This window comes from Danio rerio, chromosome 23, assembly GCF_049306965.1.
Source record: "Danio rerio strain Tuebingen ecotype United States chromosome 23, GRCz12tu, whole genome shotgun sequence".
NCBI classification, from domain to species: Eukaryota; Metazoa; Chordata; class Actinopteri; order Cypriniformes; family Danionidae; genus Danio; species Danio rerio.
This window is the reverse complement of record NC_133198.1, coordinates 45,142,254-45,214,342: the sequence shown is the minus strand read 5'-3', so window position 1 is coordinate 45,214,342 and position 72,089 is coordinate 45,142,254. Positions and strand designations below refer to the sequence as shown.

Sequence of the window (72,089 nt, the reverse complement as noted above, 5' to 3'; positions counted from 1 at the left end):
CTCATTTCTTATTTGTGTATCCTCGTTTCCTTTCCTTGCTTTCTTTCTTCGTCTTTCCACCCCTATAGGATGCGAGGGAAGGACGCAAGGAAAAGACTCAAGGACCGAGGAATTGAATCAAGTGAAACGACACGTCCTCGTATTGTTTAGCGTCACTTCAAAGCGTCAATTAATGCTGGATTTGACTTGCACGTTTGAATTAACTGCATGTCATTAAAGTCATTCTCTATTTTCTAATAATTAATAAAGAAACATTCATTTAATAGTGAAAAGGAATAAGCCATTCAAATAAAGAGCTCAGTCAGCAGATGGCGGGCGGGTGCGGTTTTAAAATTTGGTCAAAAATGTTAGTGCGGATGGATGGCGGACGGAGGATGAGTTTTGTGATGCGGTTGCGGATGAAATAATAGCCCATCCGCGCATCTCTAATACACGCAGACACTCTCTGACAAGTGAAGAGTTTGGGGTGGGGGGGCGTTGTAGTCGCGGACTAAATTGAAGACTGTGTGGTGGGGGTGGTGTGGTTATGGTAGTCGCAGATGTAAGTGGAAACTAGGGTGGGGGGTTGTCGCAGATGAAAGAGAAGAGCGTAAGGTTGGGGGGTTGGACGACATGGACAAAATTTAAGGCGGGAGAGGGGTTGTGGACAAAAGTGAAGACCCGGGAGTGGGTGGGGGGGGTGATTGCTGTTGGGGATGAAAGAGAAGAGTGGAAGGTCGGGTGGTTGGTTGGAGGACATGGAGAAGGGAGGGGGGTGTCTGAGAAGAGAAAGAGAAGAGTTGGAACTGCACGGATGAAAGCAGGGAAGATGGTTGGGGGGTGGTTTAGGGTCGCAGATGAATGTGATGAGGGGGGGGTTTGGGACGAAAGTGAAGAGTTGGTGGGTTGTAGGCCCTAGAATGTCTTTGGGGACCCCTAAAATGAGACTCTGATTGGTTTATTCTCAAAACACACCTATAACTAATTAAGAAAATAAACTTAACCCTTTTAGACCATGTGCACGGCGCAAAGCGGATTTTTCCATCCTTATATTAACAAAAACTGGATTCTGACACGCCCTGAATGCGTTTGTGCCCTGCGCTTTGCACTTCAGCTTTATTTGTATAGCGCTTTTACAATGTTGATTGTGTCAAAGCAGCTTCACATAAATGGTCATAGTAACTGGAACAGTGTGGTTCAGGTTTTAGTGTTTAAGTTCAGTTCAGTTTAGCTCAGTTCAGTGTGATTTAATCATTACTGAGAGTTCAAACACTGAAGAGCAAATTCATCGATGCGTAGCTCTACCAATCCTGAACCATGCGAGGCAGTGGCGACCACGGAGAGGGAAAAAACCTTCCCCTGATGGGAGTGAAGAAAAAAAACCTTGAGAGAACCAGACTCAGTTGGGCACGACCATTTTAATTTCTCCGCTGGCCAAAAGTCTTGTGCAGAGCTTCATTCGCCGTGGTTTAGGCTGGAAGGACTGTCAAAATAGAGCCCTGAGTGTGTAACATTTGTTTCTTTTTTTGTTTTTTTTAATAAAAAGTCTTAAAATATAAAAAATATTTTTAAAAAAACATTCCATAATATAAAGAAGTTGTCATTTAATAAGAATGTGTCAATAACTCTATTTTGACAAAAACGTCATTGCGATTTTCACAAAGAGATGAAAATGTCAAATTATGTCTGCAGAAGATCAGGATCCTCTCCTTCAACCTCAGACCACTACAAACAGCCGATTTCACTTAAAATAACCACACATGACCTAGAAGAGTCCAGCTGAGACACCCATGAGTAGGAAATGTCAGCAGTTTGCAGATCAATACTGTCTGCACTGCACACACACACACTCACCACTGTCATTGTGCATCACACACACACCGCTGTCATTGTGAAGTCTGTTCTGACACACACACACTCACCGCTGTCATTGTGAACGGAGCCTTTTCCATTCTTTACATCCACAATCCAGACGGCTTCCTTTCCCTCCGGCCCGTCCTTCACTTTAAAGGCAAACACACCTCCAATCTTCTTCACAAATTGCTCTCCGTCCTGCACACACACACACACATACACATATGCATAAACCTATTCACATAGAGACACACAGTAGCGTGCGCATCCATACATAGATGTGCACACACACAGAGACATGTGCAAACAAACATAGATACACGCACACACACATGAACACATTGACGTATATGGACGCACACACAGAACACAATGGCTCACAATAGAAGGAATATTTTACATAATAAAAGGAGTTTTTGTTGTAACAAACACCTGAAACTTCTATTTTAGAAACGGCTCTGTCACAGCCGAACAACAGAAAACTGAATAAAGCACATGAGGTGCACCTGAGGTGATCATTGTCAGTGGTAAATGCTAGAGGTGTGAACTTATACTGGTCTCACTGTTCGGTTATGATTATCATGCCATCGATTCGGTTCAATTCGATATCTCGGTGCATCACGGTGCATTGACGATGCTTTCCATAGACAGTGTTATATTTTTTGGGGAGGCTATAACAAGCTGTCTGTATAACACACAGACACACAGCACCACACTGTCTCTCATTTACACACATACACAAACATAGACAGCACCAAACAAACAAACAAACAAACAAACAAACAAACAAACAAACAAACATTCACACACACACACATTTAAGCCCTCGCAATATAAATAAATAAATAAATAAATAAAAATATAAATAAAAAATAATATAAATATAAATATATATTTTTTTATTTAAAATAAAAAAAAAATAAATAAAAAGAAGCACTTTTACAACGGTCCCTTACTGAGAGCTTTGCTCAGCGCGAGCTCTCCCGGCTAAACGCATATTGCGAGGGCTTAAACGGAGCAGTGGTCGTAATGTTAAGCAAAAAAAAAAAAAAAAAGCTGTGAAACATAACCAGCTTTGTCTTTTTGTAGAAAACACACTTTACATCTTTTTAGGGTAAGAGGTTTTTGAGTTATTGCTATCCATCACTGAATGTATTAGGGATATTGAAAACAAAACCAACTTAAGCATGCTCAATTCTGGCGCCCCCTGGACGTACAGCATCCTTAGCATTTGCCTATACTGCCTATGCCACAGGCCGGCCCTGAGTTGGCTCCTGGAGTGTTGTAAATACTAGCACTCACCTCCCTCGCGACAGAGCCCATATGAGATAAATGACGTCAGTACATAATAACCGGTTATGATTATTACTGAACCATTACCGAATTGTTCACGTCTGCATCGCGGTGCACCGAAGAAACAATTAATTTTGACACCCCTAGTAAATGCTAATAGTGTGAGTTTTAAAGCCATTTGACAGGATATTTATTGCCATACTACTGAAAGCAGCAGCAGATAGTTCATCTCAGATCTTTAAAATAAAATAAATCCGTTTGAAATTGAACACTGTCACTCATGTTAAAGAGGTTTAATATGTATTAAGTAGATTATAAACCTTACCATTTCGTTGGAGTGCAGTGAGTGCACTATTCTGTGCTTCTGATTGGCTGTATTTACATTTCTGTCGTGTTTCGTCTGGTGCAAACCGCCAAATTGCTTATCACTGCGCATCTCTTCATGTAGCGTGTTGTCATGACACTGGCTACAATGTAACCTGCTCATTTAATGTTTACATTCGTAATATTTATATTAGTTGCTACTTAATAACCACCTCATGTGGAACTCTGAATCTGCATCTCATTTCGGAGTCTGCAACTGTCCACCCGAGGTCGCATTTCGTTCACGGATGCATGGTTTCAGAGCCTTTATGACTGAATAAATTAAATATGCTGTCCACCAAGGCAACCCAGGGTGCTAAAATATAATTGGCTAAACTGGCATTGGGCGGGTTAAATGACCAAAACAAAGACAGCCGTTCCGGCACGTAACACACATTTTTAAAGCAGAATATCTGACTTCAGCACTGTTTTTCAGATAAACGAGTATATTCGCTTGGCATGTTTCTTAAATATCTGCAAACATATTATGTTATTTTTATACTTTAGAAGAGTCAAAAACGTCATTACAGCACCTTTAAACTAAAGTGTTGCAGTTTTTTTGTTCCTATATGAATATCAATGGCTGCTGGTTTCCATCATTCTTCAGAATATCTGTGAATTCTTTGATGAATAGAAGAGAATTGATTTGAAACTGAACATTTTTGTGACGTTATAAAAGTCTTTACTTCTGCTTTTGATCAATGCGATGCATTCTTCCTGAAGAAAAGCAATCATTTCTTACTGACCTTCAACTACTGAACTCGTGTCATGATTTCCACACAAATATGAAGCAGCACGACGGTTTTCAAATTCAGCTTCGCTTCACTGGAACGAACTGATTTTATAATGTATTCACAAATAAAATTTGGGATTTTGGGTAAAATTGTAATATTATTTCACAATATTACTGTTAGGGTGATGCGGTGGCGCAGTAGGTAGTGCTGTTGCCTCACAGCCAGAAGGTGGCTGGTTTGAGCCCCAGCTGGGTCAATTGGTGTCTCTGTGTGGAGTTTGCATGTTATCCACACATTTGCATGGGTTTCCTCTAGGTGCTCCGGTTTCCCCCATAGTCCAAAGACATGCGGTAAAGGTGAATTAGGCTAAATTGTCAGTAGTGTATGTGTGTGAATGAGTGTGTATGGATGTTTCCCAGACATGGGTTGCAGCTGGAAGGGCATCTGCTGCGTAAAACATGTGCTGGATAAGTTGGCGATTCATTCCGCTGTGGCGAACCCAGATTAATAAAGACAGATACATTCCCATCACGAACATTTCATAGAAAGTAAAACAGCACATAAAACGACATCATCTAGAAAAGGCCAAGGGATTCGGTTTTACTGAAATGACGATCCTTTCAGCACCCAGTAACTTTGTAGTCTGCATTAAAACCAGCCAGAGCCCAGAAGCAGATCTGAAACCTGACAGAGGATCATTGCTGACATGATTAAAGGTGGATAATAACATTAATTCAGATCCATCCCAACATCTCCTCCGGGCTTAAGAGTTTTAGCAGTACAACCTACGAATTCAGATGAAGCGAGCGGCTCGTACCTCTTGCAGCTTTTTATTGATCTCCTGGAAGACGGCGTGAGCTTTGAAGCCCTCTAGACCCGCAGATGCGCTGGTCAACACCGCCTGGACCCGTGCAGAGCTGGAATCAACCAACATCAAAGAGAAAGTCAGAAAATGGGGATTGAAGAATAACACACTTAAAAAAGGACAGTTCGCCCGAAACTGGAAAACTGAAAGTGCTGTTTGGTTGTTTTCATTTACTCTGGGGAGATTTTGAGTCTTAATTTGGCAACAACTTTCTCAGTATTTCAGCAAATAGAATGATTTTTAGTGACAAATCTTATTTCAACACCTATGTTAGGAAAATGCTTTTAAAAATATTTTAAATCTCAATAATACACTCTGAAAAAATAAATTACTACCCTTTCGTTATGTTTTTGACCTATTGACTCCCACTATAATGACATTTTTTGATTGCAAAGCCGTGACATCAAATTATTATGTATTCTTAATTTTTGCTGGCTTTGTTTGGCTATTTTACCCAACATTCTTTAAAATATCTTTTTTTGTGTGCACCAGAAGAAACAGGTTTGAAATAAGTGAAGGTTGAGTGAGTAAATGATGACAGAATTATAATTTTATCTGAGAACTGCCCCTTTAATACACTGTGATTAACAGGAGATGGGTTGATTATCAGTTTAAGGGTTCCCTTAAGCCTAGTTCACACTACATGATTTTAAACATCAGCAGATCGCTGTGCCGTTTACACTACATGACCTGACTTTGTGTCTTTTAATCTCTGTGGTGTTCACACTACGCAACACTCCGTGAACGATCCACAAGAGGGGGGTCACACACTACATGATCTGACAACAACTCATTCCCCATCAGCTCATTCAAGCTACCAAACCACAGCCAATGAAAATTTGAGGGAGGAGTCGTCAGAAAAAGCTGAACACTATTGGCTGCTTGTGTGCGGATTACATCACTGACAGCGTTTCAAGCTTGGGAGAAAGCATTTAAAAACATCGTCAAATCAGCTGATTTACCAGCGGATTAATCACTCATCTGCAGGTTCCAGTGGATAGATACACAGAGAGTTTTTAATTTTTGTAATTTTATAACTCTTTGAAATAAAACTAACATAACTAACTTTCTAACTATTAGTGTATTTCTTTCTGACATTGTTATTTTTTTATTACAAAACAGTAAAGAACTGAGCATTTCTGCCTTAAATTACCATATTGGTCAAAATGACTGCAAGCATGTCTCATACTTTTCACTGTGACTTTAAATATGTGTGCATTTTCTTGCCTGGCAACTTCCTGCTAACATAAACAAAACTTTCTGATGGCAAAAACATCAATTTACTTTAGATATCTTTCAAAACAGCATATTCTGTGCTGTGAAATAGCTCCTGTTTGAAAGTGAAAATGAAAGCCAAGAACTTTAAGTGTTTTAGTATCTTAACTACGTATTTATAGGCTGTATTACAAAAAAAAAAGATTATATTTTTAGGGTAATGGTGTCATTAAATATGATGTCAGACATTCAAAGCTTAATTTTAATATCTCAATAATAGCTTTGAATGTAAATATGTTGTGACAATATGGCGTTTTATTTAAGAACCGTCAGAATGAGTAGTATGGTAATTCTAATAGTTACAGAATTCTAGTTCCACTGTTAATATATCCTCCTCTCATGTCTGTGCTAACGCAGAATGAAGCGAGTGCACTGATGCCCATTCTGACCAATCACAGATGTTTCTGCTGAGCTCCTGAACACACAGGCATTCAGCTCATGCTGATGTGCTCTTTCATTGGCTGCAGCTCGTCACTACATCTGACCACACGTGGGGTTGAGTCGGCCGACTGCTCTGGAATATTCAGCATGCTATTCAGCATACAGATGAACGGACGGATGGATGGACAGAAAGACAGACAGACAGACAGACAGTCATAGATAGGCGGACGGACGGACACAAAGACGGACAGATAGCACGGAGGACAGACGGACGGACAGGTAGGTAGGTAGACAGACAGACAGACTAAGAGAAAGAAAGACAGATAAAGAGAAGGAAAGACAGACAGATAAAGAGAAAGAAAGACAGATAGATTGAAATGGATGGAATGACGGACGGCCACACAGACGAACGAACGGACGGATGGACAGTCAGACAGTCATAGATAGACGGATGGACGGACGGACTCACGGACAGATAGATAGCACGGACGGACGGACAGACAGATAGGTAGGTAGGTAGGTAGGTAGGTAGGTAGACAGACAAAGAGAAAGAAAGACAGATAGATAGAAATAGATGGATGGATGGATGGATGGATGGACGGACGAACTGATGGACAGACAGACAGTCATAGATAGACAGACAGACGGACGGACGGATGGACGGACGGACGGACGGACGGACAGGTGGACAGACAGACAGACAGACAGACAGACAGCATGGACGGACAGGTAGGTAGGTAGACAGACAGACAGACAGACAAAGAGAAAGAAAGACAGACAGATAAAGAGAAAGACAGAAAGATAGCAATAGATGGATGGATGGATGAACAGCCGCACAGACGAATGGACTGTCATAGACAGTCATAGATAGACGGACGGACGGACGGACGGACGGACGGACGGACGGACAGACGGACAGACAGACAGACAGATAGATAGGCAAAAAGACAGACAGAGAAGTTGTTTATGATCCTATATATGCAGATGATCAAATAACATTTGCTTGAACATGCGCTTACATTTAAATAAGTGACCAATTTCAGCCGTATTTTGATTGAACTAAACTTCATTAAAATAATTTGTTTGCATAATTTTTGAGCAATAAACTAATAAGTTACCTTGATTCCTTCATGCTTAAAAATCGAACCGCATTTTTACAGTGTAGAAATACATGATTTTCTTTGTTTTGGTGCACAGTAGTTTATAACAACAATAATCATAAATGACCTTAATGAAAACATACTAAAACCACCACCCAAATCCTTCATTGTGATTTCAGGAGGACATTACAAGCAACTTTGCTGAGTCTGACCATAAAACATATTTGAATCCAATCAGCCTCATATCCTAATATCTTTCCCTAACAGCTGTCAGAAACACATCCAGACCTCATATATTGCAATCAAAAACGAACAACGGGGCTGATTTAAGTTCAGGACAAGAATTTAAGTGCAGGAAGACATCCAGACACAAAGATCTCTTGATGAACTGGTCACATGTGGAGTTACTCACAGACTTCCTCAGAACAAGAAGATGAAGAAGAAAATAAACCCTCACATCAGGCAGATAAAAAACTGTTACAGCTACACAAATTATTTATCTAGGATATCAAGGTCAACTGGAGTGAGCTTTTGAGATGTTTCCTCATCGACGCCAAAAATATAAATGGATTTATTTAAACTCATAAAACACTGAAAATAATTAAAAACTTCAAACTTCAACTTAATTAAAAACTAAATGAAAACACATTTAATTAAATATCGAGTACAGCTTTTGTTAGCTTTTATGCTTTTTTAATTGCCTCATTTAAATTAAATTAGTTTAGTCTTTTACGTTTCTCATTTTTTGTAAATACATTCAACATTTTATCTTAGAAGAGAAGTCCCATTTTGATGTTACAAAAGTTAATTTTATTTTCAAAGAAAACATACTATATAAGTATAGTGTCTAGTAGTGTAAAACAAAATAAAAAATGCAGGTAAATTAGAATGTAAAATGAATGTAAAACTGGAAGAACTTAATTGACATAATAAATATTAATATTTATATTGGGTTGCGAAGGGAAGGGCATCCGCTGCGTAAAAACGTGCTGGATAAGTTGGCGGTTCAATCCGCTATGACGACCCCGGATTAATACAGGGACTAAGGCGAAAAGAAAATGAATGAATGAATATATATATATATATATATATATATATATATATATATATATATATATATATATATATATATATATATATATATATATCAGTTGAATAAAAATATACTGTAAAATATTCAGTACTGTGAATAATTCACTGTTACTACTACTGTTGCTTATAACTCTAAATGTAGAAATCTAACATTATCATTTGTACAACCCATATTTATTTTTTCGATAAATGATTCAGTTATTCACTCATAAAACTTGTTTCATTGCTAGATGATCATTTTTAAAAGCACATGATGGTGATTTTAATCTTTAACATAAACGTCAGTATTTTTATCAAAGCTATAGACTGCTATCCCGGTACTTCTGCGTTATTTGACTGTCTGTAACTTCATAAGTAACTCAAACCATTTATCAAACACAGATTTGAATTCAGCAATTTGAAAGATTAATAAACATTTGCAAATCACCGTCATTTATTATTTATGTTGCGTGGGTGTTGAGATCCTGATCTTTAAATGATTAACCATGCAGCTTACACTGAATGCACAAATGCAGGCTAAACAAGTAGACAGACAGACAGAGAGACAGACAGACGAAACAAATTAATGGATGAAGAGAAAGAAAAATAGATAATAGATGAAGAAACAGACAGACAGACAGACAGATATGAATGGATGAAGGGACAGACAGACAGACAGACAGACAGACAGACAGACAGACAGACAGACAGATAGATAGATAGATAGATAGATAGATAGATAGATAGATAGATAGATAGATAGATAGATAGATAGAAAGAAAATAAAGATGAATGGATGAAGAAAGATATAAGAACAATCATCTAAAACAATCTAAATAATTCATGTATAATCAAATGGGAAGCAGAAATACTCTAATGAATGAGTCCCGCATGTAAATGACCTCCATCTGCTGCTGCTGTCACACACTCAGCTCTGAGTCTCCAAACACGCGCTATGATCATCAACACACAATGAATGTAAACACATATCCGATCATCATCATTCTCACCTGGACACCTGCGGGACGCGCATTATTCCTGTATGTGAGCGGCAGACAGAGAGAGAGAGACAGACAGAAAGACAGACAGAGAGTCAGACAGGTGATCTGCAGGCCAACAATCAGCAGGACATTTGTATCTGAAAGCTACTTCCGGATTCCGCAGCCGTGAGTCAGACCTAAACAATCAAACTCCGATCGAACAGCAAAGTTCACAGTTTCCATACGCAATTGCTTTTCACCATTTGAATCTTCTGGTAATAAACAGCTGGGTTGACGCAGGTTGGAAATAAATTCTGCAGGACACTGGGTCCCTCAGGAGGGTTGAAGATGGGTTAAATAGCTACTACACATTTAGAAAGCTACATAATCTGTCACTGGGCCATTACCTTTTCAAAAGGTAAACTATTGTACCATACAGGTGAATATTGGTTGTACCATACAGGTGAATATTGGTATCTTAGGGGTACACTTTTTACTTTTAAGGCTCATTTTTGTATCTTTAAGGTACTATGAGGTGCACCTTTGAAATTTTAGGTATTAGTATTTACATTGGGGGTGACACGATGGCTCAGTGATTAACACTGTCGCCTCACAGCAAGAAGGCTGCTGGTTCGAGTCCTGGTGTTCTGTTGATTTCTCCTACCTTGTCAGATTGCTCTACCATCCATTCAAAAAGGATGCTACCCATCAGATTTTGCTACCAGTGTAAATTTTAATGTGGAGTAGTGTGATATGAAACTGTAATATCACCATAGCCTACCTGATCCCTAACCCCAACCTCAGAACCATTCAAATACAGTGTTGGTAGCATAATCTGATGGGTAGAGTAAAATGTCAGGACACCAGTTGGTATTTCTGTGTGGAGTTTGCATGTTCTCCCTGTGTTGCTGTGGGTTTCCTCTGGGTGCTCTGGCTTCCCCCACAGTAAAACTGTGCAGAGCCCTTAGGAATGCATTTTGAGACCTATGCTTTAAGGCAGGGATCACCAAACTTGTTCCTGGAGGTCCGGCGTCCTGCAGATTTTAGCTCCAACCCTAATCAAACACACCTGAATAAGCTAATCAAGGTCTTTCTAGGTATTCTTGCCTCAACACACATGCCTGGATGTTTCAAGTTGGAGCTTAACCCTGCAGAGCACCGGACCTCTAGGAACGAGATTGGTGACCCCTCCTTTAAGGGTTTAGAGTAGACACCATCAATCAAAGTATAAGGCACAGGCCTCAAAGTTTTGCTCCAACCAAACACAGCTGATCCTAATAATCAAGGTGATCAAGAATACTAGAGACTGTTGAGCAAGTGTGAGTTGGAGGTGGTTAAAGCTAAACTATGCAGAGCTGCGACCCTCCAGGAATTGAGTTTGAGACCACTGGTATAAGGCATGGGTCTCAAACTCAATTCCTAAAGCGCCACAGCTCTGCACAGTTTTGCTCCAACCCTAATCAAACACAGTTGATCCAACTAATGAAGTTTTATAAAAGAGTCTAGAACACTTTGGCTGCGTCCGAAACCGCATACTTCCATACTATATAGTACGCTAAATTCAGTATGCGAGCCGAATAGTATGTCCGAATTCATAGAATTCGAAAATCAGTATGCGAAAAGTACCCGGGTGACTTACTACTTCCGGCGAGATTCTGGAGTGCACATCCCATGCATGCTGTGCTGTCCCATGATGCCCCGCGAGCGAATTCATTAATGGGAGTAAAGCGACGCAATTGACGCAGGTAGGTCACGTGACCATGACAAAATGACAGATGTAGTACGTCCGAATTCCATTCATACTTTTCACATTTATACTTTATAGAACATACTTTTCTAACGGCCGAGTAGTAGGTTTAAATTCAAATGCAGTACCTACTGAGTAGTGAAGTGGATTTTATACTCTTTAAAGTGTGAAGTTAATCTATATATTCAAATTATATGTGTATAATCTGCTTGTAGACTTGGATACCATTGGAAGAATTACCATATCACAAGAACTGGATAAGTTATATAGTTACCAGGTTTGGGTCAGGGGTTAACCTAGGTGGAAATTGAGGTCAGGGGTTAACCTAGGTGGAATTTGTGTGACATATGTAGAAATAAGGGAAAAACAGATGACAGAGGTGGAATTTGGAGTCAAGGGTTAAACTAGGAGGGATCTTGTGTGACTTATGTACAACAAAGGAAAAAACAGAGTATTTAAGCAGGCTAGAATTTGAGTGAGACAGAATTTTTCAGACAGAGATGCTACTGGGGGTCTCCTGAAAATTCTCCTATGTTGTCGACAATAAAGTATATTCTTCTAATATTCATAACCTCCAGACTGAGTTTGAATTAGTAAGAGAAAAACCAAGAAAACCACGACAGTAGTAGGTGGTTTTTGCATTTGTTGGATCAGCTGTGTTTGATTCAGGTTGGAGCAAAACTGCAGAGCTGCGGCCCTTTAGGAATTGAGTTTAAGACCCATGCTATAAGGGATTATTCATCAATATTATCCTTCAGTTTTGAGAAGAAGAAGATCATGATGATGAACATCATGCTGGCTATGTCGGTCCAGCAGAATAAAAAGAAAAAATTAAAAACAAATAAACTAGAATAATCTTTGCCTGACAATGTGAATCCGATTTCAGACCAATATTATCCTATTTTTTAATTATTTTTTTTAAGAGAGAGAGGGAGAGCTGGGAGGCTGTTATAACACCCAACATGCAGATCTCATTAGACTAATGGATAGAGTGCACTGTCACCCTTTAAACTCTGGCCTGTGGACACTGCACTGTCCATTCACAGAGAGAGAGAAACAGAGACTGGCTGAAATCAGGCATGCAAACACTGCTCCAATGTCTGCAGCTTTTAAGATGTTGGTTACTCAATTTCATTCATTTTCTCTTCGGCTTAGTCCCTTTATAAATCGGGGTCGCCACAGCGGAATGAACCACCAACTTATCCAGCATATGTTTTACACAGCGGATGCCCTTCCAGCTGCAGCCCAACATTGGGAAACACCCAGACACTCTCACATCCACACACACTCATACACTACGGCCAATTTAGTTTGTCCAGTTCACCTATAGCGCATGTATTTGGACTGTGGGGGAAACCGGAGCACCTGGAGGAAACCCACGTCAACACAGGGCAGCATGCCAACTCTATACATGGAAACGCCAACTGGCCCAGCCAGGATTCAAACCAGCGACCTTCTTGCTGAGCCACCGTGCCACCCATAATTACAGATGTTTCATTTTTTGATGAACTGTATGTTGTTTCAAGATCAAAATGGTCTCTAGTTCTCTAATTGTAGAGAAAAAAGAAAATAAACCAATAAAAAGTAACAAAAAAACTTGATTAAAAATATGTCAAACATTTTCGTAATAAAAAAACTGAATTCTATTTATTTTAAATAAAGCTTAAATACATATAAATAAAGCTCTAGTATTTAGGCTTGCAATTAAATGTTTATATAATAATTATCAGTATGAAAATGTGTCATTTTCATACCTGTCACAGTAGTTGTTATGTATGTTGTTATGTATTCTTTGACTACTCTGTTCAGAATAAAAGGAGAATTTACCTTCAAACATGTCATATTTCATATGACTTATAATTTTATACGATTCAATATAATTCAATTTAATCAGTCTTAGAAAATTTTTGGCAAGTAAAGAATAATTAAATGATTACAACTTTCATTTTAAGGCAAACTTTTTTTTTTTTGCAAAAAAATAGTTGACAAGTTTGTAGCAATATTTATTTACAATACATAATATGAATTACATTGTCAATGAAAAAGAGATACGAGAGAGAAAGACAGAAGAAAAAAATAAAACAACATGATATAAACTTAAACGTAAGACATTTAAGAATTAAGAACAGTACATCAATTAAAGTCATTACAAAATAAAATAGTTCTGTTTGCTTTCTTATTTGTAGATAATGAAATTAATTGTATATAATGACTAAATTCTTGCAAAAAAAAAAAAACAGGAAAATATGATTTAGTATTTATAAATTTGCATTTGTGGATATGGAATTTGCAAAGAAAATAAATTAAATTTATAACATAACAGCATTTCTCTTAGTAGAGGCAGATTCATAATAACCAAAAATAATTTCTTTAAAAGTAACTAAAACATCTTGTTGTATATTATCATCAATAAATGAGCCAATATGTTTCCAAAATTGAACAGCATAATCACACTCCCAAAATAAATGAAAAACAGTTTCAGTATGCAATTGACAAAATGAACAGTACATCCATATTAGAATGAAACTTTTTTTAAAATTGTTTTGTAGGTTAAAATTTGTTGATCAGTTTAAAAGCCACTGCTTTGACCATGTTGGTGAGAAAATATTTTTGTTGCAAAGACCATATTTTTCCCCATAACAAATCTCTCTATATATTATTCCAATAAGAGATTAGGGCAAACTATCAGACCGAGTCGACTTAAGAGATTGTGACATCATCAGGATGGTCCTCTGCTGCCATCTGCTAGCCATTACAAGCAGTCACAGCCATCCACTTACATTTCAAACATGGGAGTACCGGTGCATTATTTATTTGGCCTACTTCTGTCATGGATGCAGGTCCTAAGCACTATTAAAACTGAGAGAAGCATCCCTGCCATAAAATGCACCCCTTTCATAGACTTTCATAAGAGTTCTACATTAAAAAACAAACAAAGGCCATTATTGATTAAAACGTAATATGATCATTATTTTTCGCATCACGGTGGCTCAGTGGGTAGCACAATTGCCTTACAGCAATAAGGTCGCTGGTTTGAGCCTTGGCTGGGTCAGCTGGCATTTCTCTGTGGAGTTTCCATGTTCTCCCCGTGTTCACGTGGGTTTTCTCTGGGTTGCTCCGGTTTCCCTTACAAATCCAAGGACTTGGTATGGGGGAGTTATAAGCTAAATTGTTTGTAGTGTATGAGCGTATGGATGTTTCCCAGTGATGTATTGCAGCTGGAAGGGCATCTGCTGCATCAAACATATGCCGGAATAGTTGACAGTTCATTCTGCTGTGGCGACCCCTGATTAATAAAGAGACTAAGCCGGAAAAAAATGAATGAATGATCATTATTTTGTTGGACAAAGCATTTTAAAACACACTACGTCCCTTTATTAATCAGGAGTCACCACAGCAGAATGAACCGCCAACTTATCCAGCATGTTTTAAGCAGCAAATGCCCTTCCAGCCACAACCCAGCACTGGGAAAGACCCATACCCTCCCATTCACACACATACACTACGGACAATTTAGTTTATTTAATTCACCTATAGCGCATGTCTTTGGACTGTGGGGGAAACCGGAGCACCCGGAGAAAACCCACGCCAACAAGGGGGTATATAAAACCATAAAAAGGAAGACAAAAATTAAATGCAAAAAATAAGTAAATAAATAAACTAATTAACACAAATACAGCAAGAGGAATGGAGGGCTTACGTATCCGTGATATTGTCTAAATAATTATATACTACAAAAATCTATCACTTTTCTTGTTTTAACCAATTGAAGAGATTTAATAAATACATCAATTTCAGTTTTAAAATGTGAAAAGGAAGGCTGCGAATTTGAGAATTTTTGTTCGTGAATAATTCCCCTACAAAATAAAGAAATTAATAATATAGTTCTCTGGTATATTAGTTTTACCTTCATATTACAATGAATATCTTGTATTTGAAAGGGACTGGAAGAAATAATGTAATTATCTATATGAAGATATTCATTCATTAATTTTTCTTCGGCTTTATTGATCAGGGGTTGCCACAGTGGAATTAACCGCCAACTATTTCAGCATATGTTTTACACAGCGGATGCCCTTCCAGCTGCAACCCAGTACTGGGCAACATCCATGTACTCCTTCACTATGGTGAGTTTAGTGTATTCAATTCACCTATAGTGCATGTGTTTGGACTGTGGGGAAAACCGGAGCACCCGGAGGAAACCCACGCCAACACAAGGAGAACATGCAAACTCCACACAAAAACTGATAAACTGACCAAGCCGGGATTCAAACCAGCGACCTTCTTGCTGTGAGGCGACAGCGCTACTCACTGAGCCGCCATACCGCCCCATGCTGAATTTAGTAAATTAATTTTGGTGTAATACTACATGGAATTGTTATTTTTCTTTTATTTGCCATGTTTTTGTTCAGCCTTTAATGTTAATATTCCACAAGGTAAACTAAACAAAAAATAGTAATAGCAAAAAGCAGTCCAAGGCACTCGAAAAATTTGAAAAAAATATATAAATAAAGTATTAATAAAGGCTTTTTAATGTTATTCCACATATTTTGAGTGCCTTGGGACTGATTTTTGCTTCTTTTTCTTATGAATTCCTTCCCAAAAGAGCTCCGAAACATTATTCAAACTACCTCTGAACACTTTTTGTTTGGTTTTTAAAATAATAATTATTGTAAAACTCGTGAATAGCTATGCAAATTAAGATTTCAACGGATTAAATATTGTATTGGGTGGTTCATTCTGCTGTGGCGACCCCAGATTAATAAAGGGACTAAGCCGTTTTGACAATTTGATCCGCTAAACTATACTCGATTAATCACTCCTGACTCCCGCAGGGTCCGTGTATCATCCGTTCATTTGATTATTCCTTTTATTACGGAAAACGAAACATCAGAAAAACGATGAATATTTCGTTTTTCTGTTTATTCTGTAGGCAGAAAAAACGGAAACTCATCTGTTATTCTGCTTATTAACTTAAAACGAAATATTAAAACAAACACAAAACCAAAACGAAATAATGAGTCAAAAAATGGTCCGTGTACCGTGTTTCGTTTTCCGTAATAAAAGGAATAATCAAATGAACGGATGATACACGGACCCCGCAGACTGTAATCTACCAACTTCCATTTCTGTTGTTTTCCTAACCTCTGTGACGACATCACTGAGCATGCGCAGTGGAGTCAAGACTGTCCAGCGCTTCCTAAACACGGATTCAAACACTTGCGGGTAAAGTTTCGATTAATACACTATACTTTCAGCGTATTTTTAAAATTGCGACTTGGTTTACTCACGTACACAAATATGTGTTGATACTTTTTATATATTATTCCGTAAATATGTGTAAAGCGTAAACGTTAAGCCAGAAGCCCTCCGAGAGCTGTCAGTGAAAATAAATTATTACAATTATTATCAAATAATTGATTAAACTAACAAAATCTACCATATTTATTTGAAATACAAGCGATATAGTTCACATCCTAGTGATCATTCTTTTCACTATTATCAAAATATATGACAATTTCACCATCGTACCACAACAGTGCTGTATTAACCATAACGTTAGACTGTAAAATATGGTATGAACGTAGCAAAATTATGGAGGTAAAGTTGTTTTTGTATTCACATATTCAGACTTTCTCCTTAATTAAAACTAATTCTTTGCTAAATTCTAAATAGTAAAGTCATATAAGCAGCCACCGACTACCAAAGTACGAGTTCACATTTAAATATGGTGCTAATGTTGTTTTGAAGTCATAGGGGAGAGCGAGGCACAAAGTAACACTTTTTGGTTTTGGTCAAATAATGAACAAAGTATTGGGGTTAGACAAACCATTAGTTTTTTCACCAACAAAACACAAGCCTCTCCCACAAATGAGCACTGGAATTATGATCGCTGGACATATGGTTTCTGTGCAGTATTGGCAAAAGTGCCAGGGGTAAAAATGTTACTATTAACCCCATCATGCGAGTTGTAACAGACAGGGGGTTAGTGGTAACACATGCTTAAAAAGGCAGATTACACACAATTTAAATCCAGTTTATTTAAACAGTAGCTATATTTTCTCTTTACCTAGCTCCTTTTTTATTCTACATAGCACATTGTTTATTTATTTATAGGATAAACACATTTAGACTTATTAGGATTATTTTTCATTATTATACAATGCCTTTATTTGCATAATTAGCAATAGAAAAAATAAAAAAAAATCTATTAAAAATCATTTTATTTAAAAAGTGCTCAGCATTACACTCAATTGAAAAATATTGTGTTAGTTTAATTGGTGTCCCACAGTGTGTGGCTTAATTGGAACACCCTGTTACAACTAACACCGCTGTGTCGTGCTTTCCTCAAAACTGGCTAGCAGTCTTTGTGTGTTTCTTACATATTTCAAAATGGTTTCATCTTTTAGCCTAGAAGACGGTAATCACAACAATATAAGATTTTAGGTTCATACTTTCACAGATTTGTTTTTAAATAAAAAAAATATTGAAAATGATAAAAAATACTTTTATGCTGCAAAAATGGTTTCTCCTGTGTTTCTCATCCAAATTTCGCCAAACTTTTTCCATAATTGGCAGGAAGACGTCTGCTGACAGTGAAAACCTCGGAAGCATGGCACGGTTAACCCTGAGCAAATACCTTAAAATTCTGTGTTACATTTAACTTCGTGTTACATTGTGCCCTGCGCTCCCATATAATTTCATACCGAATATCCAAAGTATCATGGTAAACACTATAGGGAGTGTGTCACAAGCTGTAATTAAACGTATGTGCGAATATAAAACCAAATTTACCTCAATAGCAAAATAAGGTTAAATGCAGTGAATAAAACCTTTTTATTTATTTATTTTTATTTATTTATTATTATTTTTTTTTGAGTATTTCAGCATTTATGTAATGGAGTTAACTTTTTAATAAAGGTTCAGCGGTAAAACCACACCTCACTTTGTCTACTTTAAACTTACCATCCCTTTAGCACTGTTCTTCTCGCTCTTTGAACCAACCCTCCCTCCCTACATTTCCTTGCTTCCCATTCACAATCCTATTACTCTCTTCACTCTTACATGTAAGTTGAATTGGGGGGTGCCAATCACTCTGCCAAACTATTACAGAGACAGTCCCCCCACTCTGAGTGTCTGGGCATAGTAGGACGCCCGATCAACCTCCCCACCTGTTTACCAGTCATTATTTTACTCCCCTTCATCCCACTGTTCTCCTTCCATCCCTTCAATCATTCATTCAGTCATTCATTCATTTTCTTGTCGGCTTAGTCCCTTTATTAATCCGGGGTCGCCACAGTGGAATGAACCACCAACTTATCCGGCAAGTTTTTACGCAGCGGATGCCTTTCCAGCCGCAACCCATCTCTGGGAAACATCCACACTCACATTCACACCCACACTCATACACTACGGTCAATTTAGCCTACCCAATTCACCTGTACCGCATGTCTTTGGACTGTGAGGGAAACCGGAGCACCCGGAGGAAACCCACGCGAAGGCAGAGAGAACATGCAAACTCCACACAGAAACGCCAACTGAGCCGAGGTTCGAACCAGCGACCTTCTTGCTGTGAGGCGACTGCACTACCTACTGCGCCACTGCGTTACTGCGTCAATCACTAGAGTAAAATCTAGCTTAAAGTAGGAACGTGTGTAAAAATGTTATAAACGTCACTTATAACATTACTTATTTTGTTATACTTAAATATTTAAATACTTTAAATGTAAAATTGTGCATTAACTTGCACTGTTTTCCCACGCTAACTGTCTCTGTTTCACTGATGCAGTGGTGTTTGCTTTTTAAAGTACATGCTCATATTTGCTATAACTTTGCATGAGCAGATCAAGTTCAGCTGGAGAAAGAAATGCTGATCTCTTTTTTTAAATGTTGCCATGGTCACTCGCAATATCTGCACTCCATTGATAATGCCTTTTTATAGTTGGGTGTGCGCACTTATCTCTGAGTTGGTCTACTCAAAGTTGATTGACCCAACTCAGATCAGCTATTCTGAAACCGAAAACTCTTAAGTTTTTAATCTCTCGGTAAATCAACTCAGAATTCAAGTTTAAACTACAAGTTGGTTGAACCTCTTTACTGAAACAGGCCCCAGGTCAGTCTGAGGTATTAGGCGTGGATAACATACTTAACCACGCCCCTCCAGCTGTCAGTTTTGACAACAAACAGAAATGTTGAGGAGGAGGAGTCTGTTAGGCTGAATTACTCTCCCTAAACTATTTTCCAATCAGCTCACAGCTCACATCCAATCAGCTCACAGTAAAAAAAAACAAGCCACGCCCACTGTTTCCTCATCTAATATTTGGTTTCTCTAGGAACTACATCACAATATAGAAAAAAGGTCGCAGCTTCCGGTTTGTGCAGACTTTAAAAAGGCTGTTGTTTTTGTTTTATAGATGCTGATTGTCAGCTGTCAGATGCTGCATGGCGTCCTCCTCTGAGGTGAACGTCCACATGGAGGAGGTGGTGGTGGTTACGACTCCTGACAACATATCACAGGCTTCATCCCCAAATGAGGAGAAAAATATACTGGTGGCCACAGACCTGGAAGATTCTGAGTGAGCGTTTTAAACCTTTAGAGCTCCCATTAGGGCTGGCCGATATGACAAAAATCTAAAACCCTTATAACTATAAATATCACGCTAGAGTATCATTTATCAATTAATAGTTTAATCCTTGTGTGACAACACAAAATAAACGATAAAGCGTAATGTGAAAGGATGAAGTTTTTATTTTGTCTGTATCAGGGATGTCCTGACTCGGTCATGGAGGGCTGGTGTCCTGCGAAGTTTAGTTCCAACCCCAGTCAGATACAGCTGGCCTAGCTAATCCAGCTCTTACTAGACTTTCTAGAAACATTCTTGCAGGTGTGTTGAAGCAAGTTGGAGCTAAATTCTGCAGGACACCAGCCTTCCAGGACCGAGTTTGGACACCCCTGGTCTATATGATATACAGATGAAGTCAGAATTATTAGCCTTCCTGAATTAATAGCCCACCAGTATGGTTTTTCTCCAATTTCTGTTTAACGGACAGATTTTCTCAACACATTTCTAAACATAATGGGCTCTATTTTGACGGTCCATGCGCAAAGCACAGGGCGCAAACGCTTTCAGGGCATGTCAGAACGCATTTTTGCTAATTTAAGGACAGGAAAATCTGCTTTGCCCCATGGCACATGGTCTAAAAAGGTTGAGTTTATTTTCTTAATGAGTTATAGGTGTGTTTTAGGAATAAACCAATTAGAGTCTCATCTCCCATTCCCATTAAGAGCCAGCTGCGTCGCGCCATAAGTGCATTCACTAATTACAGGACGGAAAGTAAGTCTAAGTGGAAAATCTGAGCATTTCACTAGCAAACAGTTAACAGTTTTTTTTTAACAGAAAACTGTTAAACAGAGCATCTACTGCGTGAGAATGAGAGATAATGGATCTACTTTCACTTTCGCTCTTGGATAGGGAAACCTTTACGCACAGACATCAATTAGTCTATAAATAAATACTTTTGTTTGTAAAGCTCAAATATTCGTTTCAAAACTATTTCTAAATTCAGTTCTAATTTCCAGGAAACGAATAAATGAATAATAATAACAAAATGTGCTCAAAAACCTGAGTTATATCCTAAAACACATGCTGTGCCCCATATGGTCTAAAACCTGACAGGTGGGCAAATCTAAGCTTGTTTTTAATAAAACAAATATAAATATGGATATAATAAATAATACTGCTAATAATAATAACATTATACAGAAGCAAATTGTTATGAATGAACTGAAAAAGCCTCCCGAGATGAAGAAAGCATAAAAGCAGTGATTTTTCATATTTATGTAGGCTAGACAATAATGTCTTGTAATATTTTAATCCTTTATATTTATATCCTATATTTATTCTTATTATATCCTATATATTTCCTTAATATTTTCATTTTTTTCATATGTAAAGATATTTGCCTATTGCTCTCTTGTGTGTATTAAGCAGTGTGTAAGCGAGGCGCAACTCTGCGCTGGAGTTTAGACCGGGTTAGTTTTGGTCTAATGAAAACTCTATTATATTTTCTCAAAATAGCAACGCGCCAGCGGTCCGACTCAGAACGCCTTCCTTTTTAGACCAGAACGCCTATGAACGCACATATGAGCGCTAATGCATTTGCTATTTAAACAGCGTAGCGCAACGCCTCAAAACAACTCTTGCGCCAAGCTGAAACTACCAAAAGACTACTGCGCTGCGCCACATTGCGCCAGGTGTATGATAGGGCCCGTAACTGATTTATTTTACCTTTGCCATGATGACAGTAAATAATATTTCAAGATACTAGTATTCAGCTTAAAGTGACATTTAAAGCCTTAACTAGGTTAATTAGGCAAGTTAAGAAACATATTGCTTGAAAGGGCTAATAATATTGACCTAAAATTGTTTCTAAAATATTAAAGACTGCTTTTTTTTTAGCTGAAATAAAACAAATAATACTTTCTCCAGAAAAAAAAAATATTATCAGACACACTGTGAAAAATTCCTTGCTCTGTTAAACATAGGTTGGGAAATATTTTAAAAAGAAAAGGAGGGCTAATAATTTTGACTTCATCTGTATATTGTCCTATTGCACAGCTCCAGTTCTCATAATGCATCTCTTTTAGACTCACAGCCAACTTTGTGTTTTCTTTGCACAGGGAAAACATTGTGGAGCAAAGCATGGAGTCCGAGGCTGAGTCTAGTGGCGCTATCACCCTGCCTAAGGACACAGTTTTAGGTATGAATTCATTGTGTTTCAGAAATTGAAGACGTTTTAATAAAGCGCAATCCACTTATTACAGTGATCTGTAACACAGTAAATCCACTTGTAATCTTATTTTAAAAGGGTAGTGCTTTTAAACAATGCTGTTACTTTACATGGTGTTTGTTACTTATTTCTCTCCATGTATGTACCATTAGTACATACACAAGAAAGTTTTATAATAAAAATAATATAATTTCATATAAAAATATATTAAATAATTAAAACACATTTAAAAACTACACATAAACATATATTCAATAATAAAGATAATAAATCCCAAATAGTAAATTTTTTTATTTAATGAAACTTTGGGGATTTATTCAAATCATTGCAAAGCAATGGCTGTCATCACTTTAAGAGTCAAAAAAATATATACAGGCAACATAAAATGAATATGCAATGTAAAACTTATACCTGTAGATGTTGGAGTTTTATATTAAAGTCTTATAAAGTTAAAAGATAAGTCTAAAATAGTCATAGTTAACCTATGGTAACAGCTTTTGTCAGTAAAAATAGTTCTGATGGATGTATTATTTGCATTTTAATGCATTAAAAAAATATCTAGTCAAATATTATGTGCTGTCATCATGGCAAAGATATTAGAAATCAGTTATTAAAACTGTTATGTTTAGAAATGTGTTGAAAACCTTTCAACACATTCTGGGGGCTAATAATTCTGACCGCAACTGTACATGTACATTCAATTACCATAACAATAGACTTTATGTGTTTATATTTTGGCAGTGAAAATATCTGACGATACAGATGTAGAGGGCGATATTCTCTACCCAATAACCTGTGGAGACAGCAAAGCCAACCTCGTGTGGAAGAAGTTTGTGTGTCCTGGAATCAACATCAAATGTGTGCAGGTAATATGTGATTAATATATAACCCTCATCTTGGTGTAAACATTAATCTCTTAATCATGTCACTTAAAAGGATAGTTCACCCAAAAATGAAAATTCTGTCATCAATTACTCTTCCTTGACTTGACCTATTTGACTTTCTTTCATCTGTGAACACAAAAGAAGGTATTTTGAAGAATGTTGTAAACCTGTAACTATTGACTATTTTCTTTTTCCCCACTATAGAAGTCACTGGACAGCTTAATCTGTTCCTGGAAGAATATTATACTGTCTTTACTAAACGATTTCTCCATATTCACCAGCTGAACGAGCATCTCATCAGTCCAAAGGAGTTTGTTTACATCGCAGGAAAGTCCACACTGAAGGACTGGAAGAGAGCCATTCGCCTCAATGGGACCATGCTGAGGTTTGTGGCACAAAAAAAGACTTTACAGTGATCCCTCATTATTTGCTGGGGTTACGCTTTTAAAATAACCTGCAATAGGCAAAATTGAAGTAATCAGCTTTATTTTTTACTATAGATCAGGGTTCTCAACCTTTTTCACTTCGGGGCCCACTTCTTTCCACGATCAAATTTTAAAGGCCCACCGGTCTGACAATTTCGCTAAAATGTTTGTATAAAATGTGCTAAACTGGTTAGGGCCGGGCCTGTGACTGAGTCAGTTTCATTTGTTTTGAACTGTCACATGTCTACGTCTGTAGCGTGCAGCACTCATGACCGCAGCCGCAAAGTTTTTGGTGAAATGAAAAAGTTTTTAAAACTAAAGGCATCGCAGACTTCTGATACGTCTTCAGATCAAACCAAATCTAAAAAAGGAGCCACACAGAAATATGATCAGTCCTACCTCAATCTCAGTTTTATTGCCGGCAGAGGTCCAGAGGGTGAGGAAGTCCTGCAATGTCTTTTATGCTTAGAAAAGCGTGCAAGTGCTAGCATGAAACCCTTAAAAGTTAAAAGACACCTGACAACAAAACATTCTGCATATGTCAACAAAGGTTGATCATATCTTTTCTGAAAGTAGAAGAGTATCTTTGTCAATAAAAAATTATCTCAATTACAGCCAGCATCCCACAAAAAGCACTTTGAGCCTCATTTTGTGCATATCAAATCGCAAAATTCAAAAAACCACACACCATGGGTTCTATTTTGACGGTTCATGCACAGAGCGCAAAACGCAGGGCGCAAACGCTTTCAGGGCATGTCAGGACGCGTTTTTGCTAATTTAAGGACGGGAAATCTGCGTTGCGCTTCGGCGCATGGTCTAAAAGGGTTGAGTTTATTTTCTTAATGAGTTATAGGTGTGTTTTGAGAATAAACCAATTAGAGTCTCATCTCCCATTCCCTTTAAGAGCCAACTGCGTTGCGCCAAGAGCACATTTGCTATTTACAGGAAGCAAAGTAAGTCTAAGTGGAAAAAATTAGCATTTCACAAGCAAACAGTTAACAGTTTTTAACAGAAAACTGTTAAACAGAGCATCTACTGTGTGAGAATGAGAGATAATGGATCTACTTTCACATTCCCTCTTGGATAGGGAAACCTTTACGCACAGACATCAATTAATCTATAAATAATTAATTGCATTTGTTAAGCGCAAATATTCGTTGGACAAATATTGCGCAAATATTGGTGGACAAATCTAAGCTTGTTTTAATAAAACAAATATAAATATGGATATAATAGATAATACTGCTAATAATAACAACATTATACAAAAGCAAATTGTTATGAATAAACTGAAAAAGCCTCCCGAGATGAAGACATAAAAGCAGTGGTTTTTCATATTTATGTAGGCTAGAAAATAATATGTTTTGTAATATTTTAATCCTTTATATTTATATTCTATATCTATTCTTATTATATCCTATATAAATATCCTTAATATTTTAATTTTTTTATATGTAAAGATATTTGCCTATTGCTCTCTTGTGCGTATTAAGCAGTGTGTAAGCGAGGCGCAACTCTGCACTGGAGTTTAGACCAGGTTAGTTTTGGTCTAATGAAAAATCTATTATAGTTTCTCAAAATAGCAACGCGCCAGCGGTCCGACTCAGAACGCCTTCCTTTATAGACCAGAACGCCTATGGACGCACATATGAGCGCTAATGCATTTGCTATTTAAACAGCATAACGCAACGCCTCAAAACGACTCTTGCGCCAAGCTGAAACTACCAAAAGACTACTGCGCCGCGCCTTGCGCCACACTGCGCCGGATGTGTGATAGGGCCCCATATATTTTTGACTGCTTTGAAGGGATACATTTTTTTTACCCATTTTTGTTAAATATTATTGTGGGTCTTGAGATTGAATTACTTGCCTAGGTGGGTCTCAAGCCACCTTTCCATTGCACACGACATTTGGACACGACTGTCGGAATACGCCCCCTTGTGGCAACCGCACAGTATTTTCAGTGTTGTTGTGCACCACGGGGGAGAAGCTCATTTTCACGGTGTCCGAAATAAAGGAGGGCAAAAGCAAGAGCCATTATTCTCTGTGCGTTTACATAGTTTAATGGATAAATTAATACTATAAACTCATAGACCTCTAAAATATTGGAGGGAATGTGGAGACAACATTGAAAATATATATTTTAATACTTTCTTACTTACATTAATGAACAGAAAAATTTTGTTTTTTTAATATAGACTTTTTATAATTTAAAAAATAACCAAATAAACTCCTATTTCTCATCTCGCGCGCACGGATCTGCTTGGACAACACTGAAATACATCACATCCTGTTGGCAGGTTGCATACGGTCTAGTCGCAGGAGTTCGAATATTTCAACGGATCCGCAGCTCAGTTCAGATCTGAATCTTCCGCATACGGAGATGATCGGGACTCAACACAGCTCCCGGACTGCTCTCCATTGGAATGACTTCTAGTCTGTCGCTTGTCGTTTGTCGTGTGCAGTGGAAAGGCGGCTTCAGAATAAAAAAAGTTTGGGAATCCCTGCGATAGACAATGCCATTGTTCATCACCAATGGCCGATAGACATCATGATGCTTAAGGTTGGCATTACGATCCTCCGCCCCGGCCCGTCGCAGCAGCAAAAAATACACACTTAGGCCCTGTTTACACGAATTCGTCTTAGTTTAAAATGGCATTTTAAAACAAAAACGATCCACGTATACACTGGCGTTTCACCAGGCATTTCTGAAAAGATCCACTATATACCACTGAAAATGCACATCACATGACCACACACACAAACACACACACAAGCATGCGCTGCAGATTATTCACGCGTCTGAGCTCCAAGCAGTCAGCAGGGGCCTCATGTATCAACGCTGCATACGCACAAAAACTTTGCGTACGCCAGGTTTCATGCTCAGAATCGCTCACGTTTGGATTTACTAAGATGAAATGAACATGGGAATGTGCGCAGCTCCTTGCCAGCTTTATGGCTGGTGTACGCACATTTTTTGTGCGTGTCTGTTTTAATTCCATTGGCGACTCCTAGAGGCAGTTGTGTTAAATTGCACACTACAAAGTGTCTTTGAGCCTTGCAATGGCAGCTGTATGAGACGGGTTCATCTAGCAGGTATGTAAGGTTTCCATACCATACAGTTGACCAGCCAAACATTAAAGCGCAATTTGCAGCAGTCGCCTGTTTTCCAATGTAATGGGAGCGATCTACTGCACGCACATTGCTATAAAAGCACCATGTGAAGATGAATTTGCATGCGTGAATCAAAAACATTTCCATTCAATAAATGTGCAAATAAAATATGATGCACAGACTTTTTAATGATTCCTACTTGTCTTTCTCGTGATAAATAGTAGGCAAAATCTGATATGTAGCAGGGGGAAAAAAAAAAAGAGTGAGTTCATCAGACGCTGGATTCGAACCGAGTTCATGCTTAAACGTGTCAAAACATGTTACCATTTGTTTTACGAGCTGCGCCACTGAGACTTTTAAGGACACTATAACATTTTACACATATATTCCACACTATTTATTTATTTTTAATGCACTCAGTGCGATGTTCAGACTGAACTGTGTTAACCGCATCAGCTAAACTCTCCCCACTCTATTTTTTTCTTTTGTTGTTAATTCCGGAGGACAAACTTGCAAATAACACCGTTATCGGTCTACCTCCGAAAGCAGCACCTCTAATTCACATTCTGTTCAAAGTTTCTCTTCTTGCTTGCTTTTGCCGTTGCTTTTTCGTTGGGTTTTGCCAAAGTAGATTCATTAGCATATTCATACGGGGGAGGAGGCAGGGAGGGGTTTTGCGCTCGTGCATGTTGAGCTCAGTTTCACGTTTATTCTGATGTACAAAAGAATATGCGTGTGATTCGGCGTACGCAGTGTTTCATACATCTGAATTTTTTTCAATGTTTTAGTAAATAACGCAATGTTTTAGTATGATTTCCACACAAGTCTCGTACATGAGGCCCCTGGTGCTTTGATCACAAAAACACCCCAGAGAGCAGTGCACATCGGAAAATCAAGGATGTACTGCTGGATTGTGTCTTATTTTAGTTGTTAAATGTGATATTTAATTAATCTCGTCTCTATCTAACGACTCTTTGGTCTTTTGAGTCAATCAGGTAAAATTTTACTTTTTCAGTACAAGGCTTCAATCTTTCGCTTTAGCACTTGTACTTAGTAATTTTAGCGTAAACCTCAGATACTGTTGGTTGTGCACGTTTTTTACCAACCAAGTTTGTGGATGCCATTATAACGACACAGATCACTCTGCCTATTCATGCCAGAGTCATGCGGAAAAGTGATTGACAGGTGGTCATTTGTGTGTAACTTATCTTTAACTTATATTTATTTACAATTTGGTTATAGGTAAAACAAAGACCATGCCGGTCAGGTAGTTAAAATGGTAGGCTACAAATAATTTGTTATGAACTAATCAATTATTCATAAATTATTAATTTACCGCCGACGCTGATGCCATCGTCCATCATCGTACAATGCCAAATTGGTCGACATCGCCCAACCCTAGTATGTGGTAGAATATTAAGCACGATTTTTTTGTTTGTTTTTGTTGGAGTTAAACAAAATCTAATGAAATTTTTATGTAATTTATTAGTCTATATTATTATTGTTGTCGAAAATCATGATTTCAGTGTATTATTTTGTCTGCAACAACAATGTGAACTTAAATTAAGATATGTTTGCACATTACTTCTTCCAAATGCATAATTGTCAAAGACCTGAGGAGATTTCTCTGCATGAAAGACTGGTGAATGGCAGATTATCCTGCTGCTGCTTTTCCAATATGGTTGGGATATGAAATGTGGATGATGTGTCGAGATGATTGACAGGGGACAGAACAAACCAACATAACTATCTGCTAAGAAGGAAGTAGTATGTCCCAAAGCTAGCGTATTCTCCTGTTGCACACTCAAAAGTTTACTTTTAAGGCGTAGTATAAGTATGCTAATTAAGAACAGCACTTCTCTCTTTGTTTGTTCCTGCAGGAAGATCATGGATTCGGGCGAGCTGGACTTTTATCAGCACTCCAGACTGTGTTCAAACACCTGCCGCAGTACTAAGATTGACCTGGTGGGGTCTCGGGGGTCCCTGAGCAGCCAGCAGTCCACAGAAACAGCTCCTGCGACCCCTGCTTCTACTGACGGTACACATACACACACACACTCACACACACACACACACACACACACACACACACACACACACACACACACACACACACACACACACACAAAACTAAAAACTCGGTCATCATTTACCCGCCTTTTACTTGTTCCAGACCTTTATAAGTTTCTTTTTTTCTGTTGAACACAAAAGAAGATATTTTGAAGAATGCGTGAAACCTGTAACCATTGACTTCCATTGGTGGCAAAACTAATACAGTGTAAGTCAATGGTTACAGGTTTCCAGCATTCTTAAAATTTCTTCTTTTGTGTTCACTTGAAGAAAAACTCATAAGTAAGTTTGTAGCTATTTGAGGGTGAGTAAACACTGAATAAATATTCATTTTTGGGTGAACTGTCCCTTTACTTTGTATAAAACAATAGGGTGTAATTAGTTGCAGAGTAAGTAGTTGTTTTAATTAAATTACCTTTCTACATAAAAAGTAAAGCTGTACATTGCTGTACATTTTAGGTCATTTACTTACAGTTACTCATTTACTCTTGCCCTAAATACTGTACATAATTGTAACAGTTCTGTTTAAATCAGTTCAGAGAAGCAGCTTAATTGCATGTTTTATTGATAGACAAATATGTTTTGCAGATTAAATCTATTTTTCAACTAAAGATGTTATTTATCAAGACGAATGCTCAAAGTTATAAACTGAAATACTCAGACCAGTCTGACACCAACAATCATGCCACGTTTAAAGTCACTTAAATCTCCTTTCTTCCCCATTGTGATGCTCAGTTTGAACTGCAGCAGATCGTCTTGACCATGTCTACATGCCTAAATGCCTTGAGTTGCTGCCATGTGATTGGCTGATTAGAAATTTGTGTTAACGAGCAGTTGGACAGGTGTACCCAATAAAGTGGCCTTTGATTGTATGATATGTATGAAATATGTTGTCATTGCCTTAAAGCATTTTATTCTTCATTTCAATTCTGTTTGATAACTAAGTAATGTTATTTTTGGTGAAATATATTAAGCTAATATCCCAGTTTTTACTTAATTTAATTGATTTAATTTCTTCTGACCATGCATTGAGATTTATAGGGATTTAAAGTAGGATTCTAGCAATTATTTTATTTATTGAGTAATTAAATTACTGTTCATTCATAATAATTAGAAAAGTAATTTAATTACAGTTTTAATGACGTATTAAAAATATAATTATAATTTAACTTACCCAATTTACCTACAGTATAGCTCATGTGTTTGTACAGGTTTATACGGTCATGAAAAACCATGAAAGGTCATGGAATTTTGACATGGCATTTTGCAGGCCTGGAAAAGTTATGGAAAATCTTAAAACCCACAAACTTTTGGAAAAGTCATGAAATTTAGTTTACAAATATCTGTATATTTAAATATGGGCTAGTTTTCTTCTTTTCTGTCCATGGTCAAACTCATGCTTTCACATTATTAGTGCTGTGTGAGCATTACCTAAATAAATTTTACATGTATATAAAGATTCATTTAAACCAGGGGTTCTCAACCTTTTTCATTTCGAGGCCCACCTTTTTCTCTTTCTTTTGAAGGCCCAGACTGATTGTCTAGAAAAAATACTTATTTCAAAGCTTCATTTATCAGCAAAAAATTATTTTAAAATTATTTTTGTATATAATTTTATTTATATATATATATATATATATATATATATATATATATATATATATAGATAGATAGATAGATAGATAGATAGATAGATAGATAGATAGATAGATAGATAGATAGATAGATAGATAGAAAATATTTTAATAATTAAAGTATTTAATTTAAGTATTTGGGCCTTTTCTTAAGTAAAGGAAGCTGATGCTTTGAATTATTATTCATCTATTGATTTTGATCCATTAACATAAACAATCTAACCCTAAACGTAAAATATCTGTTGAATCGCCTTGATCTGAAGGCGGTTTGGTTTGTAGCTGGATATTATTGGAGTTCGCTGACAGGAACGGTGAACAGCTGTTCACTACTGAAACACCACAACGTCTTGCTAGATCCTGTACGCACACGCGTCAGTTATAAAACGCTCGCAAGACGTTGATTTGGACAACTATGCGGATATTTTAAAGTTTTCACACTAAGAGAAAGCGCAAAGTTTGTGAATCAACTGCTACTCTGATACAGTGCGAGTCACATATGTGAGGCAGGCGTGAGCTGGTTATTATAACTCTCATCATCGTTACCGTTACATTTGCATGACTGTTTGCTTTATACAACGGAGAACGCAGTCCCAGTTGACACGCAGTGGTTGGTAATTTAAGCCACAGTTATGTCTGTAATTAACATTGAGGCTGTTTTTGCAGTCCGAATTAGCTTGTTCAATCACAGAACATGGAATATGCCATTACTACTATCCTTTTAATATGACATATGTAATTATAGTGTAATATTTAACCGGCCCACTGGTTGAGAATCCCAAATTTAAACTAAATTTTTGCACGTTTTATGATATGCTGTTATAACTTTAAACATGCATTGTTTTTCTTGTTATATACCACGTATACGTAGACATTACATGAAACATTAGGTCATGAAAATTTACTTGAAAGTTCTGGAAAAGTCTTGGAAAAGTCATTGAATTTTAGTAGTAAAAATGTGTATGAACCCTGAATGGGGGAAACTGGAGCACCCAGAGGAAACCCACGCCAACGCGGGGAGAACAAGCAAACTCCACACAGAAAAGCCAACTGATCCAGCCAAGGCTTGAACCAGTGTCCTTCTTGCTGTAAGGCGACATCGCTACCTACTGCACCACCGTTATTTATTCATTCATTCATTCGTTTTCTTTTTGGCCTAGTCACTTTATTAATCAGGCGTTGCCACAGTGGAATTAACCGCCTATTTTATATTATATTATATTATATTATATTATATTATATTATATTATATTATATTATATTATATTATATTATATTATATTATATTATATTATATTATATTATATTATATTATACAATTATGTTAAATGTTATGCAATACATCATAATAGTACATAGCTTTGACTTAAATAAGCCCTAATAATATCTTTATAATATATATCATATATATCTTTAAGATATATATATAAGATATATAATATATATCTTTATCTTTATAATATATATCTATATATATCTTTATAATAAATATATATATATATATATATATATATATATATATATATATATATATATATATATATATATATATATATATATATATATATATATGAGTAATATTGATATCTGTTGTTGTTGCAGTGAACGGATCATCATCTTCATTCTCCACAGATGTTGAAGACAGCACTGAATGGGTCACAGCTATCGGAGGTCAGTGTCTTCTGCAATGCTTTATTAAGTACTTCAAGGGATGCTTTTAATTTATATTTTTAATTGTATGAATTTAAAGTTATTTATGAAAAATTTTACTGAAAATACATATCTAATGCTTTAAATGTAAATAATTTTAGCTTTTATTTTTATTTTTTTTATAAGTGCTGGGCAAAGATTAATGGCATCCAACATAAAAGTGTTTATTAGTGTTTATTATTTAAAATAATTAGTTTTTATTTATTTATTTAACTTTTTTTGTATCAACTCTTATTGAAATGTGTAGTTTTTATTTAAGTTATTATTATGTAATATATTTTTAATCAGCCGGCAGCTAGCTCTCTGCAGCTCTCACATGGTCGCTCACTGAAGCTAAGCAGGGCTGCACTCAGTACCTGAATGGGAAAGCTCATGGTAAAACTAGGTTGCTGCCAGAAGTGGTGTTAGTGAGACCAGCAGGGGGAGCTTAACCTGCAGTCAGTGTGGGTCCTAACCCCAGTATATTGATGGGGATTCTATACTGCTGAGTGAGCGGAGTCTTTCAGATGAGACGTTAAACCGAGGTCCTGACTCTCTGTGGACATTAAAAATCCCATGCGGTCATTCAAAAACGAGTAGGGGATTTAACCCCGACATCCTGGCCAAATTTGCCCACCGGCCTCTGTCCATCATGGTCTCCTAACTGTCCCCCATATCATAATTGGCTTCATCACTTCTCTCCACCAGTCAGCTGGTGTGTGGTGTGCGGTCTGCCACCATCCAGGTAAATGCTGCACACTGGTGGTAGATGAGGAGATGTGGATAAGGAAATGTGTAAAGCGCTTTGACTGTCCAAAAATGCGCTATATAAATGTAAGGAATTATTATTAATCTACGCTGATCTTGCCATGAAATAGCTAAGTTGCTAATGGGGCAATAAATAAACAAACAAACAATGGTTTATTATAGTTGACCTGTGTGGTTTGTTAATGTAACTCTCTCTCCCGCTGTCAGAGGACACCATGACATTCTGGAGAGGATTGAAGGATGCTGGGATGCTGGAGGACGTGATGGAGGACCTGCAGAAAGAGATACAGGAGATTCTCAAAGGCCTTGAGGAGCGAATCCAGGACCCTCCCCTGCAGGTCAAAGGTCAGAGTTTAACCTTAAGTTTAACCTTAAGAGTTTAATTTTAAAGCTTGTTTTTTTTAAATACTGTATAAAATAAATTTCAGTAAAAATGGTATTAAACTGTATATAAAAATTGTACAAATCAAAATGCCAATTATATATAATGTTATAGGTGGGCATAGATTAATTTTTTAATCTACATTAAAATGGCTCATTTGAATTCTGCTGAAGGCATTCAGAATATGTGTGCTACCCAAATAAAAAGTCTTTGAGAACGGGTTTCTCAAGCCAGGTGGCGCATTAGACCAGGGGCTCATCTCCTGTTTCCAAAATGCATCACAAACTGCTTGGGAAACTGTTCTACTATGAAAATTGGTGATGAAAATGAATGATGTTCAATAAGATGTACTGGTGTTTACTAACTGTTTATTCAGGTAAACATGAATGCTGAACTGTAGGCCTACATAAGCTCCAAACAGCAATTTTTTTTTGATCACCTTAATCCAACTGAAGTCATAAATGAACTAAACAGAAATGGAATTAAGACATGTGGAGTATGCAGATATTAGTGGCATTATTGACATATTATAAAGGACCGCACACACACAAACACACACACACACACACACACACACACATCGCAAAACGTGAAAGTTTTTTTCTATCCACTTGGCGTGCGTTATCAAATTCCATAACATTCTCACCAGTCCTCACTCCTTATTTGCGTCTAACACCCCAGTTTGTCACGGGGGCATGAATGAAATGTTCATGAGTTAAAGTGAAAATGCTGAACTGCAGTTAAAGTCAGGCATCTTGCTGAAGGGCACTTTTTTGTCAGATGGTTCACAGGTCAGGTATACATCTGTGCTAAAATATCAAGGTTTAAGTCATGATAGCTTGCATAGAACAGACCCAGTTCCCAACCCTAATTTAAGAATTTTTAACGGCGATATTTTTTTTTTTATCAAGCGATAAGAGTCTCGTGTCTCGCAGATATTTATTTATATATATATATATATATATATATATATATATATATATATATATATATATATATATATATATATTTATTTATTTGGTTATTTATATATTTATTTGTTTATTTGTTTATTAGTTTTTTATTTGTTAACAGATGCTGCTCTCCTCAACAATATCGTTCAGAACTTTGGCATGTTGGATCTGGTGAAGAAAGTTTTGGCCAGTCACAAAAGTCAGATGGACCGCTGCAGAGAGCAGTACACTCGCAGCTTAGTGGGTCAGTGTCACACTTTTGGTCATTTTGTGCATTCCATTCAGAGTCCCATGAAATGTCTCTGTCTCTCTCTCTCTCTCTCTCTCTCTCTCTCTCTCTATATATATATATATATATATATAATTATTATTATTTAATCTTTTTCGTCTAATATAATAGTTCAGACTTTAAATTATACTTTAAGCTTTGAGCTTTACTAGGATCTGCCATCATTGCAAAGACAAAAGAAATGAGTCATTAGAAATTGGCTATATCGCTAAATCTATTAAAAATGTGTGTAATAAACACTAAAAAGCACTAGGGAAATGTTTGAAATGATTAAAAATGTCACCGGAAGACTAATCATTTTGTCTTCACATGTGAATAAAATAAAATTGAAATTAGACAAAGTGAGAAGCTAGCAAGTTTTGACTGCTTTAATTCTGATTTCAGGGACCTTTTAAAGAGAATAATAAAGTCTTTTTAGCCAGTGATTTGAGCTTTTTTCCTTTATAGCCCTGGAGCTGCAGTGGCATTTAGTCTTTAACTGTAAATAAGAATAAAATTGAAATTGGTTGAAGGAACTTTTGACTGCTCATATCTTCTAAATACAAATTTTGTCATTTTTTTGGAGCACACTGGCTTTAAAACTAAAACTAACACCCAATAAACTGTTATTTTGATTTCAGGGCACTTTTAAAGAGATTTAAACAGTCACGTTTCAGTACAGTTGACGTCAAAATTTAGCCCTTTTGTGAATTTTTTTCTTTACTTTCTCAAATATTTCCCAAATAATGTTTCCCAGAGCAAGGAATTTTTTACAGTAGTTCCCATAATATATTTATTAATTTGTATTTTGGCTAGAATAAAAGCAGTTTTACATTTTTAAAAACCATTTTATGGTCAATATTATTAGCCCCCTTAAGCAATATTTGTTTTAGATTGTCTACAGAACAAACCATTATTATAAAATAACTCGCCCAGTTAACCAAGTTAAGTCTTTAAATGTCACTTTAAGCTGAATACTAGTATCTAGTAAAATATTATGTACTGTCATCATGGCAAAGATAAAGGAAATCAGTTATTAGATATGGGTTATTAAAACTATTATGTTTAGAAATGTGTTTAAAAAACAGATATTGGGGAAAAAACACCCACAAAATTCAGGAGGGGTAATACTTCTGACTTCAAAAGTTGATTTGAGCTTTGTTTGTTTTATTTATAGCCCTAGAGCAACAGTGTGATGAGCATCGCAAGCGTGCTAAAGAGCTGAAGAGTAAATCGCAGCACCTCAACAACGTCCTGATGACCTTGACCCCCGTGACCTCTCCACCCACCACCAAACGTCCCCGTCTGACCCGCGCCGTCTCCGGTCCCGCCACTGTCGCCAGTACACCCGCCCAACCCGCGCACTTCACCCTTCCCATCACACAACTCACTGGCTTCCCGCTGGAAAAAGTGTTGTCGCCGCAGACTCAGTCTCCTCTGATTAGCGGATATACATTGCTTACATCACCAGGAGAAATCCAGCAGGACGGCTCCAATTTGGCCATGTTGAGCACCGCTGGCCCTGGCGGACCCACTATTGTCAAAGTGGTCAGTCCATTTCAGCTGGTCACATTGCCCACAGCCGGAGGTGGAGCTACGGTGCAGAATTTGGCAGCCCCCGTAGGAGGCGCTGCAGGTAACACTGTTGTAGCAGTGCCGGTTAGTGCTATCAATACCGTAAACACTGCCACTGTGGAGACAGTCGGACCACAGGCTGAAAACGCTTCAGATGCAAAAGACGACCAGGAGTAAAAACGTTTTGAATTTAGCATAATGATGTAGTTTGTAAACAGATTTTTTTTTGTTTTATTTGAATTGTTGCATTTGATTTAATTGTATTGTAAAAGTTCAATAACATAAACTCTGCCACTGTGGAGTCTGTCGAACGGCAGGCAGAAAACACTTCAGAAGTGGAAGTAAAACCGAAAGTGAAACCGTTACGAATTTAGCGAATTTAGCGAATATGATGTCATTTTTGCAGTTTTATTTGAATTGCTTCAGAAGCGAAAGACAAGCAGAAAGAGTTAAACTGTTTCCAATTTAGTGCAACATAAATGTATGATATATTTTGAATTGTTGCTTTGCATTTGAATGAATTGTAATTGTATTGTAAAAGTTCAATACCGCCATCGCTGCCACTTTGCAGACTGTTGGCCCGCAGGCAGAAAACGCGTCAGATGCAAAAGACAAGGAGTAAAACCATTACGAATTTAGCAAATATGATGTAATTTGTTTTGCAGTTTTATTTTAATTGCTTCAGAAGCAACCATGACAACCTAAAGGAGTAAAACTGTTATGAATTTAGCGAATTTAAAAAATTTTATGTAATTAGGAAACATATTTTTTGGAGTATTATTTGACACGTTGTATTGGATTTAATTGAAATTGTATTGTAAAAGTTAAAAAACGCAAACTCTGCCACTGTGGAGACAGTCGGACAACAGGCTGAAAACGCTACATATTGGAAAGTAAAACCATTACGAATTTAGTGTAGGATCAAAGTATGATGTAATTTGTAAACATAATTTTTTTGGAATATTATTTGACTCGTTGTATTTGATTTAATTGTATTGTAAAAGTTCAATAACGTAAACAGTGGCACTGTGGAGACAAAAAACGTTTCAGAAGCGAAAGTAAAACTATGACAAATGAGATGTAAATTGTAAGCGTAATTTGTTTTGCAGTTTTTTTTTAATAGCTTTTAGAAGCAGAAGACAACCAAGAGTAAAACCATTTCGAATTTAGAGCAGCATCAAAATGTGCTATCATTTTGTTTGCAGTTTTTTTTTTTTTTTTTGCATTGCATTTGATTTAATTGTAATTGTATTCTAAAAGTTCAATACCGTAATCACTGCCTCTGTGGAGACAGTCGGCCCGCAAGCAGAAAATGCTTCAAATGTGAAAGATGTGTGTAAAACTGTTACGAATTTAGCGCAGCATCAATGTATGACGTCTTTGTAAATATATATTTTTTGCAGTTTTATTTGAATTGCTTCAGAATTGAAAGATGAGCAGCGGTATAAAGCGAATTTCGAATATAGCGCATCATTAAAATATGATGTCATTTGTAAAGTTTTTTTTTGCAGTCTTATTTGAATTGCTTTAGAAGCGAAATACGACCAGAAAGAGTAAAACTGTTTTGAATTTAGCGCAGCATCAAAGTATGATGTAATTTGTAAACACTTTTTTTGGAGTATTATTTGAATTGTTGCATTCGATTTAATTTTAATTGTATTGTAAAAGTTCAATACCGTAAATTCTGCCACTGTGGAGACAGATCACAGGCAGAAAAAGCTTCAGAAGCGAAAGTAAAACTTACGAATTTAGCGCATCATCAAAATATGAAATAATTTGTAAACACACACACACACTATATATGTATATTGCAGTTTTATTTAAATTGCTTCAGAATAAAAAAATGACCAGGAGTAAAACAGTTTCAAATTTAGCGCAACATCAAAGTATGATGTTTTTTCTAAACATTTATTTTATTTGTTTGCAATTTTGTTTGAATTGCTTCAGAATCGAAAGGCGCCCAGGAGTAAAACCGTTTCGAATTTAGCGCAGCTTCAAAGTATGATGTTACATTTAATTAAATTGTAACTGCATTGTAAAAGTCGGACCGCAGACAGAAAATGCTTCAGAAGCAAAGACGACCAGGAGTAACACCATTTCGAATTTAGCGCAACATCAAAGTATGATGTCAGTTGTAAACATAATTGTTTTGCAGTTTTATTTTTAATTCTTGCATTGCATTTGTTTCAATTGTAATTTGATTACAATGTGGTGAAACATATGCTAACTTATGTTTTATACGTAATGTGTCAAGTCAGTGAACTTTTTTTTTGTTGACCAGAGTGTGTAATTTGTAGCTATGAAGTCTTTTGGATATAATACTCACACTTTAATTTATGCTGTTCTCAATAAACTGCATTTTTTAACAGTGATGAATTTCTGAAAGTACTAAAAAAATAAATGACTGTATTTGTGATCTTTTATTTAAAATGGATTAACTTGGACTATCTTGTCTGGCAAAATAAGCACGAGCAGCATAGTTCAATTTAATTTGTAGTTCTCTGTTTGACCAACAGGTTGTGCTGCTTACTTAAACACTCTCGTGAGAACTTTCAGATGGACAGTTCCTGACAAGGTTTATCATTTTTGAGTATAAAAAGGAGGATTATATCTGTCCTAAATCGTTAATGTTGCAAATAACATAACAATGCAGCTTTGAATGTGGCATTAAGCGGAAAAACAAAGTTATTAATTACCTTTATTTTTAGATTAGTTAGAAAAACTTCACACAAAACATTCCCCAAACAATTTTAGCAGGTAAACTTTTTTGCCCTTTATTGGTCATCTTAAACAAGCATTTTCTGCAGTATGTATTGATTGCTTACATATGGGGAAAAGTCAACGGGTGCTATTTTAGGTTTTGATGACTTAGTGGCTAATTCATAGGAAAATATCTACAAAAAAAGAGCGAGCTGGTCATACAAATATATCCACTAATTCACCAAAACCTAAAAAGCAGTTACGAATTGCCATGATATATTGTGTTGCAGAGCACATGATTTACAGGTCGACAGGTGATTGACGGCGTTCAGAAGTCAGCAGCCATTTGGGGATAGTAAAACAGCCTCAACACGCGTAAGATCAAGGTGGAAACAACTGGAATACACTGGCAAAAATGAGTTCTAGTTGAGTTATCAATGATACAACAGCCTATAAAGCATAGTCCTCGTACGATGAGGGCTCTTCGTCAGAGCGCACGGAGATTTTGAAATGGCGTCGTAAAAACCCGCCATATCGCTTTTGGTTGTCCCACCTCAACTTAGGACGAATTCTTCTCATAAAACCACCATATCTCTTCTGTAACACCTGTGGGTTGGTGTCATCCACGAAGTAGCTTCGTTTTGGACCGAATTTGCGAAGAAACCCGCCGTAACGTTTGACTTCGTTTAATGGAACTTCATTATCGTAAACTCCCGTTTCGTTTTCCGCCCCCATATCTTCGCCCTCGTCGTCTTCCGTTATCGACGGTAGGTCTCGCTCGCCCAGTTTCGACAGAGATTCTCCGTATTTCTTCGCGAACAGTCCTTTCAGTATGGCGTTCTCTTTCCAGGGTGAAGAGAAAAACTTATTTTTATTCTTGTCGATCCTCTTGATGAATCCCCCGTATCGTTTTACCAGGTTGGAGGTCTTCTCTTGGAGGTCCTCATCTGTGTTTAACGCGTTTGTTTCTCCGTCTGCGCCTGTATTGAGCTCCGCTAAATCATCTGAAAGCCCCTGTAAAGCCTTCTCACATCTGTCAAGTGTACCGGTAGGCGGAACGGCTCCTTCACACTCTAAAGTACAAGTCTGGAAGAAGAAAAGGAGGTTTAACTGGGCTCGACACTTTCAGAGTTGCCGCCAAAATTAATTCACAGTCAAATACCGACAAAAATGAACCCAAAACAGTTCAAGGATGAAGTACACAAATTGTAGAGCATAATTAAACATTAAAGTTTTTTATGTAAAAATACCAACACATTAGAGTTTTTTTTTATTAGGAACTGCATTAGTTTGCTAATAAATAGATTCAATATCACATTTCAAGTTCAGAACATTTTATTTCATTTCATTTTCTTTCCGGCTTAGTCCCTTTATTAATCAGGGGTCGCTACAGCGGAATGAACCGCCAACTTATCCAGCATATGTTTTACACAGCTGATGCCTTTCCAGCTGCAACCCATCACTGGGAAACATCCATACACAATCATTCACCTACATAGCCTACATACGGAGAATTTAGCTTACCCAGTTCACCTATATCGCATGTCTTTTGACTGTTGGGGAAACTGAAGCACCCGGAGGAAACCCACGCGAACACGGGAAGAACATCCACACATAAATGCCAACCGACCCAGCCGAGGCTCAAACCAGCCACCTTCTTGCTGTGAGGCAAATGTGCTACCCTCTGCGCCATCGTGACGCCTAACATTTTATTATTTACAATAGAAAAAAAATCACATCTGAAAGTGCAACCTATTCTTTTTAATATATATTAATCATATTACCAAAAGCCATATCTGATATTTCCCCAACTGGTTTCTCCAAGCTTTTTGATCTAAAGGAGCGCGTAATAGCCGCGCTCTCCATGGTGCTGAATGCGCGCGCCTCAAATGAAAAGCGCACAGTTTTATTGGAAACCAAATGGTCTTAATACACAGATCTTTCTATTAATTAAATAATTGCTTAATATAGAGTTGATTTAGTTTATAAGTAATTTTTCAATAGTTTAATAAAATACATAAAGCTTTTTTAAGATTATGTTTTCAATGTTTACACCTTTGATTAGCATAGAACATATACAGATCCAATAAGTTTAATTTGTCAGCCAATTTTGGCTTTTTAGTCTTGTGTTAACCCTAAATTAAGCGCACGTAAAACTCAAAATATAGGGATAATAATCTTACCAAGCGGTTCACCGCAGAGTCCAAATCGGAGATCTGTTGCGCGCATCTCAGGCATTGCGCTGAACAATCTGCCTGGCTCAAGGTTGGAAAGCTCAGCATCAACACCAACACATACCACTCCATCATCGACAGTGATTCCTGTGGTGCGAGAGAACAAAAGAAAAGAGGATTTAAATAAACAATATTCCACTCAGGATCCACTTTATCCTCTCAGCTGTTAGGATGCTTTTAGAGTTTTTTTTATTTTTATTTCCAACCATTCATCAATGTTGTTGACTTGTCATCTTACAAATATATTATTTACACACAGTTCAACACAAAATCTGCTCAGTTACCTTGATTACCTACAGAGCTTATCTCGTTCTCCAAGCGTCAAGGCGATCACTTGGGGAAACTTCTTTGTTCTCCTGTCTTTTGCTGGAGTCACTCGTTATCCATCCACGGTTTGCTCTTATTTGGACTCAACCCAGCCTTCATACTTTTATTCACGCAGCCCACACAGCTGTCTGAATGAACGATGGTCTGACCAATGGAAACAACGAGCCATTTGATTGACTGATCCCACCCACGTAATGAGGGTAAAATATTGACGTTATTCTAATATAAATAATACAGATTTAAAAATATTTGAGAAGTGCATAGTGGTTATAAATGGTTTGTGTTCAAGTAGTTTAAATTACACTTCAATTGCATAAATTAGCCTATATTCTTTTAAATAAATATATGAAATTAAATTAAAAATACCCACTTTGACGAGGAGTATGTTGGTAACTTGTATTATTAAGAAGCATCATTAACTCAAGCCTGAGTGCTCCTCTTTTCAAAGACTTCCATTTTCACTTAGCAAGTCCTTGATTGAAATTTCAATGACATAAATCACAGTTTGATTCAAATACTCAATATCCAGACCAAAGCATGGGTTATATATCAGTTCCATGAAAATATAGCCTTTTTCCTGCTTTAACCTCTAACAATCCGGATGTTGTACCGGCTGGCATTGGGTAGCATTCCGTTTATCATGCATATCGTCCTGTTTCTGGAACTCCACAATTCAGTGTATTGGACGTTTCAAGGAAAGCTGTAGCCTAGCAAGATACTGCAGTGCATTGCAAATATGGTTAAAATATCACTCATTTCCATTGAGTCATGAATTACTACTCGCACAATCATCACAATGTTCTTAAAACATCTTTTAATAAATTATAATGGGCTTATGATATGCAGTTTTTATAAAAACAATGTTAATTAATGCCAAACAATTATGTTTTGATGTAATGCATTTAAATGAGAAACCTACATACAAAGTACCAGTAGCACTGACTATTTTGAAACAAGCATGATTAAGATTAATTATAATAAACAATATTTTATTGATGTATGGTTTGTTTGGACAATGTTTGGCTGAGATACAACTATTTAAAAACCCAGAATCTGAGAAAATCACATTCAAATGCCGTCTACATGATTTTCTTAGCTATATGCACATTGCTATGCTAATAAAAACCATTTATTTTGATGTATTTATAGTATTAAATTGACATATTAATGGAACAAATGCCTAATATTCCATATAAAACTGTATATTCTAGAAAAAAAAATCTAAATTTGACTTAGGTTATACAATGTATTTTGCCAAAACTATAGGCTACCAGTGTAATACGATGGCCCAGCGCCATATATACCTTTAAAGATGGCTATGTTGTGAGCTAAATGGGTGGCTAATCAATTGTATATATTTTGTTTCTCATCTGTTCGCATGAATCAATATAAAAACCCAGTTTAATAGGTGAATCCCCTCAGAAAAACGGCATTAATCTCGACGAAGAGCAGGAAACTCCACCAGTCTGTGTGTTATTGAGGAATACGCGCCTAAATATGTTAGCCCCGCCCACTCGCGTGAAGCGTCGCCAACGGTTGCAAGGTAGGCTAATATGTTTGTAATTGTTAAATTGTCATTTGCGAACGTTAAAGATAATAAAAGACGGCGAAAGAAGACATCAAAAGATGGACACGCCAACATTTAGACAAAGAAAAAACAACTGGAGTCTCTCTCTCTATATATATATATATGTTTTTGAATATTTAAACTTACAAACTTATTCATACATCACCTCTGTAGGAACTCAATCTATGGTGGTGTGTTTGTCTTGTAGTAACAGCGAGAGACACTGTTCAATAAATAAATGTCAGTTTCCAAGCAACCTCACCTATCGGTATAACATGTGTTAGTCCCCTGGGCTCGTTTGGACATGTTGATCTTCCTGCTTGTTGCCAAAGAACCAAAGATTAAAAAAAAAAATTAATGTAGGTTGTCACAGTGGACGCACAAATTTATCTGGTCTCCTCCAAGGAGCAGTTCAGTGCAAAAACTGAAATTTTACATTCATGTGTCTTGTCACAATTTTACAGTGCAGAGCAATTTCAGTGTTATGGATGTGACATTCATTCATTCATTTTCTTTTTGGTTTAGTCCCTTTATTAATCAGGGGTCGCCACAGCGGAATGAACCGCCAACTTATCCAGCATATGTTATTACACAGCGGATGCCTTTCCAGCTGCAACCCAGCACTGGGAAACACCCATTCACACACACACACACCAATTTAGTTTTTTCAATTCACCTATACCACGTCTTTGGACTGTGGGGGAAACCGGAGCATTGCAATTTGTTTGGAAATGAGTATCAGAACCAATTATCAGGTCGACGTCAATGTCCACAGACGTTGCATATTGGTTCCTTTCCAACGCAACCTAAAAACAACCAAATATCGGTTACAAATAATTCCTTACATTTATATAGCACTTTTCTGGACACTCAAAGTGCTTTAGGGGTGCATATTTGAGGGGGGGGGGGTCTCCTCATCCACCACCAGTGTGCAGCATCCACCTGGATAAAACGACGCCAGCCATATTGCACCAGACCACACACCGCACACTAGCTGATTGGTGGAGAGAATACAGATATTAGTTTTATCTATTAATTTTACTCGATCTTAGTGCCGCATTTGTCACCATTGACCACAATATCCTCATAAATCGCTCAAAGTCTAAAGGTTTACAATGGTTACAATGTTTAAGTCATACTTAGCTGACCATTACTAGTATGTGAATATTAATGGGAAGCCTTCACAAGTCAGCCCAGTAAAGTATGGAGTGCCTCAAGGATCAGTTTTAGGCCCTTTGCTGTTTACAATTTACATGCTGCCCCTGGGAGACATTATTAGAAGACATGGGATCAGCTTTCACTGCTATGCAGATGATACGCAATTATATACTTCAACTAATCCTGATGAGATGTCTGAACTTTCTAAGCTCAATGAGTGCATTAAAGATGTTAAAGTCTGGATGACCAACAATTTTCTACTCTTAAACTCAGACAAAACAGAAGTATTACTTATTGAGTCTAAATCCTGTACACAGCAGATCTCGAACTACAACTAGAGGGATACAAAGTTAGCGTTAGCTCTACTAGATCTGGGTGTCATATTTGACAGCAATCTAACTTTTGAAAATCATATATCCTGTCACGAAAATGCCTTCTTTCATCTGAGAAATATCGCTAAGTTACAAAGTATGCTATCCATCTCAGATGCAGAAAAGCTAGTCCATGATTTTATGACTTCTAGACTGGATTACTGTAATGCTCTGTTTGCTGGCTGCCCAGCATTCTCTATTAACAAACTTCAGCTAGTACAAAATGCAGCTGCCAGAGTTCTTACCAGGTCTAAAAATATGATCATGTCACCCCAATTTTATCCTCCTTACACTGGCTGCCTGTTAAGTTTCATATTGATTTTAAAATATTGCTTCTTAACTATAAAGAATATATACAATATATACACTAGTAGTCAATATACAATATATACAATATATACACTAGTAAAGTGTTTTTAAACTGGTGGGTCGCGACCCAAAAGTGGGTTGCAGAAACATTTTCAGTGGGTTGTGAAGTGTGTGGTCAAAAAAACAACAAAAGTTAAATTTTTACTTATTTTGCTTATACTGGACTTTTATTTTGAAATGCAAGCGCGACAACCTTACCGTTTGACAGTGAAATTTAATTTATTATTGCAACAAATATGTCAAAGCGCAAGAACGACCCAGAATATGTAAAGTATGGATATATATATTGACGACAAAAAGACTTAAAGCCTCAGTGTCAAATGTAGTGAGGTGCTCTCATAAGAGAGCATGAAACCTTCTAAATTAAAACAACATTTAGAAACCAGACAACATGTTTTATTAACAGTTTATTATTAACAGTATTTGTTGTCACATTTACTTTGCAATATTTCTATAATTTCATCCATTTTGTTAAATGACAGCAATAAAATAGTGTTTATTAATAAGTCTTTGTAAATTTCTTATGATGTATCTGTCACTACTGGTTTATGTTAACAAATAAATACAAATTAAGTATAATTCCTAAAATTGTATGATAGTTCCTAAAATTTGGGTCGCGGCTTGATGATCATGTAAAAATGTGGGTCCCATGGCCAAACCAGTTGAGAACCCCTGCACTAGTATATACTAGTAGTATAGTATATAATATATATAATATATACACTAGTATATACTAGAAGTATAGTATATACACTAATATATACAATATATACACTAGTAGTCAATATACAATATATACACTAGTATATACTAGTAGTATAGTACATACACTAATATATATAACACTAGTAGTCAATATACAACATATACACTAGTATATACTTGTAGTATAGTACATATACTAATATATATAATATATACACTAGTATATACTAGTAGTATAGTACACACACACACACACACACACACACACACACACACACATATATATAACTAGTAGTCAATATACAACATATACACTAGTATATACTAGTAGTATAGTATATATACTCTAATATATACAATATATACACTAGTATATACTAGTAGTATTGTATATACACTAATATATATAACACTAGTAGTCAATTTACAACATATACACTATTATATACTAGTAGTATAGAATATATACTAATATATACAATATATACACTAGTATATACTAGTACTTTAGTATATACACTAATATATATAACACCAGTAGTCAATATACAACATATACAATAGTATATACTAGTAATATAGTATATACACTAATATATACAATATATACACTAGTAGTCTTTAACACATTGATTATTTGGATCAGTTGGTTTGATTAGGGTTGAAGCAAAACTGTGCAGAGCTTCAACTTTTAATTTATTAGACATTTTACAGGAAAAAGCTTTGTTAATGATGTGACATCCCTCTGGTGTGGATGTGACACAAGTGAAATCGTCACTTGTGTGACTTCAAATTAAATATAAGTATTTGAAAACATTTTTGGAGTACTGTAAAATACAAGCCTACTCAAAAAACCCGGAAAGGGTTTCACTATTGTGGTGGTTTCATAGCAGGGTTTACATTTGCATGGAGTTGCGCAGGGGAGATTTTAACACTAATAATATTGCTAAAAAATATAATATAGACATATAACATACTTAATGTTTATTTACAGGTGATGTCGGAGACTGAAAACTGGAGCATTCTTCCACACAGTGCTGGAGGTGGTCCGGACGGAAGTGTGTCACGCACCAGCTCTGCTGTAAGTCCTGAATAAATCATTAATCTAATGCTGCGTCCTGTTCAAACACAATACTCAATTATCTGTGTGGGCCCATCAGCGAAACACTGTTTATATACTCCGCTGTTCTACTGTCAGTGTTTATCCTTCCCAGTAACCTGGAAACGCAAGCATTTAAATCCTGAGTCATAACAAATGGACACATCTGATTTTTGAATCTAAAATGTTTTAAATGTTACGAATACATTAGCCCCAATCAGAAATGAAGGCTACAAACATTATGAATCCTGTTCCAATCTTAATGACATAGCTAAACTAAACTAAATTCAATTGTTTACAATGCAGAGCGCAGAAAACGAGTCAGGTTTTGGAAAAGAGCTTCTATGTGGTATTTTCTAATGAATCATTTAGCAGATATGATCGTCACTGAATGCTGTTAATAATAGTCAAGTTGCTTTTGCATGTACTTTAAAGGATAGTTCACCCAGAAATGAAAACTCTGCCATCGTTTTTTCATCATAATCCAGAAAACGATATGCTTAAAATGCTGAAAAAACAGCCTTTCCAGATAGCATATGAATGAATGTGGGCCACTTTAGGCAGTTATGCGGCACTGGCGGTATTCCTTCGGCCCAGACAAAATGAATGTGAGCCTGAAGTGGCCCACCTGTACCATGGCAAAGGGGGGCCAAAGATTAAAATTCATATATGGGCCATTTAAGGTAAAGATTTATGGCAAAATGTAATCTGAATGTGAGCCTAATGTGGCCCATGTGGAAAATGATCAATTTGGCTCAAAGGATGGAGGACAAATGTGGGCCACAGTTGGCAAAAATTTGGCATAGTCATTTACGAGTAATCTGGGTCTAAACCTAAAGTGGCTCACTTGTGTAAGTGCAAATGTGGCTCAGTTATCATAAGACATATGTGGGCCATTTTTGGCAAATATTTGGCATAGTAAGCTCTGGCTATTGCGGCTGTGAGCCTAATGTGGCCCAGAGAAAATATGGCAAATGTGGCACAATTATTTTAAGACATATGTGGGCCACTTTTGGCGAATATTCGGCACAGGAAGCTCTGGCTAATGTGGTTTTGAGCCTATAGTGGCCCAGATATGATATGGCAAATGTGGCTCAGTTATCCTAAAACATATGTGGGCCACTTTTGGCGAATATTCAGCACAGGAAGCTCTGGCTAATGTGGTTGTGAGCCTATAGTGGCCCAGAGAAGATATGGAAAATGTGGCCCAGTTACCTTAAAACATATGTGGGCCACTTTTTTCCAATGTTCGGCACAGGAAGCTCTGGCTAATGTGGATTTGAGCTTATAGTGGTCCAGAGAAGGTATGGAAAATGTGGCCCAGTTATCTTAAAACATATGTGGGCCACTTTTGGTGAATATTCGGCACAGTAAGCTCTGGCTAATGTGGATTTGAGCCTATATTGGCCCAAAGAAGATATGGAAAATGTGGTCCAGTTAACTTAAAACATATGTGGGCCACTTTTGCCAAATTTTCGGCACAGTAAGCTCTGGGTAATGTGGATTTGAGCCTATATTGGCCCAAAGAAGATATGGAAAATGTGGCCCAGTTATCTTAAAACAAATGTGGGCCACTTTTGGCCAATATTTGGCACAGTTAGCTCTGGCTAATGTGGATTTGAGCCTATAGTGGCCTAGAGAAGATATGAAAAATGTGGCCCAGTTATCATAAAACATATGTGTGCCAATTTTGGCAAATATTTGGCACAGTAAGCTCTGGCTAATGTGGATTTGACCCTGTAGTTAATTCTTCACTGATTCATTTGAAGCCTGTTCATTCACCACAGATTCATTTAAAGTCAATTCACTTGCCACTGATTGCTTTAAAGTCTGATAATTCTTTAATGATTCATTTGAAGTCCATTCATTCTCTGTTGATCCATTTGAAGTCCATTCTTTCTCCAACAATTCATCTGATTTCCATTCATTTTTCACAGATTCATTTGAAGTCCGTTAATTTCTCACTGATTCATTTGAAGTCTGTTCATTCTCTGCTGATTCATTTGAAGTCTGTCCATTCTCTGCTGACTCATTTGAAGTTCATTCATTTTCCATAAATTCATTCAGAATTTGTTCATTCTACACAGATTCATTTAAAGTCTGTTCATTCTTTTCTGATTCATTTGAAGTCAAATTATTCTCCACTGCTTAATTTGATATCCATTCATTCTCAATAGATTCATTTGAAATCAATTAATTCTCCACTGATTATTTTAAAGACAAACGATTCCTCGCTCATTCATCAGAAGTCCGTTCATTCCACACTGACTCATATGATATTCATTCATTTTCCACTAATTCATTTGAAGTTTGTGTAATCTCCTTTGATTCATTTTAAGTCTATTTATTCTCCACTTATTCATCTGAAGTCCAATAATTATTTACTGATTCATTTGATATTCATTAATGCTCTACTGATTCATTTGAAGTCATTCATTGTCTGTTGATCCATTTGAAGTCCATTCATTCTCTGATGATTCATTTGAAGTCCATTCTTTCTCCAATGATTCATCTGATGTTCATTCATGCTCTGTTGGTTTATTTTAAGTCCATTCTTTCTCCACTGATTCATCTGATGTTCGTTCATTCTCTGTTGATTAATTTTAAGTAAATTTTTACTCCACTGATTCATCTTATGTTCATTCATTCTCTGTTGATTCATTTGAAGTCCATTCTTTCTCCACTGATTCATCTGATGTTCATTAATTCTATGTTGATTCATTTTAAATAAATTTTTCTCCTCTGATTCATCTGATGTTCATTCATTCTCTGTTGATTCATTTGAAGTCCATTTTTCTCCTCTGATTCATCTTATGTTCATTCATTCTCTGTTGATTCATTTTAAGTCCATTCATTCTCCATTGATTCATCTGATGTTCATTAATCCTCTGTTGATTCATTCGAAGTCCATTCTTTTATCCACCAATTCATCGGATGTTCATTCATACTCTGTTGATTCATTTGAAGTCCATTCTATCTCCAGTGATTCATCTGATGTTCATTAATTTCTTTGTTGATTCATTCGAAGTCCATTCTTTCTCCACCGATTCATCTGTTGTCCATTTATTCTCCACAGATTCATTTGAAGCCTGTTCATTACTTTACTATTACTTTACTATTTGAATCTATTGCTGCTGTTTATATAGATTAAATAAAATGTTTTGACTGTAAAATTCTACCGCTGATTTCTCACAGGATTTTTTTCTCTGTGCTTTTTAAATGTGTCTAGAGCACAATTAATGAACCATATTTCCTGCATGCAGAGGAGAAGCAATGCGTTTAACCGTGATTCCACGTGAACCGTTCCTACTGTCCCTCTCACCTGATTAGTCAGTGCGTCTTTAATGAGTTTTGAAAAGTCAGTGACGTAAAGACGGCAATGAGAAACATTTATCTCATTTAGAGCGAACAAGCACCTGAAATTTCTCCCGCATGTGTGAAAGTAACCATAGCAGCGGAGACAATTGTGCCGGTGCCATAAATAATTACTGTAGGAGTTGCAACTTTTAACTTCTCATTACATCTCATAAACCCCGAACTCATCCTCCAGAATGAACAGACAAGGGGGGGAGAGAACTAAGCAGGTGAAAAGCATTCGAGTTATTTCACAACGTGATAAATGAATAGATGGCACCATGTGACGCACTGCATTAGTAAATTCAGTGTTTTTCGAGAGCTCGGAGAGAGATGTGATGACAATGCGTGCAGTGATTCATTCTGATTAAAAAGCATCTCAGGGAAGGACTTGAAATATATGAAAGGTGTTGCAAACATCTAATGCCTCGGTATAATCAATCACACTCTTGCGTTTTGATAAACTCTGCTATTTTAGTTCATGCTTCATGCTTACTAATGGGGGGGCTTTACTTTGGACATTATACAGTATATAAGATATGACTGACTGAACATAAAGACATATACACCTGGCCAAAGTCATCACTTATCCAAGTTTTAGGAAAGACAAATAATAACTTCAGGTTGATCATTTGGTATCAGAAGTGGCTTATATGAAGGGAAAAGGCCTCTAGATTAAACTTATTTTGCAAAAATAAAATATGATCATGCCTTGATTTTTAATGATTTAATTAGGACAGAAGGTCTGACTTTGCTTAGACTCAAGTCTTTTCACTGAACAGAAATAATGTCTAGTGTAGAATATAAAGTCATGCTGAAGTGAAGAAAGAGTTAACATTGTGTCTGACTCCATCATGAGCTTGGAGGACTGCATCCATACATCTCTGCAATCACTCAAATCACTGATTAATAAAGTCATCTGAAATGGCAAAGAAAGCATTCTTGCAGGACTCCCAGAGTTCATCAAGAGTCTTTGGATTTATCTTCAATCCCTCCTCCTTAATCTTACCCCAGACATGCTCAATAATGTTCATGTCTGGTGACTGGGCTGGCCAATCCTGGAGCACCTTGACCTTCTTTGCTTTCAGGAGCTTTGATGTGGAGGCTGAAGTATGAGGAGTGCTATCCTGCTGAAGAATTTGCCCTCTCCTGTGGTTTGTAATGTAATTGGCAGCACAAATGTCTTGATACCTCAAGCTGTTGATGTTGCCATCCACTCGCACGCCCCCATACTGAATGTAACCCCAAACCATAATTTTTTTTCTTCCATTATTTTACTTTTTTTTTTAGATTACGGAAAATCTTTGTAATTTAACGTCCATTATTTAGCTTAATTTTTTTACCCAAAATTTCTGTAATTTAACTTCCACTATTTTACTTTTTTAATATGTAAAATCTCTGTAATTTAACTTCCACTATTTTACTTTTTTAAAACAGAAAATTTCTGTAATTTAAATTTCATTATTTAATTTTTTTTAATTTCTGAATTTTTCAGTAATTTAACTTTCATTATTATATATATATATATTTTTTTTTTTTATTAAATTTTCTAAATTTAATTTAATAAATTATTAAATTTTCTATAATTTAATGTCCACTATTTAACGTTTTTTTTATTCCAAAAAAATTTCTGTAATTTAACATAAATTATTTAGCGTTTTTTATTATGAAACATTTCTGTAATTTAACGTTTGTTATTTTACATTTTGTTAAATACGTAAAATTTCTATAATTTAATGTCCATTATTTACTTTTTTTTTTAAATTGTGGAAACTTTTTGTAATTTAATGTCCATTATTCAACTATTTTATTATAGAAATGTTCTGCAATTTTAACGTTCATTATTGTATGTTGGGTTTTTTATTATTATGTAAAATTTCTGTAATTTAACATATATTATTTAGCGTTTTTTATTATGAAACATTTCTGTAATTTAACGTTTGTTATTTTACATTTTATTAAATATGTAAAATGTCTATATTTAATGTCCATTATTAACTTTTTTTTAAATTGTGGAACATTTTTGTAATTTAATGTCCATTATTTAACTTTTTTATTATTGAAATATTCTGCAATTTTTACATTCATTATTGTATGTTGGGTTTTTTATTATTATGTAAAATTTCTGTAATTTAACATACATTTTTTGAAAGTTTTTTTGCAATTCCGGACAATTTCTGTAGTTTACCGTTAGTTATTTTGCGTTTTTTTATTTTGTAATAACGGAAAATTTCTGTAATTTAACAACCGTTATTCCAGCCAAAAAAAAAAAGACTTGCTCAAGAACAAAAAATAGGAAATACCGTTTTCTTGGTCTATTAAACACCACTTGTGAAATAAAAAAAAAAAAAAAAAAAAAAACTAAGTTATATATAGGTAAATAATTATGACTTTAACTGTACTGTATATAAGAAACAAATCTTTCAAAACATTGAACAAAAAAACTATATAGGATCTGCTTGTTTGCTTTTTGCATGGCAATAAGAAGATTTCGCGAGTTTCCAAAGCATCAATATCTGAAAATAGTTAACACATTTTTAATCAAGGGGCTCAAATAATGCAGAAAGATAAATTATCTGCAAAGCATAAAAAAATATTTACAGATTTATCACATTTATTTACATTGTCTTAATTGTGCACCCTGCACCACAATGCAGACATAAGTGACTCTTTTTTTTAAACTGAGATTTATACATCATCTGAAAGTTATTTATGCATTCCACTGATGTATGGTTTGGTATGATAGGACCGTATTTGGCTGAGAAGCAACTATTTGAATATTTAAAATCTGATGCAAAACATCTAAATACTGTACAGAGAAAAATATTTACAGTAGGAAATTTACAAACTATATATTCAGGGAAGAGGATCTTTACTTAATATTCTAATGATTTTTTGGCATGAAAATTATCGACAAATCAATACATCTGAACCATAATTGGCTATTGTAAAAAAATGGAACTTTGCAAAGTATATTCGGTTTTGTTAAATTGTTCACATTTAAACAAAATGTTGAGCAAAATGCTGCTTTTAATAAATGTTTCAGATGTATTTAAATTAAAAACTAAAGTGTGTCCTAAAAGGAAATATGGTTAGAAGAGGGTTGTATTGCACTTGAAAAACGAAACAAATATCTAAACAAAAATCTTTTCCCAGGTCTTAAATAAATGCAAAGCCCTTCAAATGGTAGTCAGCCCCACCTATCGATCTAATAATTATCGGAATTGACAATTTGAGCACATATTATAGCCCTGGAAAGCCTCACGGTAGCTCCACTGATCACTGCGATTAGCGCTAGAAATTATGTATAAATAAAAAACATACTGGGCGGCACGGTGATTGTTAGCACTGTCATCTCACAGCAAGAAGGTCGCTGGTTCGAGTTGGTTCGAGTCCAGCTGGGTTCCTCCTAATGCTCTGGTTTCCTCCACAGTCAAAACACATGCGCTATAGGTGAATAGAATAAACTAAATTGCCCATAGTGTATGAGTATGTGTGTTAGTGAGTGTGCATGGGTGTTTCCCAATACTGGGTTGCAGTTGGAAGAACATCTGCCGCAAAAAATATATGCCGGAATAGTTGGTGGTTCATTCCGCTGTGGCGACCCCAGATCAATAAGGGGGCTAAGCCAAAAAGGATATGAATGAATGAACACAAATTCAGCAAAAAATCCTCTCTAATGGGCGTCACGGTGGTGCAGTAGGGTAGCTTGGCTGGGTCAGTTGGCATTTCTGTGTGGAGTTTGCATGTTCTCCCCGTGTTCGCGTGGGTTTTCTCCGGGTGCTCCGGTGGCCCCTACAAGTCCAAACACATGAGGTGAAGTAGATAAGCTATATTTTTCCAAATGTGTGTGAATGAGAGTGCATGGGTGTTTCCCAGTGATGGGTTGCAGCTGGAAGGGCATTCGCTGTGTAAAACATATGCTGGATGAGTTGGCGGTTCATTGAGCTGTGGCGACCCCAGATTAATAAAGGGACTAATTCTAAAAGAAAATAGATGAATGAATAAATGAATGAATGAATGAAACATACTCAAGGGTGGCACGGTGTCTCAGTTGTTAGCACACTATCGCCTCACAGCAAGAAGGTCACTGGTTCGAGTCCCAACTGGGCCAACTGGAAGCATTTCTGTGTGGAGCCAAGTGCTCTGATTTCCTCCACAGTCCAAAGACAAGCGCTATAGGTGAAATGAATCAACTAAATTGGCTATAATGTGTGTGAGAATGAGTGTATGGGTGTTTCCCAGTTGGGGGTTGCGGCTGGAAAGGCATTCATTGCGTAAAAAAATATGCCGGAATAGTTGGTGGTTCATTCCGCTGTGGTGACCCCTGGTGAAAAAGAGACTAAGCTGAAGGAAAATGAAAGAATGAATGAACGACCAGGAAAAATCTTCTCTAATGTTCTACTGTAGAAGAAGTTGCTTCTATCTTGAATGACTTGAGAGTGAATAAATGAACTGTACACTTCCAGTTTTGGGTGAACTGTCCCTTTAAGACAAATAAAAAACACTTAATCCCAACATGAACCAAGTAAACTTCTATTTGACATGTTTCAGAAGTGATTATAAAACCTTGCATGGCTTCCTTCTCCATTCATGAATGATATTTTAATGACGATCATCAGAGGATCAGTCAGAATTAGCTTCTTTGAATCTGGGTTTAAAGTTCTGATTAGTTGACTCTGAAGTCAATCTCTCTAAAACACGCTCGATGCTTTTCTCTGCCGTATCTTTGGAGACCAAGGTCACTTTCTACTGTATTAATGCCTAGTGTGAAAATAAGAGCTATTCAGACTCGTGTTCGCGTCACACATCTTTATGATGTTGTTGAGTGTTTATGCACGGACAGACTCGTTTGAAGGACAGGACGAAAGGACGGGCACGTTTTTCTGGAGCTCCGTGCGTCACCGTGTCCTTTGCTTCTTTAACACTCTAGCCTTTTCCATTAAAGTGTCCAAATGAGTTGTGATAATGACCGCATGTGTGTTTTTTTCTTTCACAAATATCTTCATAACTGAAGTAGCAGCTCTTTCTGTTTGTTTGGCTGATAAAGCATTGTTCTCATGGCATATAGGGGCCCGGATTGCAGACATTGTATATTAATTTCCCGAAGGAAAAGCTTGTGCTGTTGTTTTGTCTCATTTGGTACAGTAATACGTTTTTTTTATTTTTTTTATTTTTTTGGTTTAACCCATCAAGACCTGCCGATCTGTTCATAACAAATCAGCCAGAATACAATCACCGGCCACTTTATTAGGTACACCTGTCCAACTGCTCCATAATGCAAATTTCTAATCAGCCAATCACAAGACAGCAACTCAATGCAGTTAGACATGTAGACATGGTCAAGACGATCTGCTGCAGATCAAACCGAGCATCAGAATGGGGAAGAAAGGTGATTTAAGTGACTTAAGTGACATTAAAACACTGTTTTAGACCACAATAATTCATTAGTATGGTGATATTTTGCGGCTAGTACAGTATCGAGTCATCTTGCGAATGACAGATACTGTCCTGCACAGTGTCCAGAGGGATTCTGAGCCAATCTTATTGCAGCATGGTGGCCAGGTCTCTATGTGATGCTGCTGGAGGAAACATTTCCTGAGTCGCTCCTCCAAAACACCCCAAAGTCGCTCAATAATATTTAGATCTGATGACTGTGCAGGCCATGGGAGATGTTAAACTTCACTTTCGTGTTCATCAAACCACTCTGTCAGCCGTCTTGCTGTGTTTATTGGTGCATTATCATCCTAATACATGGCACTGCCTTCCGTTATGTTTGAAACATTAGGTGCACATGGTCCTCTAGAATGGTTGGGTCGTCCTTGGCAGTGTTGCGCCCACCTAGCACAAGTATTGGGCCTAGGGAATGCCATGATATTGCAGCCCAAACCCTCACTGATCCACCCCCATGCTTTACTCTTTGGGGCTTCTCAAAAGGGAAGACAGTGAAGGTGGACTCATCAGAGAACAATGCATGTTTCACATTGTCCACAGCCCAAGCTTTCCACTAAAATTAAAACAGATGTTTGTTTGACATTGGTACGAGTGACCAAAGGTTTGCCCATAGCAGCTCGGCCATGTAGATTCACCCTGTGGAGCTCCAGACGAGCAAAAACAGGAGAGCTGAGGTGCACATTTAATTTTGCAGTGTTGGGCAGCTGTGATTTCATGTTCTTAGCCCTGCTAAAAAATCCAGCTTAAACCAGCCTAGGCTGGTTGGCTGGTTTTAGCTGGTCGACCAGGCTGGTTTTAGAGGGGTTTTGGCCATTTCCAGTCTGGTTTCCAGCCATTTCCAGCCTGGTCTTAGCTGGTCAGGCTGGAAAATGACCAGCTAAATCCAGCTAAAACCAGCTTGACCAGCCTGGTTTAAGCTGGACATAGCTGGTTTTGGCTTGGCTCCCAGCCTGGCTAGGCTGGTCAAGCTGGATTTAGCCAGTCATCTCCCAGCCTAACCAGCTAAGACCAGGCTGGAAATGGCTGGAAACCAGCCTGGAAGTGGACAAAACCCCTCTAAAACCAGACTGGTTGACCAGCTAAAACCAGCCAACCAGCCTAGGCTGGTTTAAGCTGGATTTTTCAGCAGGGAGCACCTGGACATCCCTTTCAGAAAGCTTCTTCTTGTGTCCATCTTTCAATATTTATTTACCTGTGTGTATGTGTAAATATATATTTAAGCAGTTTTTTATATTGATTAGTGTCATGATCACCAGTGAGATCTAACCACCAGATGTCGCTGGTAATTACTCACATCCACATGAACTACAAATCTGCTTATAAATGGACTACATAACCAGTCATGCTCCACACACACAACCGGTTCCAGATCCTGACTGATTGCATACACACAGCTGATGCTGCTCATGTACTGATTACACACACATATATACAGCTCACTGTGAAACTTGTTCTCTGCCACAGTGACATTACAACGCGTTTCCTTTGTCCGCCTTTGCCGTGTTTTGATCCTTGCCTTGTTTATTTATTTAATTCTGTTTGCTGCCTGCCTCTGACCATCTGCCGGTTAATTTGACCTCGACTGATTTGACTTCATACGTCTGTTTGCACCTGTGTTGACCCTTGCTGAATAAACCTGCACGTGGATCCACACCTCTGTTGTTTGCGTCACTCCCCGCGTTATATTTAGAGTATGATTATTAAATGATATACAAATATGCAGACAATTCTGGTAGGTTTGCACTTGTAAAAATAATCCCCTCAAAGTGAATTTTATTTATAAACTAATTTCAAGAAGATCACGTGCTTATGATTGCTTGCAGTCGGTCCCGCATTATTCAATTTATGATTCACCAATCAGACGATTCCTAAGCCACTATAAATATCCTAGGTTCCATATGACAGCCATCTTCCCTTTGAAGAATACTTCTTCTACCCCTACTCCTCCTCCTTTCCTAGATGGGTGGCACGGTGGCCTAGTGGTTAGCACTACCTCCTACCACCATCAAAAAACATGCAACTTAAGTAAATTACTAATCCAAATCAGCACCATAGACATGCTCCTAGTAACTAGATATCTCTTAAGAGCAATCACTATCTGTTCATCAGCTACTACAGCAGGGGAGTTTCGAGATCTACCTGAGCTAAAACTCCCCTCTCGCCTTGCAAATGGGAGGGAGCCCCAAAGCTTGAGAATTTTATGAGCTCAGGACCAGTGGCGTAGCGCAAAATGCGGGGGCCCCCCTGCAGGGATCACTGACGGGGCTGATGAAAAAAAAAAAAGGGGGGGGGGTCACAAACTGAGGGGACGGGGGTAGTCAGTGGAGGCCTCAATTTAAGGGGGGCGGGGTGGAGTGACAACGCGGGAAACCCTAACAAACTGAGGAGCGATTACAAACGAAAGGAGCGGGAAAGTGGGGTGGGGTGGAGCGATGACGCGGGGTAGCATTCACAAACTGAGGAGCGATCACAAACTGACACTGAAAGCGGCGAGAGCGTAGTAGCCAGAAGTCATTCATTTTCAATGAGAACCGGCGGCAAAGAGCAGCGCGGCGCGTCTTCTCCTGTGTGGGCGTCAAGGAGAGTTGAAATCAAGTCAACTTTATGGTAATGAGCTATTACGCGGTTCGGCGGCAAGCAATAAGAATGAAGTAGTCCACCGCTTGAGAGGAGTTCAGAGAACACAGACGTGAACTTTGGTCAGTGGCGTAGCGCAAAATGCGGAGGCCCCCCTGCAGGGATCGCTGACGGGGCCCCCTGATGAAGAGGGGGGGGGGGGGAGATACGTCATACGCCAATTTGCATATCACTGACGTCATCACGTTTTACCGTTTCTGTTTGTTTTACAGCCTATGGTTAATAAAGGGGTATTTATAATTGCACTACACTTTATATAAGCATGTTTATTAAACTAAATTCATTGCTGTTTGAATACAGCATGTCATTATAGATGTGTAGTGCATGTGCAGTAATCTCTCATATGTAATAAACTCAGACAAGTTCACAAACTGTCACTAAAATATCTGTGATTGTGAACAAGAAAAGAATAAACGGTCCAATTAAATTGTTAAAATAAAGTAGAAGTAGATTGGTTTGACTGTACAAGGGAAATACCTTCACACTGCCTGTGCTAAATCATTTGTCGTCGGTACGCAGAGGGGTGATCTGCTCTCGGGCTGCAGATGAGAGAGGCTGCTGTACGCGGACTGACTGGGCCGCCTGTCAGTGCTGTGAGGCGGAGGAGGGGTCGGCGGCATCACACGCAGCTCGTTGAGAAGAGTAGGGACGGTACAGTATGGACAAATGACAGTCTAAAAAAAATCACCAATAACACACAAAAAAGTCGCTAGATTTGTCGTTAGGGGGGTCTGAAAAGTCGTTAAATCTAGTGACAAAGTCGCTCAGTTGGCAACATTGGCGGCAAGCAATCAGAATGAAGTAGTCCACCGCTTGAGAGGTGTTCAGAGAACACAGACCTGTGAACTTTGGTTCCGACCACAGTTGTTCCCAAGAGTTTGATTATTGCGGTTGCCGGTTGATTTTCAATTATTGAAAATCGCGACGACGCGGGGCCCCCTAATCACGCGGGGCCCCCCCGGGGTGCGTGCCCTGCGGGCCCATCCGCTACGCCACTGACTTTGGTTCCGACCACAGTTGTTCCCAGGAGTTTGATTATTGCGGTTGCTGGCTTTTCAATTATTGAAAATCGCGAAGACGCAGGGCCCCCTAATCACGTGGGTCCCCCCCGCGGTGCGTGCCCCCTGCGGGCCCGTCCGCTACGCCACTGCTCAGGACTCTCTCCTGGGACAGCATGCCAAACAAGCTTTATAATCAATCATCAGCTAAGTGTGGACTCTTGAAACATAATTATAATGGTCAAAAACAGCGGATGATGGGTAAAAGAAGCTATCTCTAAGGTCTTTTGTTTATATTTTTGCTTATTTCGTATAATTTTTTTGTTCATGTTTTACTATTTAAGCAGAGGTCCTGTTTTAGTGTTTACATTTTGACACAATTCATTCGCTCCAGATAAAACAGGCCTAAATGCATCTCCCTTATAGTTTATGGAGTAAGCTCATAATTAATATGGAAAATGTGAATGAAAACAAAAGTTATTAAACGTCTTATCACTTTAAAGTAATAAATAAAATTACAGATAATAGCCTAATATTAATAGATGATGCATCATTTTTACAACCCTGTCCTGCGATTGCAAAACAAATATATTGATTTACAGTCTAGATTAGGCTTACAAGCTTAAAAGTCCTAACCTGAAGTGTACCAAGGAAAAATAAATAATTAATTTGGTGCATTTTTATTTTTAATTCATTTATTTTTTTGTTTAGTTTTTCCCTCTAGCTTAAATGTCAACTACGTCTATGATTATTCCACACACTGGTCCTCATACAGTACTGATCTGAGAACAGCAGCTCGGTTCCTTGTTAACATACAACACGTCACTTCTGATCTCAGATCAGTGTTTATCATTCACAGAGCTCTGCGTGTCTCAGAAGCAGCGTGAAGTGCTTGTAAACGAGTGAAAGCTTTCTGTCGTTTTCGGAAAACAGGACAAAAGCCTTCCGCTCTCATGCTGCAGGTTCAAGGAGAGTCGGACAGGAGACAATGACTGCAGCACATCTTTTGGTTTACACCCGAGAGTAAAGCCAATCCACTGAGTCATTGAATTACAAAGGCAGTCAAAGATTCTGATTGGTGGTGCATCTGCTGGTATGATTGTGTCCTTCATCATCATCAGCATCACCTGTCAATAACACTGTGATCTCCTCACTGCATCTAAAGTGATGAATAATGCAACGGAAAATGCTGAAACAAGAGCGAAAATGATCCCGAGCTCTGACAGAATGCAGGAATGAGAGGAATTCTTTATGAATAAACCGCTATGTGCTTTTGTCTCTTAAATCTGCAGTCCGATTAGCCCTCAAGCAGACATTTTTAACCTTTTTTGAATATTTCCCAAGTGATGTTTGACAGAGCAAGGATTTCTTTTCATAGTGTTTTCAATTTATGTTTAACTTCATGGAGAAAATCTTAGGGCGTACTCACACTATGCTATCCGAACCGTGCCCAGGCCTGTTTCCCAGATAGTTTGAGAAGTGTGTGTGTGCTGAATCGGGCTCAGGCACGGTTCACTAGGCCGGCCCTGCCCTGGTTGGAAGAGGAAGAGCACGGTTCACTTGGGCTTTGGCGCCGTACGCTTGTGTGTGAGTGCAAAACGTGCCAAAACCCGGAACTGAAAGCAAGACGTGACATTTAAGGGATCGTTTCATATGGATTTATTAATCATTCTTACTGTTCAATGAACGCAAACTGCCGTAGTTTATTAAAGACACAAACCCCTCACTGCATGACAGCTGCACACCTTCAGCAGACCTCCTCATTCCTGCAGCACGAGGGCTTAATGATTATTTATGAGAGTCAAAAGTGGCGGATCTGTTCGGCGAATATATGACTGCATGTCACCGCATCCCTAAGGACTGTTTGACAAAATATTTGACTGCATGTCACTGCATATCAAACAACTGAAAAGATATAACTAGGGAAATCTCCACTGTGCTGAGTGAGAGCGCTCACTGAACAGCGCAGCATCGATGACGTTAGCGCACCCAGGCCCGATTGTAATGTGAGTGCGGGCCATCGGGGGAGATGGGAGGGGGTACAAGCGTGCTTTGGCCCGGTTCGAGGCAACTGTACATAGTAGCCCCTTTCACACATACAGACCTTTGAAAGACCATACAGAAAGGTTGTATGTGTGAACAGGTCCTTTTTGAAAATACCGGTAAATTCGTTCTGGCTATTTTCCGGAAAGAGAAGTTGTAACATTACCGGCAATTTGCCGGAATGCTGCGCTGTGTGAATGCAGAAGGAAGATTGCCGTAATAAGCGCGTGCACGTCTAGAACGTGCTGACGTGAGACGTCTGCTTTAGCCAATCACAACAGTCAGACGCATTTACGTCCGCGCGGTTTGTGAGTATAAAAGCCTTTGAATATTTTTCCAGACACATTTAGCTGCTAGAAGTTAGTCAGATCACGTTTATATGTTCTTCTTAATGCTAACTGTGTAAATAATCATCAATGAGATGCTTATGATAAGCCGTTGTTTGTTTACCTTCAAGGTTTGCGTGTGCCTATGAGCGCCTGCACACGCACATATTATGAACATGTCGACATGCGAAAGTGATCCTGCGAAAGTTGTTCACAATATTGATCATCCACAGAGTTTGTAATTTAGTCAAATGTTTACAAATACAAGCGCAGCCGTTTAAAGCTCATTTGTGGTGAATGATGTCAGAATTTACTGGTATTTTGGAATGGATGTGTGAATGCTCTTTCCCGGAAAATTTCCGTAACGTCCTCGCCTGTGTGAACAGCGCTTTTTTGAATATACCGGTAAAGTCGTTCCGGAAATTTTCCAGAAATTTACCGGTATCACTGTGTGAAAGGGGCTAGTGTGAGTACGGCCTTAAAGCAAATAAAGCACCGTTGTCTAGTTGCTTATTTACCCTGACTTGCCTATAGTTAATTAACCTAGTTATGCAATTGCATTGCATTTTAAGCTGAATAGTAGTATCTTGGAAAATAACTAGTAATTTATTATTTACTGTATTATGTACCTATTCATTTAGTTAAAACAAAAAAACAGTTAAACTCTGCGGACCCGGTACGGGGTCTGTGACGTCATCGAATTTCACTTTAAAATTTAAACGGCTAGCATTACACCAGACCCCTGCAAGTGATTTCGTTTGAAAGTGTAGAATCTATATTTTATGCACATATGCATCATTTTGGTTTTTATCTTACTGTACAAAAGTTATTTACAATGAAATTCACAGTGTTTTGGATACCCGAGCTGGGTATTTTTCATTGGTTCATTTTCATATTTTTTTAATATGACACATGTACAAGTTATAGCTCAAATGAAAGCTCTTGCCGGTGCACATACGGTTCTTGCATTCTTTTTACTGAATTATATTCACATATCAAATGGTTGCCGAATGAATTGCGGTGTTTCCGTGGCCCAGAAGTGAAAACAATACATTTATGATCAATAAGCAGCCTCAGATAGCACAGACAGCTGTCATCTCTTAGCTTATGCTGTTGCCAATAAACACGGCAAGACTGCTGACAGAGTGGCTTGATGAACACAAAAGTGAAATTTAACATCTCCCATGGCCTGCACAGTCATCAGATCTAAATATTATCAGGGCCATTCCTCCTCTGTTTTTGAGGTGATGTGCATAAGTAATCCTTTTATATGTCTGATGTGGTCCAAACACAGTGAATTATGTTTGATCCAAAAAAAAGAATAGTGTAATATGAAAACAATGATCGGTCCCTGTGGCTTGTACAGCACCTCTGATCAGTTGGAATACAATAACTTTTGCATAGATTGTGGTAGAGACCTTTTTTTTTCCTATGATTACAGACATGTGCAGGAATCAACAAAATAATTACAGCATGCTAGTGCACACAGAACCTTAAAGGTACACTGTCAAATTTGAGTAAAATAAAAAAAAAAAAATACAAAAAGCGCCTCTTTTTTTAGGTGTTTATTATAAGACAGACAACATATATAGATATTTTAAAACATGTTCAATAGTGCTTTATGAAAATTCAAAGTGTTTTCTTTAAAATGATAACCAATTTTTGCAGTCACACCTCTGCATGTGGATTTGGGAAGCTTTTAAACTTGAGTAGGCAAAATCCAGGCGGAAATCCCAAAATAGCAGCAGAGTTTAACTGGTTAATACAACTGCTATGATTAAAGTGGGGTCGGCACGGTGGCTCAGAGGTTAGCACTGTCACCTCACAGCAAGTAGGTTGCTGGTTCAAGTTCCAGCTGGGCCAGTTGGTATTCTGTGCGAGTTTGCATGTTTTCCCCGTGTTGGTGTGGGTTTTCTCCTCTCCCTTTTTGTAACATGTAAAAAAGTCTCTGATGTCCTTAGAGTGTGAATGTGAAGCTTAACACAGATAATGTTTGTAACTCTTTGAATCTGCCCCTGTAAGGCTTTGATCCTTATTGTGCCATTTTGGTGACTGTCGCTTTAAATTCAAATGAGATTGTGCCCTTTTCTAAAGAGGGCGGAGCTACAAATGCCTGTGTGTCAGCATAGTGGCAGATTCAAAACAGGACTAGCATACTATGGTAATGAGGGAGGGATAGTCACTTGTTTGCAGGGCTTTCCCTGTCTGATGACACGTATAAAAGAAGAATGTCAATTAAAGTGTTTCTGCAGTTTTCTTATCAAGTGTGAGTGTGGCAAAATCTGCTAAAACAAAAACTGCAAGAAAAACGTAGCTCCTGGGACATATTTGGCGCTCTCCAGAAATGTATATAGGGGTAAGTAATCACAATGAACCTTGGTTGTTCTTTCTTTTTTCTTTTCTTCCATCTTTTCTTTTCTTTTTTTTCTTTCTTTTTTCCCTCTTCTTTTTTCTCTCTTTTATAATTTCTTTCTTCCTTTCTTTTCACTTTTCCTTTTTTTCTTTCTTTTTTCTTTCTTCTTTTCTTTCTTTCTTCTTTTTCTTCTGCTCTTTTCTTTATTTCTCCCCTTTCTTTCTTTCTTTCTTTCTTTCTTTATTTATTTTCTTTTTTCTTTAATTCTTTTATTATTTCTTCTTTTCTTTTCACTTTTTCTTTTTTCCTTTCTTTCTTTCTTTCTTTCTTTCTTTTTTTCTTCTGCTCTTCTTTCTTTCTTTATTTATTTTCTTATTTCTTTTAACTATTTTCTTTTTTCATTTTTTTTTCTTTTTTTCTTTCTTTCTTTTTTCTTTCTTTCTTTTTCCTCTGCTTTTCTTTCTTTCTTCTTTTCTTTATTTCCTTTTCACTTTTTCTTTACTTTCCTCTTCTTTGCATCTTTTCTCTTTATTTTCTTTATTTCTTTTATTCTTTCTTTCTTCCTTCTTTTTCACTTTTTCTTGTCTTCCTTTTTTCCTTTTTCTTTCTTAATTTTTCCATCTTTCTTTTTCTTTGTCTTTCATTCTTTTCTTTTCTTTTCTTTCCTTCTTTCTTTCTTTCTTTCTTTCTTTTCACTTTCTTTTCATATTTTTTTTCTTTCTGTAGTTTTCTTTGCTTCCTTCTTTCCTTTCATCCTTCCTTCCCTTCTATCTTTTTGTTTTTTCCCTCCTTGTTTCCTTCCATCCCTCCCTCTTTCCCTCTTTTTTTCTTTCATTCTTTTTCTTCTGATCTTTTCTTGAATTTTTCTTTATTTCTACCTTTTCTCTTTTTCTTTCTTTCTTTCTTTCTTTCTTTCTTTCTTTCTTTCTTTCTTTCTTTCTTTCTTTCTTTCTTTCTTTCTTTCTTTCTTTCTTCCTTTCTTTCTTTCTTTCTTTCTTTATTTTCACTCTCTTTTTTACTTTTTTTCCTTCTTACCTTTCTTTGCTTTCTTTTTCCTTTCATCCTTCCCTTCTTTCTTTTTTCTTTTTCTCTTCCTGCTTCCTTCCCTCCCCCATCCTTCCCTTTGTTGTTATTTATTTGTTTTTTTTCCTGCCTCGTTTCTTCCTTCCCTTCCTCCATCCTTCCCTCCTTTCTTTCTTTCTTTCTTTCTTTCTTTCTCTGTTTACCTTCACAAACATCTCAAAATAGAGGGTTCAAAAATATCTGTCGGCCATTAGGGATGCTGCTTTGTGTGTGATATTAAAATATCCAGTGTGAACGTGTCTTTTCATTCAACCCTGCTCGCAAGCAAGTCTGCCACACACCAGAGCTGTAAAAAGATGCTTTTTAATCCATTGCAACGACAACAAAAACCTTGCACTGCCATAATACACCAGCATATAATTGGTTTTTCAACAAGAAAGAAAAGTTCTGGAAATAGACATTCTTGTTATTTGATCATGAAAAGGATTTGACGTCATGTAATAAAAATATAAAGTATTTTAAAATAGATATCAAATCGTCAGCAGTACCACAGAGCTTTCCATTAGTTAAAGGGATAGTTCACGCTAAAATGAACATTTACTCAGTTTTTACTCTCCTTCAAGTGGATCTCTATGAGTTTCTGTATTTTATTGAACATTTACTAATTTTCCTTCGGCTTAGTTCATTATTTATCTGGGGTCGCCACAGTGGAATGATCCATCAACTATTCCTGCAACCGTTTTATGCAGCGGATGCCCTTCCAGCTGCAACCCAGTACAGGAAAACACCCATACATACTCATTCACACACGACACTTATACACTTTCATTCATTCATTTCTTTTCGGCTTAGTCCCTTTATTAATCTGGGGTCGCCACAGTGGAATGAACCGCCAACTTATACGGCATATGTTTTATGCATCAGATGCCCTTTCAGCTGCAAACCATTACTGGGAAAACCCATGCAGTCTCAATCATTCATTCATTCATTCATTTTCCTTCAGCTTAATCATTTTATTCATCAGAAGTCAACACAGTGGAATGAACCGCCAACTTATCTAGCATATTAATGTCTACCCTACAAAGGGTGCATATTAGGATTGTTGGGCCTCATGACTGGAATTTCTTAGGGCTCCCAAATCACTCAATCTGCCTTCTACGTCTAACCCTCTCCTCTTCTTCTTCTTCTTTGGCCTTAGTCCCGTATGGTTGCGGGGTCGGCTCTTTTGGAACAAGTCTCCATTTAGACTTGTCCATTTGATAACGGCTTTTTTACACCTTCCGGCCGGCCTGTCGTATGGGCCTGTCACCCTCATACACTCATACACTACGGACAATTTAGCCTACCCAATTCACCTGCAGCATGCCTTTGGACTGTGGGGGAAACTGTAGGACCCGGAGGAAACCCACGCGTACGCAGTGAGAACATGCAAACTCCTCACAGAAATGCCAACTGAGCCGAGGTTTGAACCAGCGACCTTCTTGCTGTGAGGCGACAGCACTACCTACTGCTACCTTTACCCTAACCCTAAACCCAACTATCACAGTAATGTAAAAACAGATCTGGATCTGCAGTCTTCTCTAATAGTATAGCTGATTAACCATGTGGATGTATGATAACAGCCTACTGAGGCTACCAGTAGACGCAGAAGGCCCCTGGCCCATATCTATCAGCTGATAACCACTGATAACGCCCATTCAATCCAGTGATACCATTCGAAGCGGGTGCAATTCATGTTGAATTAATGCCATTCTGGCTATTATTGTATCGTGATTGCATATTAAACAGACTTGAAATGGTCACTTTTTGTCTGACTTGAAGTCTTCATTTTAAAAATACTTGATTTAATCAAGGCGGAACAGTGGCGCAATGGGTAGTGCTGTCACCTGACAGCAAGAAGGTCGCTGGTTCGACTGTGTCAGTTGTCATTTCTGTGTGGAGTCTGCATGTTCTCCCCGTATTGGTGTGGGTTTCCTCCAGGTGCTCCGGTTTCCCCCACAGTCCAAACACAAGCGCTATAGGTGAATTAGGTAAGCTAAATTGTTTGTATGTATGAGTGTGAATTGGAATGTATGGGTGTTTTTCAGTAATGGGTTGCAGCTGGAAGGGCATCCGCTGCATAAAACATACGCTAGATATGTTGGCGGTTCATTCCACTGTGGCAACCCCAGATTAATAAAGGGACTAAGCCGAAGAGAAAATAAACGAATGAATGATTCAATCAAGTAGCTCAGTCAAACTGAATAATAGAATAGAATTATAATGAATAATAGAATATAATATTCCTGCTTTATTTAAGTGGTTTTTGCCGCACACATGCAGAAATGATGACAGAATTTTCATTTTTTTAAACTGCCTTTCTGGAGCTTCTGCTCAGGCTGCTCTGTGATTGGACAGAAGGGGGCGCCAGGCAACAGTCACCCTCAGAGACATGCAGCACCGCCCACACACAATCAAGTCACCATATTAATATGCTAATTTAACATTTATTTAATTTAATAAAAATTTAATTAATGCAGTTATTGACAGCCAGAAGCTTATTAGTTTTATAATTGCCTCTGATAATGTAGAGAATTTGACGTCCCTCATCCTAGTTTTTTGATAGATGTTTTTGTGTTTTATAAAGGAAACTTTCAGAATAATCAGGTTACATTTCAGACCAAGTAAAATTATTAATAATATTTATAATAATATGAGGTAAAAATACACTTACAATATAAATAAAGAAATGGATAGATGAATAAATAAATATTTTACAGATTATAAGAATAAAACATGAGAATTAAATAAATAAATAAATAAATAAATAAATAAATAAATAATTATAAGAAGATCGCTGGTTCGATTCCCGGCTTATCAGTTGGCATTTCTGTGTGTAGTTTGCATGTTCTCCCCTTGTTGGCGTGGGTTTCCTCTGGATGCTCGTTTCCCCCACAAGTCCAAAGACATGCACTCTACTGTAAGTGAATTGGATACGCAAAATTTTCCATAGTGTATGTGTGAATGAGAGCGTATGGGTGTTTCCCAACGATGGGTTGCAGCTGAAAGTGCACCTGCTGCGTAAAACATATGCTGGGTAAGTTGGTGGTTCATTCCGCTGTGGCGTCCCCTGGTTAATAAAGGGACTAAGCCGAAATTGGCCGTAGTGTATGAGTGTGTGTGTGCATGACTGTGTATGGGTGTTTCCCAGTACTGAGATGTGGCTGGATGGGCATCTACTGTGTAAAACATTTAATAGAATAGTTGGCTGTTCATTCTGCTGTGGTCACCCCTGATAAATAAGGGACTAAGCCGAAGGAAAATGAATGAATGATAATTATTCATATGCTGTGGATTAAATATAACAATATAGTAAATGTTGTTGATTTCTTGCCCAGCCCATTTCTTGATCAAGACATTTTAATATTTTAATCGTATATTTCAATGACATTAAAACAACACTGACAATAGAATTACTCTGTTTTTGTTTAATAAACTACTAAAACATCATCATTGTGACTGTCTGACTGCATGAGTTCATTCATTTATTCATTTTTATTCGGCTTGGTCCCTTATTCATCAGAGGTCGCCACAGCAGAATGAACCGGCAACTATTCTGGCATATGTTTTACACAGCGGATGGCTTTTCAGCTGCAACCCAGTACTGGAAAACACCCACACACTCTTACATTCACACAATTCCCGATATAGCACATGAATATTCAATTCCCCCATAGCCCATGTGTTTTGACTGTGGGGGAAACCGGAGCACCTGGAGGAAACCCACGCCAGCACAGGGAGAACATGCAAACTCCACACAGAAATGCCAACTGGCCCAGCCAGGACTCGAACAAGCAACCTTCTTGCTGTGAGGTGACAGTGCTAACCACTGAGCCACCATGCAGCCCCAGTTTAGTTTAGCTATTTAAACAATAGTAATCCCAATAAATAATCATTTTTAGAAAAGACTTTTTAACACTCTAAACATTATTTTCATAGACAAATTTCATAATAAAGTAAATTTGGTGCATATATAAATGTTTAAATTACCTTATCATCTAAGTTTCTTCCTTCTTATATTAGGGTTGCAGAATCTCTGACAGTTTTTATATCATCACTTAATTCTTCATTGGCATGTAAAGTGCTTTAGGAGGCTACTTTTAATGGTGCTTCATATACAATTAAGTTTATTATTATTATACGTTTCCACTATTTATTTATATTTAATTATAGTTTACTTTATTAAGCAAATTCAGTGCATATATAATTATTTATATCATCTATTTTTCTATTTGCCTCATATAAGAATTGCAGAAACTCAGTGTTTGAATCATAGTTACATTGTTTTAGGGTGTAAATAATTTCTTGGCCTTTATAATCATAGCTTTGTTTACTGTTTAGATTTTTACATGTTGTTTGGCATGAGTCTTTTTGCTTTTTTTCATATGCATGTAAAACCCTTTGAGATGCTACTTTTAAAGGCAGTATATACACTCACTGGCCACTTTATTAGGTACACCTGTTTACAGTTCACTGTTACAGGCAAATTTCTGATCAGCCAACCATATGGCAGAAACTTAGGCATGTAGACATGGCCAAGACAGTCTGCTGCAGTTCAAACTGAGCATCAGAATGGGGAAGAAAGGTTTTTAAGGTAACTTTGAACATGGCATGGTTGTTGGTGCCAGACGGGCTGGTCTGACTAATTTAAAAACTGCTGATCTAGGTGGTGGTGGTGGTGTAATGGTGTGGGGGATATTTTCTTGGCACACTTTGGGCTAATTAGTACCAACTGAGCATTGTGTCAACACCACAGCCTACCTGAGTAGCATTGCTGACCATGTACATACCTTAATGACCACAGCGTACCCATCTTCTGATGGCTACTTCCAGCAGGATAACGCACCATGTCATAAAGCGCGAATCATCTCAGACTAGTTTCTTAACCAAGATAATGAGTTCACTGTACTCAAATGGCCTCCACAGTCACCAGAACTCAATCCAATAGAGCACCTTTGGGATGTGGTGGAATGGGAGATTCACATCATGGATGTGCAGCCGACAAATCTGCAGCAACTGTGTGATGCCAGCATGTCAATATGGAGCAAAATCTCAATGCCACAAAGGATTAAGGCAGTTCTGAAGGCAAAAGGGGGTCCAACCCGGTACTAGTAAGGTGTACCTAATAAAGTGGCCGGTAAGTGTATATAAAATTAAGTTTATTTTTTATTTATATTATTATTATTGTTATTATTATCATAGGTTTCCACTAATTAATCTTTGTTTTTAACCTTTCAGCAGATGAGGCTAATTGCATGCTTTTTTCTATTCATTTATCTTTGTAAAAAAAAAATATAATCATAATAAAAAATATGCTGGCCTTCATGTTGCCACGGCAACGCAAGTGACAGGATGCATTGAGCAGCCTGAAAAAGTACGAAACTGACAAAAGATATTGTGAAAGACAGAAAGAAAGGCTCGTACATGTACGTGAGTCATGACATGTTCGGCCCTGAAACTTGAGCAGAAAATACAGAAATCTGCCTACAGTTACGGAGAACCAGTATGAATGACCTACAAACAGACAAGGTCAAGTCTTTCAGCTTTAGATTGTTGCTTAACTAGCCGGTGAGTCACAGACTATGGCCAGAGAGAATCAAGAGGCTGAGGAATAATGCAGAAGAGTGATTTGTAAACGTGAGGAGCTCCAGGCAGAGTTTAATGATTGGGTTCTGATTTGATCTTCTCTTGTTTTTGTTGTCACGTCTCTCTTAGAGCCTTCAGCACGAAGCTATATTGGCACTGAGTGGGCTGATATTAAGACCGAAAGTTCAGTTGTGTTGTTTTTTTTTTTTTAAAGAAGGCTGTCCACCTTGGGGATACTCTTCTCAAGGCCCTCAGTCTATGCAACGCCACTGGTTGCTGGTTCGAGACTCGGCTGGGTCAGTTGACATTTCTGTGTGTTTGCATGTTTTCCTTGTGTTGGCATCCAGGTGCTCAGGTTTCCCCCACAAGTCCAAAAACATGCGGTATAGATGAATTGGGTAGACTAAATTGTCCAGTGTACAGTTGAAGTCAGAATTATTAGCCCCCCTGAATTATTAACGCCCCTGTTTATTTGTTTCCCCCAATTTCTGTTTAACGGAGGGAAGATTATTTCAGCCCATTTCTAAAGATAATAGTTTTAATAACTCATTTCTAATAACTGATTTATTTTATCTTTGCCATGAGGACAGTACATAATATTTTACAAGATATTTTTCAAGAAACTTCTAAACAGCTTAAAGTGACATTTAAAGGCTTAACTATGTTAATTAGGTTAACTAGGCAGGTTAGGGTATTACGATGGTTTGTTCTGTAGAAAATCAGAAAAAAAATTAGCTTAAAGGGGCTAATAATTTTGCCCCAAAAATGGATTTAAAAAAATTAAAACTGCTATTATTCTAGACAAAATAAAACAAATAAGCCTTTCTCCAGTAGAAAAAATATTATCAGACACACTGTGAACATTTCCTTGCCCTGTTAAACATCATTTGAGAAATATTTAAAAAAGAAAAAAAAATTCAAAAGGGGGCTAATAATCCTGACTTCAACTGTATGTGTATGAATGAGTGTGTATGGATGTTTCCCAGTGATGGGTTGCGGCTGCATTAATCAAGTGCGGTTCATTCCGCTGTGATGATCCCAGATTAATAAAGGAACTAAGCCAAAAGGAAAATAAATGAATGAATGAATTTATTTATTTATTGTTTTATTTATGCAGGAATTTATGGATTTATTTACTCATTTATTTATTTATTATATGTGCATTTATTTGTTTATTTATTTATTTATGCAGGATTTATTGATATATTTACCCATTTATTAATTTTTTTTATATTTGCGTATTTATTTATTGTTTTATTTATCTAGGAATTTGTGGATTTATTTACTCCTTTGTTTATTTACTTGTGTATTTATTAATTTATTTATTTATGCAGGAATTTATGAAATTATTTACTCATTTATTTATTTTATATGTGCATTTATTTATTTATTTATGCAGGAATTTATTGATTTTATTACTCAGTTATTGATTTATTTGTGTATTTATTTGTTTATTAATTTATTGTTTTATTTATGAAGGAATTTATAGATTTATTTACTCATTTATTTATTTATTTGCTAATCTATTTATTTATGCAAGAATTTATGGATTTA

The 72,089-nt window shown here is 37.2% G+C and overlaps 3 protein-coding genes across 5 annotated transcripts in view; 1 reads left to right on the top strand and 2 right to left on the bottom strand.

Annotated features, from left to right (window-relative positions):
- The window catches only part of scp2b (sterol carrier protein 2b), a 24,638-nt gene extending 14,570 nt beyond the window's left edge, over nucleotides 1–10,068 (bottom strand). Inside the window, exons 1-3 of the mRNA NM_001006093.2 lie at nucleotides 9,926–10,068; nucleotides 5,041–5,140; nucleotides 1,902–2,031 (exon numbers count right to left, since the gene is read on the bottom strand). Of these exons, the coding sequence (NP_001006093.1) occupies nucleotides 1,902–2,031; nucleotides 5,041–5,140; nucleotides 9,926–9,948 (253 nt within the window). The 5' untranslated portion in view covers nucleotides 9,949–10,068. The remainder of the gene's footprint in view (nucleotides 1–1,901; nucleotides 2,032–5,040; nucleotides 5,141–9,925) is intronic.
- A 6,750-nt stretch (nucleotides 10,069–16,818) lies between these two features.
- gmeb2 (glucocorticoid modulatory element binding protein 2) lies at nucleotides 16,819–38,564 on the top strand. Its single transcript, XM_009297110.4, has 10 exons — nucleotides 16,819–16,868; nucleotides 20,057–20,218; nucleotides 22,324–22,403; nucleotides 23,175–23,299; nucleotides 23,599–23,702; nucleotides 28,737–28,894; nucleotides 32,160–32,228; nucleotides 33,222–33,359; nucleotides 34,471–34,593; nucleotides 35,795–38,564. Exons 2-10 carry the CDS (start codon nucleotides 20,085–20,087, stop codon nucleotides 36,367–36,369), a joined length of 1,506 nt encoding a protein of 501 aa, XP_009295385.1. The 5' UTR covers nucleotides 16,819–16,868; nucleotides 20,057–20,084; the 3' UTR covers nucleotides 36,370–38,564.
- Nucleotides 37,398–41,528, bottom strand: pdyn (prodynorphin). 3 transcript variants are annotated; one of them, XM_073938248.1, is made up of 3 exons: nucleotides 41,420–41,528; nucleotides 41,076–41,213; nucleotides 37,398–39,978 (listed from the first exon to the last, which is right to left on the bottom strand). In XM_073938248.1, exons 2-3 carry the CDS (start codon nucleotides 41,199–41,201, stop codon nucleotides 39,343–39,345), a joined length of 762 nt encoding a protein of 253 aa, XP_073794349.1. In that variant the 5' UTR covers nucleotides 41,202–41,213; nucleotides 41,420–41,528; the 3' UTR covers nucleotides 37,398–39,342. The 3 variants fall into 3 exon arrangements, with proteins under 3 accessions (XP_073794349.1, XP_009295383.1, NP_001001831.1); XM_009297108.5 differs by having other exon boundaries at nucleotides 41,424–41,528; NM_001001831.2 differs by having other exon boundaries at nucleotides 38,946–39,978; nucleotides 41,411–41,520.
- Between the last annotated feature and the right edge of the window lie 30,561 nt (nucleotides 41,529–72,089).

Excerpts from the sequence above, each read along its gene's own strand:
- gmeb2 (XM_009297110.4), top strand. The coding sequence starts at position 20,085 with ATGGCGTCCTCCTCTGAGGTGAACGTCCACATGGAGGAGGTGGTGGTG. Across the intron at positions 23,300-23,598 it reads TCAACATCAAATGTGTGCAG|CTGAACGAGCATCTCATCAG; the intron begins GTAATATGTGAT and ends CATATTCACCAG. Across the intron at positions 34,594-35,794 it reads GTACACTCGCAGCTTAGTGG|CCCTAGAGCAACAGTGTGAT; the intron begins GTCAGTGTCACA and ends TTTTATTTATAG.
- pdyn (XM_073938248.1), bottom strand. The coding sequence starts at position 41,201 with ATGATGGAGTGGTATGTGTTGGTGTTGATGCTGAGCTTTCCAACCTTG. Across the intron at positions 39,979-41,075 it reads ACTCTGCGGTGAACCGCTTG|ACTTGTACTTTAGAGTGTGA; the intron begins GTAAGATTATTA and ends TTCTTCTTCCAG.